The sequence below is a fragment of the Amblyomma americanum genome, chromosome 4 (genome assembly GCF_052857255.1).
Source record: "Amblyomma americanum isolate KBUSLIRL-KWMA chromosome 4, ASM5285725v1, whole genome shotgun sequence".
NCBI classification, from domain to species: Eukaryota; Metazoa; Arthropoda; class Arachnida; order Ixodida; family Ixodidae; genus Amblyomma; species Amblyomma americanum.
The window spans coordinates 37,776,517-37,848,605 of record NC_135500.1 but is presented as its reverse complement, the minus strand read 5'-3'; the positions used below and the strand labels follow the sequence as shown (position 1 = coordinate 37,848,605).

The window sequence follows — 72,089 nt, the reverse complement described above, 5'->3', positions numbered from 1 at the left end:
GACATGGCAAGGCCACAGCCAGAGTTTTAGCTTGTAAATAATACATGTTCGGCTTTACCTGCAGCTTGCGCCTATTTCCTGAAGGTCATTGATTAGATGGACTGATGCCAGCTGCCCAGTTGACAAAAATCGGGAAGTTTCCAAGAATGGTGTGCTCGCCTCGAGAGTCCCCTACTCATTCGGCGGGTATCTCAAAGTTGCACGGACAATTTTATACCTTTGCATTTGCAATTTCACCATATTTAGGTTTTGTTTTGCATTCTAAACTATGCAGCCTTTTTTATCTTTCAGTGCTGAAAGGCCTACTAATATTTTCACACATTTAAATTTTAATTCAATTTGTTTTGTATCATCTAGTGACTGAAAGTTTTGGTGACATTTAGATGTGTATATTTATTTACAATTCTGCAGTTCATAAGTCGTTTTCTATTTTGAATTTTGGAGAACTTCACCATTATCTTGTAGCCATTGAAAATTCCATGGACAATTTTACATCAGTTGTATTTATGTTTGGGCATCTTTAGTAATTTTAAGATAAATTTTTGTGCACGCTAGTCTTTGGGTGCTTTGGTGAAAGTAACATCATTCGTCTTTGTAGTTTTGATGCTATATCATATTGAAGGGATTTTTAATCTGTAAAGTTTGAACTGGTCAATTTTTTTGTATCCTGGTTATTGAAATTTCTGGCTACAAGTCTTCTAGTCATTGAAAGTTCCCGTGACAGTAACACCTGTGTTTATTTGTAATTGAGCAGTTTTTACCAAGTTCTGTATTTGTTCATTTCCAACTCTCTTTTTTTTGCATTGTTCGATGAAAGTATGCGGTCATATATTGAAACCTGCTGTATTTGTAATTTTGCAATGTCTGGGCAGTTCTATAGTTTTGAATTTAGGAGACGTTGACCATTACTTGTTGCCATTGAAAATTATGTGGACAATTCCACACCAGTTGCATGTATTTGTGTTTGGTCATCTTTAAAATTTTCAACTGGATTTTTGTACTTTCTAGTCATTGAATGTTCTGGTGGGCACCACCATTGGTCGTTGTTTATGGCTTCGATGCTATAACATATTGAAGCGTTTTTGTGTGTTAAGAGTGAACTGCTCATTTCTTTGTATCCTGGTTACTGAAATTTCTGGTGGCAAGTCTTCTTTCTAGTCACTGAAAGTTCCTGCGACAGTAAGGCCTGTTTATTTCTAATTTACCAGTTTTAACTAGTTCTGCATTTGTTCATTTTCAACTCGATGTATTGGTCACATAATGAAAACTGCTGTATTTATTTGTAATTTTGTAATGTCTGAGCAGCTCATATATAAAGCTATTTCAGCTCATAGTGAAAAATTTACACCTTTTGTATTTGTCAATTTAAATAAATATATTATTCGTTTTAACATTGCTTAACATGGTTTTAAACGTGACATTCAACATTTGCTCAAAAGATGAGACAATTCTGCAGCATGGCTGAAATCAATATATTGATTCCACCCGAAACTTAGAATTTCTAACAATTCAGTATTTCTGTGCGGATGGCCTGCAAAATAATATTCTAGTAAGCGCTACGAGTCAGGCAGGCATTGAATAAGACCATTTGAGTGCAGGTTTGAAATTTCTGCTGATGTTCTTGGCCGAAGCTTACCGAGACGTCTGCAAGACAATACTGGAGGGAGAGCCCACTAAACAGAAAACGTCTCCAAGAAATCTAGACACATGTACAAACGGCCGCAGACGTCTTGTTCCCTGTTCGAACGTTTCATAGACATCCACAGAAGAGGTTTATTAGTGAACTTCTTCTAAACGTCCCTTTTGAGAAAATACGAAGATGTGTGCCATTTGTTACGGGAGATTGAAACGGGGCACCGAGGCCGACGAATGCATGTAAATATGCAATATATATAACAGGAATCCGTATTTGTTGTCATGCGGCGCGAAAAACATACCCAATTCCGATACGATCAAACGGCATCAGTCGCACTTCGCCTGAGCTAGGCAATAAAAATTATTTTCAATGATCAACGTGTCATTTTAATCCACGGATCGTGCCACGGATGATTATGCAGGGCTGTTTGCAAGGCTGTAACGTGTATGTCATACACGCTGTCTGCCACCGCCGGCCACCGCGTTCAGTACATGACGGCTTTCCGTTGTGGCGTACATGGTACAAAAACGGGCTGGTTTACTGCAGCTTGTGCACATAATTAAAATCATACTCACGGCACAGCAAGGAACACGCAGACAAAAAATGGACCCGCATTTACAGTATAAGACCAAAGACGCAACCACGTTTCAAGAAAACACAAGACTGGCTGCGGTTAGCTTTGGCTATTGTCAGCTGTTCGCGCAGCCATAATGAAACAAGCGCATGTCATCAGCAATCACCAGAATAAAAAATAAATTTATTATTTTACATAAACATTTTTATGTTGCTTTTTTGCTGGTATTCCAAGTAATCTTTTTTTTAATGGTTTTAACTACTGATCGCCATTAGGTGGTAGGGTGCAACAGATTGGCACCAAGTGACTGCATCTTGCGCGTGCTTTTTTTCGGTTCCAGCGCTTCAGCTAAGCTCCTTTGTTTCTGCGCGGTCAATGTCATTGTGAGTGAGCAAGTGCTGCATTCTTACTGCGTTGTGTGCAACGAGTGAAGGCGAGTGGAGGCGCTATTCGTTACACCTGCAGCACCTTGTTTTCACGTATGAGTAAACGTGGTCCCATAGTTTTAGTTTGACCAATGTTCGCGGCCTCGCATATCACACGTGCAGTATGGCCTTTGAAAGTCTAATGAGGGGAACTTTGTACGCCATTCTTTTTTCTCAGCGCTGCCATTGTGTACGCGGCTGAAGGCGCAATTGATCTTGTTTGCTGTCGGCGCTAAGGCTGTACTGCCCGAGAAGTCTCTTTTTGAGTGAGTTGAGGTTACGCAGCAATCGAAAGAAAACGAAAGGCCATTGACGCGCTTTCGCGAACTCAGAGGCATCGTAGACTTGGTGCCCTCATTCAGCCATTAGTTTAAGAGATCGGCTTAGAAAGAACCATACGAGAACAGACCTTCTTGTGAAGCAGAACAACATAAGCTAGATGATCGCTCTGCTGTGGTTATTGAATTCGGCGTGAGCTCCTCAGGAGATCATTCCAGTATGGACCGCGGAATGGAATGTGTGGACACACCACTATGGCAGAGTGTGGTTGTTGCTCATGACGAATTGGAACCACAACCGGCGAGTTGAGCGCACATGAGTATGACAGCCGATATTGTGTTCACGAAGAACCGGGTAGATCAAGTGATGTAGCCCCTAGACGTACAAATCCACAAGAAAGAAATTGCAATTTTAAAAGCACAGAATGAGGTCATAATTTCATTATTTGGTCAGGGTGAGGTTGATGTTGAGGAGCATGCACGGCACAGTTGCACTTTGATGAGTGTAAATGACGTGGAGGAGATGGAGAAGAGCCTGAAAATCTGAGGCAGCTCACAAGCAACTGGTAAGCAGGGCATGGATTCTTTAATATTGCACAAGGTAATGCTTGGCTATTTTGCAACAGTGCAAAGTTTTCTCACACATCGGTGGCAGCACTGTGCGCAATATTGCAGCCAATATGCTGAAGCATCTTCTCCATGACTGAGTGGGTGTTAGCTACAGTTTGTACGGACAGAAGGGAAAGAAGGCTTTAGTGAGCATGGAGCTCTTCAAGGTTATTGTTTGTGAGTGTTCATTAAATCTGCACTTTACAGATGAGAGCAATTAGGAGCATTTGTCTTATGTGCAGCTTTAGGTAGTGGTATTGAATTTTGCTCCTTTTTGTTGTCTTTTAACTATACAATCAGCCAGTGGGAATTGTTTTAGTTGGTGCTTCAGAGCCATGCAGAGCTGCTTGTAGTCCCTAATATTGTGTCGTGTAGTTGATAACGACTGTCGAGCTGGTATAAAAATAGCACAACATTCCCTGAGAGGAGCAGGTCAAAGGTCAATAGCTGCAAGTGCACTTAATGCGAGTCAAGAACAGAAAGTCAGTCTCAGCCATGCTTAGTTTAAAGAGAGTGTCTATCTGAAACATGAGTCATTATACTAAATGTAGAAACTGTCATGCGCTACCATGATCTGTTAAGACATCCCTGGTCGCATCTCGTGTCGCCGATAGTGATAAGGCAGTATGCTGCAGGCAACAAACAGAACACAAGTGCCAGAAAAACTTTCTGGAAAGTGCACATTACACTTTAGCTTTGTGCACAAATATTTTTAAAAGGCTTCTTGTAGGATATGTTTATCTGTGCAGTTGAGTTATTTACCTCGACAGCTGCTCATAGAAATGAACATGTTATTTTATTTACCACGCTTATGGTCGGCAGGTCTCGGTGTCTGATTTGCTCAACAGATCTGGGCTTCCCACTCTTGAATCCCGTCGCAAGCAGCACCGACTAAAAATGTTGTTCAATATCATACATAATAAAACAAAACTGAATTTTCAGAGTTACATGCAATACAACACAACACGCCCCACCCGTAACAAACACGAAAGGACTATCTTGATGCCACGATGCCGAACAAAAGCATATTCTTGTTCCTTCTTTCCACGCACCATTTCCGAATGGAACCGACTGCCAAGCGATATCACCAACCTGGTATCTTCAGAATCCTTCTTGTCTGCTGTTTCGGCTCATGTATCGCAGTAGCGTGTCTAGTACACAGTGTATTTCGGTTTCCTTGTTTTTATTCTCTTCACTTAGACTGTTTGACGTCGGATGATTTGCCTGTACTTTTTTTTTTTGCTTCCCATTGGTCTTATTGAATTTTGTCCTCGTACTGTAATCGCCCTTTGTCGCTGTTATTTTGTTGTTACCACTTTGTAATTTTTTTCCTTTGTGCACTCCTGCCCTGACCGCCAAAGGGCAGTCGGCAGTATTTATAAAATAAATAAATAAATAAATAAAATTAAGCGAAGTTTTTACTGTTCACTTTCGGTGGTATAATGCATTTTTAAGGATGGAAGCCCTACTTTCTTGTAACCTGATTTAGTAAAAAAAAATATCAGCAGGGTAACTAATCTTGGCTGAAGTATGCCAATTACTTCTGCAATATCTGACTACTGCAGAGTGAAAATGAATACGTGAGGAGCACTTGTTAATCATTTCTATGGATTCTTTTCACAGACAGGTTTCATCACAACAGATGCAAGAAGATTGTAGCAGGACTAGCTAGTATTCCTTTTTTCTGTCACTTGCACAGTGAGGGTGAACAGTGGGCTTAGACACAGATATGGAAAAGCACAGCAGAGCTGAGAAAAGCAGAATGGGCAATTCATAAAAGCTGCGTGCGATCTATATTTTGCCTGGTGAAAGCTGTTTGTCAAAGGTAGAGGCCAGAGCTGACAACAGGCATTCTGCATGTTCATTCATTCTTACTGTGGGTTTAGTATGTTACGAGAGTAATCTGCCTGTATGATTGGTTTTTCATGTTTGTTTTGCCTTTCTTAAGGCAATATGAAGATATGTTACAGCTTATAATGTGGCGTACCTATTGTAGAGTCTGTCCGGAAAAATCCCAACACGCATTCAGCATCAGACATGGATGTACGTCCCGCAGTTATGGCTTGGCTAAAATACTGCCAGGAACTTTTGAACACCACAACGAAGAGGTAACTACTTCTGTGTATCATAATGTATTCCTCATCTGTACGTTTTATGGGAATTTGTCACGCTCAGCCTGCATTTACAAGTGCTCAGGGTAAACCTGTTCACAATATTACGCACTTCTCAAAGTCTGGGATATACAGATAATTTATTATTTGTAATTACTCCAATCCCACAAGAAATTTTTTTAGGGTAGGCACAGGAATACAAGGAGAAAAAAAAATAGAAGTGCAGGTGTCAGAAGTACAGGCAATAATCAGAAGTAACATTAATAAACAACCGCTCATTGCAAGTAAACAAAGAAAATAATAATATAAAGAAACATACAGCTACTACAACCAGTCAGTAACAAATGCGTTTTAAACCAATTGAAAAAATATAACGTAATACAGCAACGAAGTACTTATTAGCAAAACTTAGACTTCTAGTCAGTAACGCCTGACATTGCTGTGAACTTTTGTTGTTAGTAAGCCAATTCCACTCTTTTACTGTGCTTGGAAAAAGAAATATTTAAAGTAAATATTACATGGGTAAAAGGGGTAATGAACCAAACATGGCCCATGTGCATAATCATCGGCAAAATAGGCATTTATTTTCTTCGTGAGACTAACTTTATAAATTGAAAAAAAAATCTGAAAGTAGGGTACCACCGAGCACATAATTAAACTGCCATTCACTACTGCGTAAGAACTGGGTTTATACTGTTCTTGGCAATTTGAGCGATTTTCACAAACATTTCCAGACAATTGGTGACTTCCGATAGCTCTGCATCACTCCAGTTGTGTGCTGTACTACATTCCGATGAAGTAGAACAAAAGGCAGGTTTGTTTCTTCAAAGATGTTTTTTTTTTGTTTTGGTATAGTGAGAGTTTATTGAAGAGAATTAAAAACGTGTCCTGGCTTTGTTCATTTTAGGTATTGCTGCCTTAAAAAAATTATATCTAAAAAAATTGTTCAGAGTAAAATGAAAATCAAATAAAAAGAATATTACATCCAGTGTAGTCGTTTCAGCCATTTAAACAGAATGTTAGCAAAGCAAGATGCTTGTCTCGAGTTTCAGTTAACAGCAGAGGGCAGTTTGTGTGTTTGTGATTAGCTATAGTCAAGACCTGGCTACCTGTGATGCCTAGTGCTTTATAGCATCTGCCTGTGGGCTGTGCATACGAAACATCGCTTTGTTGAAATGCATGTAAGTTGCCTTCCTAGGAACATAAAAACAAGAAAAGTCTTTCACATTCCTAAAAAAAAATCGTGTCAATCTAGTTTAGTATTTAGTAAGTGTGGACTTCATTTGGGTTTTTCACTGTTTATTTTTATTTGCTTTAGTACTTCCAGTTTCCAAGTGGACGAGTAGGCGCCCGACAAGGATGTGCTGCAAGGCAGCAGTGTCATCGTTTGCAAAAGTAGTGCAATTGCAATTCTTCATACTTCAACATATACTCGACAATTGCAGCTGGGCTTCGCTTTTATTTACATCAGGTAAACCAATTTGCGCATTAATTATCTCTGTTATTACCTCACATTCTTTCTACATGTATGCAGGCATCTTGGTGACAGTTATGACCTGCTGAAGGCCTGAGCAGAGAACGGCAGTCATGGTCATTGTTTTTCTGGTAAGCTGGTTCAAATGCTTTTCATTTTTATTTATTAACACTCTTCCACATTTAGGCAGGCATCGAGTTATATAGTCGGCTCTGTGCCTTCATTTCCCTGTGGCTAATAGTGGCCTGCACCATCGTACTGCTGTCATGATAGCTGCCTGCTAATTCTAATGAGCATTTTATAATGATCCAGCAGTGAATGCACAAAACGATAGCCCTTTTTTGCCACTTTGATATTTGCTGCGTGTAAATATTTTTTGAGTGGCCTAGTGGCTGTTCCACAGTGATTTTATAAGCTGTTCCACAGTGATTTTTAAAGTATGCATACACTTGCTAAAACTGATTTTTCTCCTGTCTCAACAACAGATGGTTTTCCATGTGGTGTTTTAAGGACATTTAGAATAGTGCATGTCTGTTTCGTTTATTTTGTAATGGTGCTTTTTTGTTGTCATAAAAATTGGTTGCATAGTCAGCGGTCTTCATACTGAAGTCAAAATAAAAAAAACATTTCTGTAAGTAATTCATGGTGCTGTTTTACATGTTACTGAAAGGGATTGGCAGTTTGAACTTTAATGCCATCGGCTTGAAGGCCATGCCACATTACTCTCATTATTCTTAAAAGTTCTACTTGAGATTGTTTTGGAAGGAGTAGAAGAAAAACAATTCGGCCTTTTAACCGGTACAAGCCTTTGATACCATGTATTGAAAGGGGATTGTAGAAAATGGGCTGATGGTAGGGATGAAAAAGAAGCCTCATGTTCTTCAAGACAGACAAAGGCCAAGGGAGTAGGCATAGATCAACCTGCCTTTTTCACAAGAAATGGCACCCTCTGGAAATTGGCAAAAATTTGTCTGCTAGTGGTTGAGAACGCACGTGGGAGAAGAAGCCGCGATCTGGTCCCACCAGGTGCCAACTGCACCTCAGTGGCATGGGTGTGCTTGACAGCTCTGGCCATCTGTCGCATATGCCTGTCACTAACATAAACTGTGCATGCGCGATAGGAGCCAGTGGTTCATTTTCAACCAGTGGAGCTGGAAGAGGACAGGGGCGCATGTACTGATCGGCCTTGTGAAAAAGGCGGGCTTCCATCAGTGAATTCCTGCTTTAGCTTTCTGTTGCATCTGTTTGGGTTGCACCTCGTTACTGTGCGACTGTTGTCTGTGACTATCGTGCCCATTTTTTTAATGCAGGTATTCCGATTCTTCCAAGGCAGTGCCTGCTTAGGACCATGCAGTGCAAGCCTCCAGTGCAAGTCTGTTGCGTCGTGGACTGCTGGGGTGCCCAAGATACGAGCATCTCACATGAAGTGGGAGTCCGCATTTATTTCTGTTCAGGCTTGCTAATTCTACTTCAGTGCTTTCAACTAAAAGCCTAGAACTTCTCCTTCTTGCCTAATCTTTTAGGTAATAAAATCTTTGTTCACAAAAGTAAACGCGATGTGATAGTGTTCTTACGCTCAGTCACACATAGAGCAATGGCTCCACTAGTTGTACAGGTCAAGTCATCAAGTTTCCAAGTACTGGTTAAAGTTTTCATTTACTTTGCATTTCAACATTAGTTGCGACTAGAGTTCTGCTGCCTTTGCCAGGAGCTCTTGTGGCAACAGTATTTTTCAGGTTAGCATATTGAAAGGTTCTTATGCAAAATGATTTTTATTGGAATTTTTAACAAGTGCCGATATTTTACAAACACCCAAACCTTTAACTAGCGAGCGTTACGGCCACTTTTCTGCGCTCCTGCACATTACAAAACAGTTAACCTGTGAAGAGATTAAGACTAAGCAGAGGCTCACCAAGCACTTGCCTAATCTTGACCTATCCACAAGTTTGATCCATACGAAGGTGCAGCCACGGAAAGGAAAATAGCCATCATGCACGCTAGTTAGAGATTTGGGTGGCTATTCGCGTGACTAAATTTGTCATATATGCCTGAATGGCCAATATCGTCAGGATCAAACCTTGCTTGGCTGCAGGAGTGCACCAAATGGTGTATGCATAGCTTACTGCAGTGATCAGGCGTAGATTTAGCAAAAACAACGAATTCTAGGGGAGGGCTTGAAGAGGGTTTGAAATGTCTTTGCAAGATGTTTTTTAGCCAAATTTTAGCGTCACGCTAGCACAGCTACAGGAAGGCTTCATGCTTTCCACAGCTAGATAACATCTACAACTAGACGTCTACAAGACTTGGGTGCGGTCTTGCTGAGAGGTTTATTATGGTGTCTTCGGCTGATGGCACTCGCGGCGTTTTCTGCGCACTCGTGCGGTGCCGCACGTTCGGCTGGCTGCCACTCGTGCGGTGGTGTACGTTTGGCTGGGACAAGCACGACACGAGTGCGCGCCACCACGCCACCGTGGAGACTGACGGCAGAGCGCGGTGCAATCCAGTCGTGCAGCACGCGCTAGCAGGCGCCGGGAGGGCCGGCAGCAGACGACTCGGCGAACGTCTCCTGTAGCTTCACTACCGCATTCCAAATGCAGCGGATAGAGCAAATGGACAATAAATGTTGCGCTCGCTTTCTTCTAGCATTGTTGGACTCCAGTAGTTCATCGGAAAGTGAAGATGAGCTAGTCGCCGCTATTCATGAGCATGGTCGCCTGTACGAGCAGCCGAAAGTGGAGAACTTCATGACCAGCGTAGTGCCGCAATACAGCGATGAAGAGGTGCGTTTAATAACGGCAGTTCATTGCGTCTATCTGTTGTGCCCCACTGTTTGGTGTTTTTGTTCATTTTACTTTCTTTCCTGTGTCTATTTTCAGTTCCGGAGGCATTTTCACCTGACCAGAACGACTTGCAATTTGTTGACGACGCAGTTTGAAGACTCAAGCTGCTTTCCAAAAAATTACTGGCATGGCGGAACACCTCAGAAAATATCCGAAGAACACTTTCTGTCCTTTCTGTGGTTAATGACCGCGTAAAGAATTATCGTTCAAAGCGCAAAACATATATGCGTTTGCAAGATTCCTTTTCATATGTATGTTCACAGGTGTTCCCAGTCACTCGAATGCTTGATTCGTTTCGGCAGGCATGCTGGTAACAAAGCCACCTTTAGATCTGTAGCACAGCTGTTTGGAATGGCAGAGAGCACACTGCATAGCGTGGTGGACAGAGTTGCGGGCTTTTTGGAGGCCGTTGCTCCAATGTACATAAGGATGCCCGGAACACAGGCAGAGAAGCTGCAGACAAGCTCTGACTTCAAAGCGGCAAGTTTGCTTTCCTGCAGGACCTTTAGGAAATATGTGCCATGTTTTTTTTTTTCTGGTACAATTATTGTGCTAATGCAGGTGCATTTCCAATCTTTGAATGGCGTGTATATGCTAGCTGATAATTAAAAATATGATTGTTTATATCCTAACTTTCAGTTTTAATTAGATCGTGTTCGTGGTTATGCTTTAGCTGCAAATATAGGTCATGCCTTCGCACGTACGAGACCGAATGAACGGCAAATCAACTGCAAGCACGATGAAGTGGCAGGGATGGATTGTCGCATGCCTCTTTCTATAGGAAGATTGGGACCGCGCTGTATAGAATTAACCACGCGTACTTGATTAAGTACGCGTACGCGTACTTAACCATGAGATGCCTACCTATGCCCTCCAAGGAGTTTGCAACAAGGAAAGAATGTTTACAGACATGTTTTGTGGTCCCACGGGACGGCTCCACGATATGACATACTGTATACTATAATTGTATACTGTATTGCATTGTATAGCACAAAGTATGTTCATTTTAAATACTCATATGTGTTGCAACGGGTCTCACTCATTTTTTCTTTACATATAAGGTTAGTTTAATTTTTGTTTCTTTCATGTTCGCCGTGGTCATTTTCATTTCAATGACGTTTTTAACAAACTGAACCCAAAACGAGCTCTGTGTGTGTGTGTGTGTGTGTGTGTGTGTGTGTGTGTGTGTGTGTGTGTGTGTGTGTGTGTGTGTGTGTGTGTGTGTGTGTGTGTGTGTGTGTGTGTGTGTGTGTGTGTGTGTGTGTGTGTGTGTGTGTGTGTGTGTGTGTGTGTGTGTGTGTGTGTGTGTGTGTGTGTGTGTGTGTGTGTGTGTGTGTGTGTGTGCGTGTGTGCGTGTGTGTGTGTGTGCGTGCGTGCGTGCGTGCGTGCGTGTGTGCGTGTGTGCGTGTGTGCGTGTGTGTGCGTGTGTGTGTGTGTGTGTGTGTGTGTGTGTGTGTGTGTGTGTGTGTGTGTGTGTGTGTGTGTGTGTGTGTGTGTGTGTGTGTGTGTGTGTGTGTGTGTGTGTGTGTGTGTGTGTGTGTGTGTGTGTGTGTGTGTGTGTGTGTGTGTGTGTGTGTGTGTGTGTGTGTGTGTGTGTGTGTGTGCATACACGCACACGCATGCACACGCGCGTGCGTGTGTCATTTAATTGTCTACTTAAATAATACAGCACGTGAGTTCATCGCTGCCAAAACAATGAACAAAGGTGTAGCAATGAATTTACAAAACACAATTGCGAAAATTTTATTTTATGTTTAATTTAATTACTGAACCTCATTTATAATGTATGCGTCCTGCAATCCAGGGGCGGACAACGAGATGGGGATTTGCCATGCATGGGCATACCACATCCTTCACCATTTTTTTCTTTGGACCAAAAAATTTGATGACATGCAATTGAACAGATTATACTATTCCCTAACCGCTCCCTCCATGCATTGCCCCATAAGAATCCGCCCACGGCATATGCGTTAGGTGACGCCCGTTTCAGGTCATTTCAGAAAACGATGTCTTTATTGAAGATAACATATTTTAATTAACATCGATTGCATGGCTGCTAACACTGAAAGAGTACAGAAGAACATGCGTGGCACAACAATATTCGAGAATTACACCGCCTTTCCCGGCTTGTTGCTGCTACGTCGCGCTCTCCACGAATGGTTTCAGTAGCCTGCTTTACGGGCATACTGCGGACTCTGGGACAAGGCGAAATCAGGTTACGAGTCGAGTTGCCATACGTGCAAGTAAAATAATTTTTCCCTGTTCTCTGAGATTCGTTTATTGATGTCGTTGTGACTTTCAGTCAATTTTAAACACTTTCACGACTTCTGTAACTCGATGTCCCATTTTTGCACGCTCCAATTTAATGATGTAATATATGCGCCAGCTTTAAACAGACGTCTTACCTGCCAAGTCATCCCCTCTGGATGTCTCTTGGCCCTCTTGAAGTGTTGCTATAAACTCTTGCACTTTAGATGGATCTAATATTCAATGACAGAAAAACACGCGCAAATATTAGCAACCCTTGAAAAGCCAGGGTGGCTCCTTGCAGTCCAAGTTCATTTCATTCCCCATATCGTATCCTTCAAAGAAAGGAGTTTTTTTTCCTTACCTGCCTGAAGAGTTTGCAGTTCTTCGTTTGTAAGCTCACATTTAAAACATTTCCCGTCGACATATAGCTGAACTGAATCATTGTGCAGCGGCACCAGCAACACTTCTTCTCACAGGCGATAACTTTCGCTGAACTGTCATCTGCTGAACTCAAATTCCGCGTGCGCTTCGCAGAGGGCACTAGAGGTGAAAGAAACATGCTGCACGCCGCCGCACGCTCGGCTGGCACTGTGAAGGAGACCAACTCATGTAGTATTTGACGTCACTTCCTGAGCACCAGCACGGAGGCAGTGCGGCTCAGCCGAAGACACCATTAGACCTCTCCTAGTTCTTTTTGCGTTACATGGGAGCTAGAAGAAAGAAAGCTGAGCTTGGCGCCGGCTAATAGCAGCTAATGGCTTGACCAAGATTACTTGTAGCCAACCTGCTTGGCTAGTTTCCAACAACTAGATGTCTTGAAGATGACTGTGTTTCCTGGGTAGTTTACACATTTTGTTTCCTAACATCGTGTATTGTTATTGTCGAAACTCCCAAAGAGCAGCTAGTCGATGGCTGTTCACTGTGCAGTGTGGCATGCTATAGAATAGAACTAAAGTTCTTGCCAGCTAGGCAACAATTTCTATTGATCGACAATGGTGCATCAGTTTGGTTGACACCATAACACAGTAGCCACCAAACACTGCAGCACTCCCAACTAATTTTATCAGCTTTAAGGTTGTAAAGAATTCACACTTGAAAGGGCACTGTGAATATGTCAGGGTATTGCAGCTAATTGTAGGCACATCTGATAAAATCTTTTATATTTGTATGTCTGATAGTAGGGTTTAAGACATCTACAAGTAAAAAAGCATTTCAGACAATGCTGCTGAGAATAGAAGTTAACGAACAGATAATTTTAATACATGTAGGAGATTCCAGATCCCATTTTAGACATAGAATCCTTCTTTGAGATTTCTGCCAGATGTCTTGCAACTTAAAAATGTCTGTGCACCTTAAAAATGTGGTTCGGCTACTTTAACTATCTTATCCGTTAGTAATATGGATAAGATAGTTAAAGTAGCTGAAGAGTTTTATAGAAATCTATACAGTAACAAATTCAGTCAGAACGTTAATGATGGATACAGCAGCGCACAGCAATGCAGTATCCCGCCAGTAACAAAAGAGGAAATAAAGAAAGCCTTATGAGCAATGCAAAGGGGAAAAGCAGCTGGTGAGGATCAGGTAACAGCAGATCTGTTGAAAGACGGAGGGGAGATTCTGCTAGAAAAACTAGCCACCATGTATACGCAATGCCTTATGACCTCGAACGTATCAGAAGCTTGGAAGAACGCAAATATAATCTTATTTCATAAGAAAGGAGACACCAAACACTTGAAAAATTACAGTCCGATCAGCTTACTGTCCTTTGCCTACAAGGTATTCATTAAGGTAATCTCTAATAGAGTCAGGGCAACCTTAGACTTTAATCAACCAAATGATCAGGCAGGCTTTGGTAAAGGATATTCCACAATGGATCATATTCACACTATCAATCAGATGATAGAAAAATGCGCAGAATATAACCAACCGCTATATATAGCCTTCATTGATTATGAGAAAGCATTTGACTCTGTGGAAACCTCAGCAGCCATACAGGCATTGCGGAATCAGAGTGTAGATGAGCCTTATGTCAAAATCCTGGAAGATATATATAGTAACTGTACAGTTACCGTAGTCCTCCATAAAGTCAGCAATAAAATTCGAATAAGGAAAGGCGTCAGGCAAGGGGACACGATCTCGCCAATGCTATTCACCGCCTGTTTACAGGAGGTATACCGAGGCCTGAATTGGGAACAGTTGGGGATACGAGTTAACGAAGAAAACCTAAATAATCTGCAATTTGCTGATGACATTGCCTTACTGAGTCGCTTCGATGACCTGCAAACAATGATCAATGAGTTAGAGACAGAGCAGTACGGTGGGTCTAAAAGTTAACATGCAGAAAACCAATGTAATGTTTAACAGTCTAGCAAGGGAACAGCAGTTCACAATTGGCAATGAGGTTCTGGAAGTGGTAGAGGAATTCGTCTACTTCGGACAGGTAGTGACAGCCGATCCGGATCATGAGAGGGAAATAACTAGAAGGATAAGAATGGAGTAGAGCGCATATGGTAGGTTCTCTCAGATCATAAATAGCAGGTTACCAATATCCCTCAAGAGAAAAGTGTACAAGAGCTGTATCCTACCGGTACTCACCTACGGGGCAGAAATGTGGAGGCTAATGAAAAGGGTTGAGCTTATGTTAAGGACAACACAGCGAGCCATGGAAAGGAAACTGATAGCTGTAACGTTAAGAGACCGGAAGCGGGCAGAGTGGGTGAAGGAACAAACGCGTGTAAATGACATCCTAGTCGAAATCAAGAGGAAGAAATCGGCTTGGGCAGGGCATGTACTGCGAAGGCAAAATAACCGCTGGTCTTTAAAGGGGCCATGACATGGGCGTTCTTCATATTGCAGTTTTGTGCTTCAGTAACTAATATGAGAGCTTATGATTCAGTTTCAGAAATCTGGCTGCCCTGGACGCGCTGTATGTTCCAACAAATGCGATCGAAATTGAGAACGGGGAACTCCTCCCACCAGCAGCGACCACCATATTGAATACTCTCGTGACGTCACCAGGGCATACACTGATCAATGTCGTCTGCTCTCGTTGCTGCAATGTGCGCAGCGAGGTCCCATTCCCCCCTGCACTTTCGCTGGCGCTCTAAGTAGCAGTCTTCCCCAATATATGAGTGACTGGTGCCGCAAAAGCGTTAAGAACAGTAACGCAGTTATTCCACGGTATAGGTAGGGTCCGGTCACACTAGGCCGATGCGACGGCGAACGACAGTCGGCTGGCTGGTCGGTATACAAATTCCGTCGCTGATGCTCCAGTCTGTCATGCTATATCGACGACGATGCCAGCATGACCAACGATCCCGTATCGCAGTAGTGTAAAGAGTGAACTTAGTGGGAACTGGCAGTGTGTGGTGGGGGACCAGTTGGTATGACATTCTAAAACTTATTGAACCTGATGCCAGCCACGGCGACATACGCGTGCACCAGCGAAGACGTGCTTTCATTCAGTGCCTGCGCATAGAACCTATCGGCGAGACAAGCAACACGTGCAGAAAACGCGGCACGACGGTGCTGCTCATTGCTCGCCGTCGTCGTCTGGGCTTGTGCGGCCGAGTAAAAGCTTCACGCCCGGTGAATAGACGGCCCGAAAAACTGCGCTTGTGTACCTTATCCGTATCGAAAAAGCGAAACGAGCGGCTGCGTTTCATTTCTTCACATCAGCAGGGAACTCTTGTCAGATTCTTGAATTTCGGTTGACGGTGGACTGCCGGCCCCTTTCGTGACGAGGTCTAGCGAGTACGCAGGATTAGTGTGTGCGATTTCGGCCATTGCAGAGAGCGAATTCACAGGTTTTAGCTACTAAAAATAGCTGTCAAGTGCAGAGGCGTAGCCGGGGGAGAACTTATGTGGCTTCAGCCCCCCCCCCCCCCTCGAAATTTTTTCGAGATGTCACACACCGCTGACGAAAACAACCACCTGTGCCGGAAGTCAATCTGAATTTTGTCACCTACAGTGTCTTTTTCAGACTAGAAAAGATATTTTTGAACGAACATTGCTAACTCGGGTTAGATTTCGTGGCAACGCCCATGCACCTGCAGTCATGTAACGCAAGGGGCCCCATCCTAGCACAAACTTTCAAGGGCCTATCAGTGGCTCGCTGTTGCGACTAAAATTTCGGTGCAATTACTCGCAATGCATGACCGGTGACAGCTGCTGCTGCACAGTACACTGGAACGAAGGACAGCGTCATTGAGATTTTTCCCTGGCCGTTGCATATGTACAAAAATGTAAAGCTTCTTTAACGACAAACATTCATTAAAATATTTGTCCTCTACTTTATAATTTCATTGCCTTTACGTTTTTCATATCAGCGGCATGCACTGCTTTGCAGGTCAGGACCAATATAGTTCTAGACTTCGTGTGATATTTTCTTTATTTATTAAATACGCAAAAACATGGAAGGATTGGTATCAGTTATGTCTGCCACGAGTGAACGACAAGGGGATAGTTGATATGACATGATTACAAGACATAAAACTGAAGCAAACAGGACGAGCTCGTCCTGTTTCCTTCTCTCCTGTGTCGTGTCCCCTGCTCAGTTTTATGTTTTGTAATCATGTCTGCCACGATTTTTAAGACATACGGATACATTTTTTTTATTTTAAAAAATACATATTTCACTTCTCTCGACCGTGCATAGCGTCGTACACAAAGGCATTGTCAATGGCAATTTTACTTGTCTAGAAAGTGCATAGCGTTGTCTAATACACAATGGCGTTGTCAATGGCAATGGCAATGCAGTTATTATTGCTGCGTTTAATCCTTCCACAAATTTTATGTGGAGGCTGCGCTGCAACATGAGCAACCCCCCCCCCCCCCCCCCGGAAAAAATTTCTGGCTACGCAACTGGTCGAGCGTAATTTTGCCTACAGTACCCTCAAAGCGAAGACTGCTTACATTGCAGGGCGCGAGTACAAGAAGGGGGAAGTGTCGATATGTGATCCGGTTTTCACAGCATGCATGTGCTGAAGGCAGCCGGCAGCAGCCGTCGGCGTCGACTGTAGACAACAAAACTAGTTCTTCTCATTAATTCAAGTAATTTCCGAACGTATTTTAGCTAAAGCGATTCAAAATCAAATACTGATGACATAAAAGGAAGCATATACAATTAGCGGGAAGCGCCGGTCCTACGCGAAGCGTTTCCCAAGCAGGCGATATAGCATCAGCGCTTGAAGTTAAATTATTGCAGTGTTATAGTGTGTAAATAAGTAAAACTACAATTTGTGAGCAATACTACGTAATATTTAATATAAGGAGAACCCACCCTGCGTTTTATGCCACGCAAACGAGCAGTACTGTTTGCTCACAGCTACGTAAACAACCCCAGCTCGAGGCTGCAGTTTTCGTAATCGTCGCATTCCTGGGCCACAATGTGCACGAAGAGTAAAAACTAAATAATTTACTATATGGCGTTTACTGTGCGTGCGCATTCTGGCCCAGGAATGCGGTACAAGCTTTCCCCTTCCTGGTGCTCGGCTTCTTAGGGTGAAATGCTTGGGAAATAGGTCTTCGACCCCACCTTGTGAAATGAAAAACTACCCTGTGTCATGGCACTCTTTGGCCAAAGCTGCCCTTGCGCCATAAAAAATCATCTTCATCAAATAATTTACTATTCTTTTCAAGCGCTCATTTAGAAAGTGACAACTATTTATCAGTGCGGGCAGTGAAAGCATTCGAGTAGCGTAGGGTCTTGCAAGCAGCTTGGTTCCTGCAAAAGGGTTCTATGCGAGCCGAAGGGAATGTATCTTCGACTTACAAATGCACACAAGCAGCGAGGAAGTCGTCTCATTCGGCATTTTTCCTTCCTCCTTTTGTGCTTCAAGGTTACTTAGTGCCACGTTGTGATAATTTGAGTTTAATTATCGAGCCGATGAATAACAGACCAGAAATTGGCAGCCAGCTACAAAACGCCGCGGCTTTCACGGCGTACTTCGGTGAAGGCATGCAAGGCACGTGCCGCTTTTCACATACGGGAGCACTTGACTGCTCAAAAGAGACCACACTCATAACACAGAAATAACATGTTTATGAGCGTAAATAATAAAGCTGGGGTCCAGCGACTTCTATTTCCTAAACAATCACAAAACGGGCGCCACGAGCAAGTCTCCTTTCCCGAGGATCACTCAGCTCGCGTACTAAGCTGAAGGCTTCCGAAAATAAAGCAAAGAAAATGCATTTTTTTTCGATAAGCCAAAAAAACTTTTCGAGCGCCCGCCATCTTCGGTGTGCATGCAAGCACCTCAACAGCGCGCAGCAGACGACTTGGGGCGGGTATTCCCCTGTGACGTCAGCGATTAGAGGTTGCCAGACCAGCAAGCAGTTCTCAGAAGAAACTGAAAAAACTCATTTTAAAAATGTTTACCGCACAGACAGAATCAACTGAAATTTGGGGGAACATTAATTTAACATGTTGAGAATTAAATGCGATAAGCAGGGTATGTGTGAAAATGGGCTGTCATGGCCCCTTTAAGGGTAACGGAGTGGATTCCAAGAGAAGGCAAGCGTAGCAGGGGGCGGCAGAAGGTTAGGTGAGCGGGTGAGATTAGGAAGCTTGCAGGCATAGGGTGGGCGCAGCTGGCAAAGGACAGGGTTAATTGGAGACATGGGAGAGGCCTTTGCCCTGCAGTGGGTGTAGTCAAGCTGCTGCTGATGATGATGATGCATTAGCTGGGCTAGAAGACAGCTACAAGATGTATCAAGACATATAGAAATGTCTTTCATATCATGTCAAGCCATCTTGTAAACGTCTAGTGACTATCACGGGAGGGTGGGGGGGGGGGGGGGGGGGCATTTCACACGTGTATAAGACAACTTGTTTGTCTTGGGCAAAATGCCTTATAGACGTCTAGTAGGCTGGCCAATGTTCGGCAAAAAAAAAAAACTTTTGATAGTACGACATTTGTCTTTTAGACTTCTGCCAGATGTTTTGCAAGAGTGCAATGTCTTGCACTTTTTGTCAAGACATCTTGTGAACGTTTAGCAACTATCTCAAAGACCAGTTGACACGTCTATAAGACGGCTTGCTTATAGCTTTTATAGATGGGTTGGTGTTCACTGGGGCATGACGAGTAACTCTTGAAACCCAGGCGCCGCGCATGCCGGGTAGAGCACGTGATAACCAAGGTCCGTCCATCTATCCTCAGCCGGTGTTAGTCGTCCGGAGCGGGCATGCCTTCAGAACTCAAACTCGCGCTCACATCGGCAAAAGTGTGTCATGTCACTTAAGTGCGCCCTGTGCGAAACCCTCCTACTTACATCGAGACACAAAGCACAAAGCGACTGCACTAAGTTCACCATGCAGATTGATTTCTGTAGAGTTTTATAGCCATCTTTATCGCTGTTTAACTTCGTTGGCTTTCTTGGGATGTTTTCACAGAATACTTCAGTGGAAGCCCCCTTCATCACGACAGCATCATGGATGTCGTTGGGCTCTTGTGAACGAAGAAGGGCAGCGTGGTTGGGTGCGAGGAGCATTGCCCTGCACTCGCAACATGCATCGCGTGCTTTTGTATACTTTGAAGGTTTCACTTCGTGAACTCCTTGAACCAGCAACAAGCATGTATATGCAAATCGGCGCAGCATAGAAGAAAGAGAAGATGCTCATAAAGAGTAGCCTTGCTCAAAACTGGTACAAAAGCGCTGCTGTGCATTGGCCTCTTAAGAAGAGGTGACTCGGGGACCAGTGTTTTCTTGCTTGGCTGCTACCAAAAAGTGTTCTTCGGAGATCCCGGGGCCAGACGCGCTTGGCCAGATGGTTGGGAGTATCGCGTACAAGCAGATGTTAAAACACCTGCTTGTACGCTGATGCAAAAGGCTGCAGGAGGTTTGCGTTACCATCACTGCTGTGTTTGCGCATACGTAAACACACGAGTCCAACGAGGAACATGGCAACACACATGGACCTTTTTTTTGGAATGGTCTGCGTACATAAAAAGGCTTTGCTGACGTGGCTCTTGGACACAAGAGCAATGGTGTCAATCGTGGCGATCCCACTGTCACCACGATCACTTGATGACAGAACAGCATAACTGGGCCTGACAAGTTTGTAGTGTACTCCAGTCGGAGTCTCTGAGAAAACTGTTCATTGGAGCGAAAGCATACAAGTATATGGTAGACAGTACCACGATACCCAGCGCTCCTCCCCACTTGCTAGGCATAGTCACGGAGGTCAGGGGGAAATCTCTTCTCTCGGGCGGAGCGCCGAAGAACGATGCCAGCTGGCGGAGGAATGTCAATGGAGTTATCGGCGCTGTCAGAGTCGGAGCAGCTGTGCACGAGTTCTGGTGAGTCAGCAGGTGGCTCAGTCGAAGTGCGAAAAGGTCGATCGCTCTGATCTTTTGACTCTGAGTGTAGCTCAGGCATTTAAAGTTCGGGAGCTTGGCGAGGGACATCGGATAGGTTGTAGTCTCTTTCTAATGTGGTGAACGTGCCTATGCCTGATTGTACCATCGTGGAGCTGAGCTGGACCTCATGACTGGCTATATAGTGTGAAGAACATAAAAACGCAGCCAAGTGATCTGCCAATATGTGTGCCTGTTCCCCTATATTTGTTTGTGTACCAAATGTTGTCAAAAAAGAAACGGTGAAGGGTGGGTAGCTACCATTTAGTTTTCGAACTTGCTCCCAAATTTTCTTCAATGGGGTTGAGCTGTTTATAGAAGACACATAAGCCTTCCAGGATGCTTTCTCAGCGTTGCACCGAATATACCGTGCTTGTGTTCTCGTCTTTTTGAAAAGAATAAGGTTCTCGTATGTTGGATATCTGCGAAAGACTCCCCAGGCTTTATTTTGTCATTTTTTCACCTCCCTGCAGTCAAATGAGTACTTTGTGGTTCTGATAGACTTCTCCTGAGGATTTTGGGATTGATAGGTGCGCGGCATTAAGGATGCATGTTGTGAATGCTTCATTTATTTCGTCTATGCTGAGGTTTTCTAAAGCAATGTCCTGTACCGTAAAATTCCAAGCAAGCGCCCCCACCCCCGCAGTCGAAATTACTGGCAAAGTAGGAGGGGGGCGCTACCCCGGAACAGCGCCGAAATTCAAGATGGCAGCGACATTTTCCTGCCAGAAAAAAACGCGCAGTGCACATGAATTTTAAACGTCCTGCCATTCCTTCCTGCTCGAAGTACCCGAAGAATGCATCATCCACACATTCACTAAACACCGGCGCACCATTATTCAACTTTCTTCGAAGTTTTTCTTTAGCAACTTCTCGGAATTTCTGTCCCATTCCCGTATCAGTTTCCGGTCGAACTTGAAGTCTCGAGACATTTGGCGAACGTTTCCTTCCGTTTTCCCAACGCCATTGTATGACCTCAAGTTCCTTCGCCACTGCGTGCGAATGCATTGCTGACTTGACAGCACCAAAACAAGACAACAAATGGCATGTGATGAACGGGCATGCGAATAGCTTGAAAAGCAGGATTGGATTGGATTGGATTCTTGGACTGGATGGGGCAGGTCAGTGTTGCCTGGAAATATTATGAATATTCTGGTTCACTGTAGCCTGAGCGCGGTGTGCGATAATGGCGCGGGGAGGAAGGGGTGGGGGCGCTTTCCCGGAATAGCGTGGCAATGTGAAATTAATATCGAAGTTAGGGGGGGGGGGGCCCTTGCATGGGTGGGGGTGCTTGTTCAGAATTTTACAGTAAACTGGCTTTTTCTCTAAACAATTCCCAATCTGCTAAATGTAGCTTCCAATGCCGTGGATTTGTTGGCATGACTGTTTCAGAGGATGACAGGCTTAGTATGACAAGAAAATTATTGCTCCCATATGGGCTGTCAAGACATCACATTTAAAATCAGTAAAATATTTGATGAACAAAAAGCTAAATCTAGGCAGCTCATTTTCCCACTGCTTGTAGAGGAGTAAGTGTGTTTGCCTGTGTTCAGAAGGCCGACATTGTTGCAGAGAATAAAATCTAGAATCAGGCTTCTGACGTTCGTTCCTTCACTTCCCCAAAAAGAGGAGTGAGCATTAAAATCCCCAGCTAAAAGATATGGCTCTGGTGGCTGTATTAACAGCGCTTTTAAATCATGAAGTGTGACAGTTAGGTGAAGTTCAATGTAAATGGAACATATTTTTAAGGTTTTAAAATAAAGGATTGTAACAGCAACTGCCTCATATGAGTTTTAGGTCGATTTTCCGAGTTGCAACACCCCCATGGACCACAATAGCGGCGCCTCTAGAGAGCCTGCTTGAGTTCTCTCGGTCGCAGCGATAGACTTGGTACTTTTAAAGAATGTTTTTTTTAATGTGGTCCTAGGCTAGTCTCCTGGAGATATATTGCTGCTAGAGAGAATGAAGTTAAAATATCTGTTACGCCTGTTAGCTGGTCTCATTTTCATTTTGTGCATTTGTGTCTGTGACGACCAACCGTCTTTTTTTAGAAGCGAGGAGGTGGGGGTCTTTCTTTTCCCTGTGCGAGAGCCGGTCGGCGACAGCTGCGGTGAGGGGAGCCGAAGCTTGGATGCGGGACTGCTCCCATTCCCGGCATTTCTTGGAACGGAGGCTCTTGCAAGTGTTCGCTTCTTCTGTGTGTGTCTGTGTATTTCCTGAGCGTGCTTGCATTTGTTTTTAACTGCGAGTTTCAGCTCTGACACAGTCAAGAACATCCTTTGTGTGGCCACGAGCAGGCCGTCAGCTCAGGTGAAGAAAAAACGAAAAGTGATATGTTTGAATGGCAGCTGCTGTCCCACCTGCAGCACAAAATAGCAGAGCACGAGGCATTTGGCCTGTCAGTTGGTGCAGGCCAAATGCCTGCACCATCCGCAGCCAGGTGCAAAGTGCAAATAATGCAGATACTTTAAGAATATGAGTTCTGATAAATAGCAGTGCTGCTTTTTTTCCTGCTTTCGGGTAACAAAAGTTGGTACTGCTACTAGGGTGGTATAAATCTTATTTTAATAGTTTAGATAGTTTATCGGGGCTTAACGTCCCAAAGCGACATGGGCTATGAGGGATGACGTAGTCAAGGGCTCCGGAAATTTTGACCTGGGGATCTTTAACGTGCACTGACATCGCACAGTACACAGGCCTCTAAAATTTCGCCTCCATCAAAATTCGGCTGCCGTGGCTGAGATCGAAGCTGCGTCTTTCGGGTCAGCAGCCGAGCGCCATAACCACTGAGCCACTGCAGCACAAATCTTAATATAAGATACAATTCAAGAATGCTGTAGCAAAAAGCTGCCAAGGAAGACCCTCCAGGCAGATTCTCATGATATCGCAGTTAATCCCATACCATTGAGATACTTGACAGACACTGTTAAGTGGAAGACCACAGGGCCGATGGGACCCCCCCCCCCCCCCACCGAGCCGGTTACCAGGAGCGGTCATGCCCGGGGGGGGGGGGGGGAATCGAGGAATGTACGTCGAGGCGTGACGCCCGCGCTTAGGGTGAGCAGCGGCACTAATCCTTTCTGTCCCGACGCGTGGCAATCGGTGGATCGAATGCAGCATGCAGCGAGCTGCGCATTCCACTGGGCTCGGACCGGCGAGCCCTGGGCTCCGCTCACTTGCACATACGGTGCCACTGCACTGCGGTTGGTTAAAATTGGGCGAGAGCTAGATTACTCAAGCTCCGCCCAATTATCGAAGGGGTTAAAACCCGTGGGAAACAACGTCTTGGGACGAGGGCGCCGAGCCATAGGCTCGGCCGTTTTTAACAGCCTTTTTTTTAACAGCCTTTTCTTTAAACTGCTTGTCATCACTTCCTTGTATTTCGGTCCCGTCTTTAATAAATAAGTTTTGCTTTGAGAAGTTGGAATTGCTGCCCCAACCGGCAACGTGTCGCCGGACGAAGACCTGAAGTGCTATTCGTACTGCTAACCGCCGTTCCCATCAGTAGGAGGGCAGAGAAGTTTAACTGGTGCCGTGACCAGGATCGTCTGAGCGGCTTCCTGCAGAGTGGTTGGAGGCAGTATTTTCCGGAAGATTGACGGGGCAACATCTTGGTGAGAAGCCCCGGGGACCAAGGTCCAAGTGAGGCGATACCCTTGTGCGAGGCCTGGGAGTCAAGGCTCCACGTCAGCGCTGAGGGGCCAGTGAAGCGGACCGACGGAGCGAAGCGCGGCGACTTCGGCGGCATCTGTGGCTGGCGACTTCATCGGCATGGAGGACGTGACGGGCACCGCAGTGAGCACCGGTGGGACACCCACCCCTTCCGCCACCAGCTGAACGTGGACAGCGGAAAGACAGACACCGACCCAGCGCAGCACGAACAAGAAGTCTGCAGAACACAGAAACAAATCAGGGAGCCGCCTGTGCTAGGTAGATGGATCAGACACCGCGGGGAAAGGAACGTACGGGACGGTGGCCCAACCTGAGTGTGTGTGTGTGTGTGAGTGCTTGTGGACTGCCATCTCAAGTGCATTAATGATGGACTCCTTGTGTGATGAGTGCTTCGACTGTTATTTGCTCGCAAAAAGAAAAATATGTAAATCTGAGTGTAGATGCATGCAACAAGATATCCTTGTGAACATACTCTTTTCGCTATGGGCTCCGTGCGCTGCAGTTTGGCGCGCGCGAGGGGCGCCACCTGGTTAACAGCGGTGGCGAAAGGCGGACGCAGCCAACGCAGCTCTCTGGTTCAGTTTGCAGTGAGCGAGGCGAGCGGTGAGGTGTTTCGTCCGAAGGCGAAAACAAACTTGGATAATTATGGGTGCTCTACCTACTGCTGTGTTTACTCAATGTCATAACAGCTACAAAAACACTGCAATCAAGGTACCGAATATATTTAAACGCTTTTCTTGGACATCGTGCATGCTCGCTCATGCACAGAGGGTATGCTGGAAATGAGTGCACTGTGGAATTAAATTCATGAGAGTGAACTGGGAAAGGGTTTACAATGACTGGGGTGTTTCGAACGTGACATCACTGGTAGGAGCTGCTTTATGTCCTTATGTAGAGCGAATGAATGCGTTCAGTCAGTCACAGGAAATGGTCTACGGTGAAGTTCTTGGAGCTAGCATCTGAAGTTTAAGTCTTCGTTTGTTATGCTCATCTGTGGTTCAGCGTGTCAATTTTGTTTCTAGTTTTTTTTCGTGCGTGTGTGTATGCAGTGAGAGCGACGTCGTACTTCTGAGAGGGCTTATGTCGTTTTTCACACTGTTTCACCTAAGCTTTTGTGTATTTATTTGCATCATTTTATTTCCTTCAGTGGTTTAAAATTTTGCGTCTTTATTTGTTGCATTTACGAGATCTCAAATTCTGTTCTAGACGAATAAAAAGAAAAACAGAGAGTGGTTCAAATTTCTCTCTATATATATTCCTTGGATTTCACAACATCACTAAACCCTTAATTTCGGGAATTAATCTTTTGATTTTAACTAGGTTTACCGTCTCAATGCAATGAAGACTATAAGGGGCGCCATAGTGGAGGTTCTAGATAATTGCAACCACTTGGAGTTCTTTAACGTGCACTGACATCGCGCAGTACGCGGGCCTCTAGAATTTTGCCTTCACCGAAATGCGACCGCCGCAACCAGGATCGAACACGAGTCATTTGGGTCAGCAGCTGAGCACCATAACCACTGAGCCACCGCGGCGGCCTTTCTATAGTTAAGTATTTACCAAAAGAGAAATACGACCAAAATATTCATGTAATTGGTGTCTTCATGAAATTCCTGAAATGAAAGTCCTGTGGAAGATACCTATCAAGAAACCCATCGCCTTTTTGTATGCTTAGAGCTATGCTTCTCTGAGAGTTATACACAAAGTAAAGAAGTGTCGACCCTGCAGGATGTAGAGCACTATCATCTGATATATATATGTAGTACTGAGTTTGCGTTTTTCGCATTTCTAGCCGACCATTCACATAGTCGTTGCCACAGTGGATGTAAATTACATAGCTGATATCGTTATTTGGGTCAGAGCCTTTTTTCTCAAACTGTAAAGGTACTTAATTAATCTCAATAAGTTCAACTGCGCTGCCAGATATTGCAGTGCCGTCAGGACTGCAACACAATCATGGTTGCTCGGAATCGGTGATCAGCCCAACCTGAAAGCAATTGAAACGAAATGCAGCAGTGGTGGCGTCAAGGCTTTCAATGCGTTGAAATCCGCAGAGAAGAAGGCGTTGACTTAGAATGGCATCGCGGTCAGTGCGCGTCTGCTATGCGGCGCAGCGCCACCACGGCCAGTCTCGAGGGGGCGCGCGCGCTCTCCCTTCGAGAGACCGGCCGTGACTGAGCGTCCGGTTAACGCGGCGAGTGCCACGAGGCGGCGCTGACGATGTGGTCGCTGCTGGCGCCACCATACCAGCGCACGGAGCCCATAGCCATAGGTAGGATGTGAAGTGCCCCTCCTTGGTTTTTTTTTGTTTGTGCTGGTACAGCGGCCAGTGGGTGCCCGGACCCTCGTGCTTTAGCGCGTTTTGTATGTTGTTGAAGGCCGCATCCTTGGTGCTATTGTGGGCTTCGGTATGTTGTGTGTACAGCAAGTGTCCCCCCACCATTCTTGGTGGGGAGGTGTTAAGTGGAAGCCCACAGGGCCGATGGGACCGCCCCCGCGCCTGTTACCAGGAGCGGTCATGCCCGGGGGAGGGGGGGGAATCGAGGAATGTACGTCGAGGCGTGACGCCCGCGCTTAGGATGAGCTGCGGCACTAATCCTTTCTGTCCCGACGCGTGGCAATCGGTGGATCGAATGCAGCATGCAGCGAGCTGCGCATTCCACTGGGCTCGGACCGGCGAGCCCTGGGCTCCACCCACTTGCACATACGGTGCCACTGCACTGCGGTTGGTTAAAATTGGGTGAGAGCGAGATTACTCAAGCTCCGCCCAATTATCGAAGGGGTTAAAACCCGTGGGAAACAACGTCTTGGGACGAGCGCGCCGAGCCATAGGCTCGGTTGTTTTTAACAGCCTTTTTTTAACAGCCTTTTCTTTAAACTGCCTTGTCATCACTGCCTTGTATTTCGGTCCCGTCTTTAATAAATAAGTTTTGCTTTGAGAAGTTGGAATTGCTGCCCCAACCGGCAACGTGTCGCCGGACGAAGACCTGAAGTGCTATTCGTACTGCTAACCGCCGTTCCCATCAGTAGGAGGGCAGAGAAGTTTAACTGACACATGCAATCTCAAAGTAGAGGATTAACCTCCACGTCATCAAAACCAGACATGCTAGTAGCTGGAGGGATGGTCCCCTTTAAGGGGAATTCACTGCTGGGTTGTACTCAAGTATAGATTATTGCAGCTAATGGGAGTACAAGATGTTCATTGCAAACAGTGTTGTGTTAAAATTTATCCCTATTTCAATTGTTTTAACCTCTGTGCCATGCAGTAAAAATTCCCCCACTTGGTTCAAGTGAAGCCAACGGTGGACTGACGTACTATATTTATCTTTATTTATTTATTATTTAGTCATACTGTAGGCCAGTACAGGCTCATACAGGAGTGGGTTTCCGTAGATGCTTACCCAGAATGTCAACAATTCAAAATCACAGAAATTTAGAACCATTGAAAATCGGCATACAATACAAGAAAACAGGAACAAAGGCAACAGGAACGTTTCACATCTGAACTAACAGTTCAGTTTTGTCGGTGAATATATCGACGGATGTGGTATACAAAATGTCATGTGGAAGCGAATTTCATGTTTCAATGGCCAGTGGAAAGTAAGAACATTTAAATGTATTACATTTTGTCGCAATGGGCCAAATACACAATTCGTGAGTTATTAAGAAGCATATATACCTTTTCAAAACATCCCTCCTGCGTTGCTATGAGCACACCGGCGCCACCTAACGTCAGAAAGAGGAATGAGCGCCATCCTGAGATGTGACACACCGCTTGATGTGCTTTGCTACGCTTGTGTTACTGGGAGATCTTGCTATCGTTCAGCGTCCTCTGATCTTTCGCAAATTGTTTTTGCTGCCATGTGGCAAGTTGTCGTTGCACTGTGAGGTGAAGCAAATAGCAGTTGGTGTAGACCTAGTCTAGACTAGACTAGCGCGATTGCGATGGGCAACGAGAACGAAGACCGCGGTGCCTGCTCCTCGTCGACATCACCGTTGACTGCTTCGAGCTCATCGCGACGTGTTAATCACAGGTGAGTTCTTTTACTATGAGCCGATTCCTTCCTCGACAGCTATGTTAGTGTGCAATTACGCGTTGGCGAGTTGCGAAGGCGCGCATGTTCTGTACCGAGCAACGTAGTCTCCTGTCCACAATAAAAAACTGCAGGTAGTCTTAATTATTTCAAAGATGTCACCTGCATCGCAATCCAGATGTAAGTTCAGTATGTACTAATGCTAACAGTGACTGAAATGTCAACACATTGGTAATTCTTGTTGTGGAGCGTAACCACACCAGTTCGAGCTAGCAGACGTACTGGCAAATTGCTGAATTCTGAGCTGACAACTCAGCCAAATAGCGCATAGTTGTGCTTTAGGGTGATGCGCTACAAAGCGAAAATGATTTTATTGCAAACTTTCTGTTTGTCGAGAAAGGAATTTGCGAACAATCTTCTGGAGATGCCAACGGTAAAAACGAGGCCGACTCGACGGCGTGCCAAAAAGAGTACCCACTTTTGAATCACCGGTGGGCGTGACGGCGGCAGAAGTCTGAATGTAATACGTACGTCTCATATTTTGCGTGTGTTCAAGCATCGACCGTGCTTTAATAGGCGCATAATTATGGGTAAATAAAACGCAATCGTTGCTGACACGCTCGTGCATTCACCATCAGCGAGATAAGAGCTTGGTTCCACTTTCGCGCGTAATTTAGTGCCGTACGACAGAAGAAGCAAGAGCGAGTACCCAAGAAATTGCTTTGTGCGATTGTGACAAGCGTTCCTTCAACATTGGCTTTAAATAGAAGTGTCTTCGCCGAAAAAACTGTTAGTGGCTAGAATAGCTGCACTGAAAATGCTTCTGTGTACTGCTACATTGCTTCTGTTTACCGCAGTTAGAGAAAAATTATACGATGTTGCACTGGGCACTAACCATTTCACTAATGTCTGGAACATGGGTTCCCAGACTGGGTTTCGCGGGCTGCTCCTGAGAGTTCCGCGAGCACTGACACCGTCCTGTCTTCCCTTTCCGGTAAACTTCTTGCGGACGTGTGACGACCAGGCACAGCTCTTGGTTTGTTAGAACTCATTTTAGAGCGTTAATTCTTAGCTTATTACTCATTTTTTGCGTTTTCGTTGCGAGTGCCGATTGCAGCACAGACCTTGCACCCGCCGAACTTGGTAGCGTGAAAGGATGCTGCTACGCCCGGCTGCGCTAGTGGTCGTAAGTTTAGACGTCATCTCCTCTAGACGATTGATGGTTTAGAACGCCAACGAGACTGTGCGGAAGGGGCATGGTGCACAAGGCAACGCATGTTGGAATACGTGCACGTGAATATCACTCACCGCAGCTAGCTCTGAGATATTCACGTTACACACACGACTGCTTTTTTACTATTCGTCCTTCAAAACGCCGAAAATGAAAGCCAGGCGAGTCGTCAGGTGAGTTTGTGCAGCCCAGGCGGTCGAGCGAACGACTGTTGGGGAAGTTTGCCTTGTGGCTGTAAGTTTCTGCAAAATCTGAGCATGAGTAAGAGATGGGCGTTTAATTAAAAAACGGATTCCAGAAAACAAGAAAACAACGAAACTGTTACAAAAGTACAAAAAATGGAAAACCACTAACCATAAGCAACTGTGATTAATTGTAACGCTACTGACGACCGACAGGCAATGGTGGGAGGTTCCGTGGCACATATTGTAACGAATAGTACACCAAAAGCACTCGGGGACCAAGGAGCTACACAGCCGGTAGAGCGAGCACGAGCAGGAAGAAGATTTTCTTCGTCCTCTGCTTCTATCGCCTGAGTTCCCTTCGTCCTCCTCTTCTATCACCTGTGTCATTGCTCCCTCCCCTGCAGCATCGCCCCGATGCGGCCATCGTGCGCTAGAGTGACGAGCAGAAAGCGAGCGTGCTAGGGTGAGGCACGAGGATCACAACATAGAACAGGGCACAGCGGTCAGCCTCAAGTTCAATCGGGTGGTCGGTCGTGGTACGGCTTCATACGAACGACGTGCACAACGTCGGTAAGCTTGCGTCTGTGGGATGAGCTGGCTTGGGTGGCGGGTTGAACTTCGTAGGTGACGTCGCTAATGCGGCGGAGGACACGGTATGGGCCGAAGTATCGACGGAGTAATTTTTCAGACAGCCCGCGGTGACGAATGGGCGTCCAAATCCACACATAGTCGCCTGGCTCGTAGGCAACGAAGCGCCGTCCCTGGTTGTAGCGGCCAGCGTCTAGTTGCTGTTGACGGTGTATGCGCTGCCTTGCCAGTTGCCGCGCTTCTTCCGCACGCTGCACAAAAGTGGCGATGTCGAGGTCAGGGTCACTCTCGCAGTGGGGGTCAACAGGCAGCGTAGCATGCAGCGTAGTAGTAACTCGACGGCCGAAGACAAGCTGGAAGGGAGTGAGCCGCGTTGTCTCCTGCAGTGCCGTATTGTAAGCGAATGTAGCGTATGGCAGAATTTGGTCCCAGGTTTTATGCTCTATATCCACGTACATGGAAAGCATGTCGGCCAGAGTTCTGTTGAGCCGTTCCACCAAGCCATTGGTCTGCGGGTGGTACGCCGTCGCACGTCTATGGCTGGTGTGCGTCAGTTTCAGCACAGCCTGGGTTAGGCGGGCTGTGAAAGCTGCCCCACGGTCAGTAATAATGACCGCAGGGGCGCCATGACGCAGGACGATGCTGTGGACAAAAAACTCGGCTACTTCGGCAGCAGTTCCACTCGCAAGCGACGTGGTCTCAGCATAACGTGTCAAGTAGTCCGTCGCAACAGCGATCCACCGTTTTCCAGTGGATGACTTCGGGAAGGGGCCAAGGAGATCCATTCCAACTTGTTGAAAAGGGATCTTCGGTGGCGCTATTGGCTGAAGAAATCCGGCTGGTTTCATGGGTGGAGACTTCCGGCGTTGGCAGTCGCGGCAGGTTCGCACGTAGGTCTGCACTGATGGAAGTAATTTGGGCCAATAGTACTTCTCCCGAATCCGTGACAGCGTGCGACTGACTCCCAAATGGCCGGCGGACGGCTCGTCGTGACAAGCGCTCAAGATGTCAGGTCGTAACTGGGTGGGCACCACGAGTAAAAATGTTTCGGTGGACTTTCCAAAGTCGCGCTTGTAGAGAACGCCATTTCGCATGGTGAAGGATTGCAGGCCACGACGAAAAACACGCGGAACCCGACCACTGTGACCTTCCAGGTGCTCGATGAGCGGCGCTAGCTCCGGGTCCGTTCGTTGAAGGTGAGCCGCATGGGATCGGCTAAGAGCACAAATGAAAGGAAGATCTTCGGTGATTTCTTGCGGAGCGTGGTCCACGGGCGCGCGTGATAAGCAATCCGCATCTTGGTGCTGCCGGCCCGACTTGTAAACGACAGTCACGTCGTACTCTTGCAAACGGAGGCTCCACCTAGCCAACCGGCCGGACGGATCTTTAAGGCTTGCCAGCCAGCATAACGAGTGATGGTCGCTGACAACACGGAAGGGTCGTCCGTACAGGTATGGACGAAACTTGCTGATGGCCCAGATCACCGCAAGGCATTCTTTCTCTGTCGTCGAATAGTTCGCCTCCGATCGCGAAAGTGTTCGGCTCGCGTAAGCGATAACGCGTTCCACGCCGTCCTGCCACTGGATAAGTACCGCCCCAAGGCCAACATTGCTGGCATCGGTGTGTATGTCGGTGGCGGCGTCTTCATCGAAATGGGCGAGTATCGGGGGGCTGTGTAGGCGGTTGCGGAGCTCCTGAAAAGCTTCTTCTTGGTCGCTTCCCCACAGAAAGGGTATTTCGACTCTAGTCAGTGCTGTCAACGGGTCAGCTATTCTGGAGAAATCGGGCACAAAGCGTCGGTAGTAAGAACAGAGGCCCAGAAAACGTCGAAGTGCCTTCTTGTCGGTTGGGCGCGGAAAACTGGAGACGGCAGCAGTCTTGTCGGGGTCCGGGAGAACGCCTTGTGCGCTGACAACATGGCCAAGGAAGCGAAGTTCCTTGAAACCAAAATGACATTTCTCGGGCTTGATCGTTAGTTGCGCGCATTTCAGGGCTCGAAGCACGATGCGCAGCCAGTCCAAGTGTTGATCGAAGGTAGGCGAGAAAATGACGACGTCGTCCAAGTACACCAAGCAAGACTGCCACTTCAGACCGAGTTGTGTTCCTTTTACCCCTTTCTCTTCCTTGATGTCAGCCCGAAGGGGAAAGGTAGAAGTTGTTGGATGCCGACGTCTTGAGGTTCTAAACTTGCTCAGTCACATTACTCGGGGAACTTCAGGAAGTAAACTGTTTAATCACACATAAAATAGTTAAGACAGAACGGAAGGTACAACAAGGAGAACAACTATGTACATAGTGATTGATCCGCAGAGTGACCAGACGAAATCAACCCCCGGTCCCACCAAAACGTCTTCTTTTAATCCCTAAGTCCCCGCCCTCAGTGGGGACACCAACCAATTAGGTCAAAACACAAGCACGCATCCAATCAAGGACCGGGGAAAGGAAAACACATCCAATAAAACACATGGGAGAGGAAAACACATTGACAAAGAGACAGAGGAGCGTAAAACACGCCCAATCAAAGATTGGGGAGAGGGGACAGGTCACTGTCACGAATACTAACAATTCCCCTCTCGGATCACTCCATCCTCCCCCGCGGGGCGGCATGATTACTCGCTTAAAGAGCATGCGAGGGCCGCACAGATTGTCGAAAGCCGTGCCACTTAAGGCGCCGCCGCTCCCCAATTCTTCCTGATGCCTCACGTGCACAGGAAGTGCCTGGCAGTCATATGGAGCTGATAAGCGCTCACAGTGAACATGAGGAACGCGTCTTCAAAATTGCCTCCTAGCCACACACTGAACGACCGCCGCCCGGGTAATGGCCTTGGGCAGCGTCGCCGCGGTAGGGATGAAAGGCGGCGCGCCTTCGTTGCTGCTTCTCGGAGCGGGCCGCGAACAATGGGGCCCGGCCAAGCTGGGTCGTCTGCGCACCCCGAACTCCCCTCCGTCGCCGTCCGCTTGACTCGTTAGTTCCATGTGGAGTCAAAAGGAAATGGATCACAGCGTACGCACTCTTGTCCACATACAGGCGGCGTTCCGTACGTGATTACTTGAGGCTCCGGATGTGTCCAAGCCAGCCGCGCACGACACCTCCCCACCAAGTGTGCTGCATAACATCTTGGAATGAAGCACACACAGAAAACCGAAACAGACCAACGTGCCGCGGGCCCGGAGCCGAAGAAGCACCATCTGCCGCTGCCGAACCATATGCGTTGCCAAAGCCTCAGGGTACACCTCCATACATGACATACCTCCAGGCCCCGGATACCCCCACGCCTCTAGTTGGCAGCTACGAGTCGCGACATTGCATCGGCATTAGCGTTTTGCTCCCCCTTTTTGTGCTCGACCCGGATATCGAATCTCTGCAGAGCGAGTGCCCAGCGTGTCAGCTTGGCGCTGTGCGGACTACTCAGAGTCAAATATTTGAGCGGGTTATGGTCCGTTATGACTCTAATTTGTGCGCCACACAACCAGACTTCAAGTCGCCCTAATGCCCAAATGATGGCATAAGCCTCCTTCTCGATAGTCGCCCAGCGGGTCTGAGCCGGGCTTAGCTTTTTGCTCAGAAAAGCGATAGGCTGCTCGCGGCCCTCGTCATCGCACTGGGCAAGGCAGGCACCCACCGCGTAGTCCGAAGCATCGGTTGCGAGCACGAACTCCTTACTTGGGTCAGGCGCATCAAGTGAGGATGCGCTCTTCAAGCAAGCTTTCACCTCATCAAAAGCTTTCTGCGCCTCGTCATCCCATGGGAGCCGCTGCGGTGTCCGCCTGTTAGTTAAGCTCGTCAGTGGGAGCACGACGCGAGAATAGTCGGGGACATATTGTCGGTAATAGTTAGCTAAGCCCAGAAAGCTTCTGAGCTCCTTCTTTGTTTGGGGCCTCGGCATCTCGTCTATTGCCTTGACCTTTCCTGGATTAGCGCTGTGCTTCCCCGACCCAACCACATGGCCCAAAAATTCGACTTCTCGTCTCGCGAAATGACATTTGCCTGCGTTCACGGTGAACCCGGCGGCTGCGATCGAAGCGAGCACCGCCCGAACGTGCCTCAAATGCTCCTCCCAGGTGTCTGAATAAATCGCGAGGTCATCTATGTAGGCGCATGCGTACTCGCGGTGCGGTGCTAGTACCTGGTTTATGACCCTCTGAAATGTCGAACTCGCATTTCGAAGGCTGAAGGGCATGACCCTCCATGCGTACTGCCCCACCGGAGTGACGAATGCCGTGAGGGCCTGTGCCTGCTCGTCAAGGGATATTTGCCAATAGCCTCTCAGCATGTCTATTAGGCTGATGAAGTTGGCCTTCGCTACTCGGAACAGCAGCTCGGACGGTAGGCTCATCGGAAAGGCGTCCTGCTCGGTTATCGCATTCAACTTCCGATAATCGCAGCACAGGCGCAGCCCCCCATCTTTTTTAGCGACGCAAACCACTGGGTGAGCATGAGGACTCTCAACGGGATATATTAGTCCCCACTCCAAGAGCTCATCTACTTGCCTCTCCACTTCCTTCCGATACGCCATCGGGACCTTGTACGCATGGCCAGCCCGTGGCTGAGCACCCTCCTTTAGCACGATTTTGTGCGCTCCTAGCGTGCATTTGCCGGGCCTACTGCTGAAAACCTGGCCATTCTCCTCGATCAGTGCCTCTAGATCTCGGCGCTGCGCTATTTTTAACACCTCTGCGCGTCGCTCGGTTGGGAGGACAAGCTGAGTACATGGATGCCCAGCAACAGGCTCCTGGTGGAACAAAAGCTCGTCCCGGACCGCCATGCCGTGTGTTCCCTCTCTAGCCTGAGCCCACGCTTCCTGGAGTGATTCGTCTCCAATCTGCGCCTCGCGAAACCGTTGCCGCGTCGTCTGTGCCACCGCGGTTTCCCCTTCGCTGCAATCTGCTGCTACCGCGCCCGCTAGAACCTCGTCAACCCGCTTCTCCCTCTCTTCGATTTCTTCGTCAGAACTCTCGGCTTCTCCCTGTTCTTGCGCATGGACACGATCGCTCAGAAGCTGCTCATAGTCTTCGGGAGTGATTAACGCGCTTATCCCAGTTATAAGCTCGTCTGTGACTGCACACAGTATGCCTCGCTCCGACGGGTCAAATGATACTCGCGGTGCTCCCTGAGTTGTTACTAGGGGAACGTACGCCAGCTCCGCGACAACCTGCTTTCCGAAAGCCCCGGTGAGTTTTATTGCCGCCCCCGCGCATTCATATCGCGGCACGAGCGACCTGCGGATGACCGTGATGTCGGCCCCTGAGTCAATGCGCGCACTTATAGCGTTCCCGCTACTCAACAATGTCACCTCTCCGGCGCTGACTTTCTCCTCCGCGGGCTGCCTTTCCACTGAGCCGTGCACTGTCTCCCTGTCATGCAAGGGGACCGATATTCGGGCGATTACTGATTTCTGGTCTGCGCGTCCGCCCCCCATGTCTGGCTTTTCCGCGGTTTGTCTTTTCGGGCAAAATCTTGCGATGTGCCCATGCCCGTGGCAATGGAAACACTGTCCACGTCCCCGGGGCCGCGTGTTGTTTGGTCGGGACTGGGTTCCGTCGCGCTGTGTTACCTCGACTGCCTCGTTCGTCGCCACCGCCGCGCTCGCTGCTTTCCCGACCTTATATCTTCGGCTTTCGTCGTGGTTTTCTGCCAGCGTGACAATCTCACTAGGTTTTAGGAACCCTGGCTTATCATTTAGAGCAACGTGCGCTCTCGCCTCTGCACTGAGGGCTTCCTTTAGTCGGTCCGCGACGGCTAGCAGTTTGAACTCCTCTAACGAAGTTACCTGACAGCTGTTTAAATAGTATTCCAGGTAGTTCTGCAGGCGTACCGCAAACTGCTCCCACGTCTCATTTGGGTTTTTGTTCGCGGATGAGTAAAGACGCTTGTATTCGGCGGCAGTGAGCCTCAAGCCGCCTAACACTTTAGCTTTCAGGAGTGCGTACTCGCTCCTTTCCTCTGCGGACAACCGCGTGAGTAGCATGCGTGCCCTCTCGCTTAGGTGTGGCAAAACTAGACCAGCCCACCACTGGGTTGGAGCTTCGTATGACCCCAACGTGGCCTCTACGTCCTCGAACCACCCTGGTACCAGGGCTTCTTGAAGCGGCATCGGCGTGAGGACGCCTTTCATAAGGTTAGCAAATTTCAACCTTCTGTCCTCGTCTATTCTTCCGCTCGCTCCCGCGCTCTCACCAAACCCACCCGCTGTTCCGCTCTGCTTAAAATTCAGCCTTGTATTTTCCAAAGCCAACCGCTCCTTTTCCACCGCTAGTTCAGCAATTCGTAATTGCACTTGCAACTCGGTCATTTGTAGCACCGGCGCGCTAACTGTCAGAGGGTACGTCGGACTCTCATTTGCCTGACTCGCGGCTGCCAACTCTCCGTTTCCTGTCCCGTTCTCCATCTCTTTCTGTTTAACACTGTCACTTCTCAAAACCCAAGGCTTTGGCATAAGCACAAGCCCGACAGAAACAGAAAGGTACTCGCCTGGCTACCGAAGCTCCGCTTTACGAGGCTGCCGGTGCCCCAGCATGGAAGACTGGCCCGGAAGTTGGTCGCTGCGCCGCACGGTCCCGGTTGGAACTCGTCTCCTTGATCCGCGTCGTCGTCGGCTCCTCCTGATCAACAGCGCCCTCCTTGACTCTGGTCACCTGGTTCCTTCAGCTGCCCGCTGACTTGGACCTTCACCGTCACGTCGGCGTTGACCAGCTGTCACTCTTCAAATCTTCTCCTCTGGACGTGCCACGCTATAGCTCGTCCGCCGCCTTGTACTTCCGCCCTCCTTCAGTTGCCTCGAGTAGGAAGACGTCGCATTTCTGTCGACTGCGCCAGTTGTGTTCCTTTTACCCCTTTCTCTTCCTTGATGTCAGCCCGAAGGGGAAAGGTAGAAGTTGTTGGATGCCGACGTCTTGAGGTTCTAAACTTGCTCAGTCACATTACTCGGGGAACTTCAGGAAGTAAACTGTTTAATCACACATAAAATAGTTAAGACAGAACGGAAGGTACAACAAGGAGAACAACTATGTACATAGTGATTGATCCGCAGAGTGACCAGACGAAATCAACCCCCGGTCCCACCAAAACGTCTTCTTTTAATCCCTAAGTCCCCGCCCTCAGTGGGGACACCAACCAATTAGGTCAAAACACAAGCACGCATCCAATCAAGGACCGGGGAAAGGAAAACACATCCAATAAAACACATGGGAGAGGAAAACACATTGAAAAAGAGACAGAGGAGCGTAAAACACGCCCAATCAAAGATTGGGGAGAGGGGACAGGTCACTGTCACGAATACTAAAAATTCCCCTCTCGGATCACTCCATCCTCCCCCGCGGGGCGGCATGATTACTCGCTTAAAGAGCATGCGAGGGCCGCACAGATTGTCGAAAGCCGTGCCACTTAAGGCGCCGCCACTCCCCAATTCTTCCTGATGCCTCACGTGCACAGGAAGTGCCTGTAGTCATATGGAGCTGATAAGCGCTCACAGTGAACATGAGGAACGCGTCTTCAAAATTGCCTCCTAGCCACACACTGAACGACCGCCGCCCGGGTAATGGCCTTGGGCAGCGTCGCCGCGGTAGGGATGAAAGGCGGCGCGCCTTCGTTGCTGCTTCTCGGAGCGGGCCGCGAACAATGGGGCCCGGCCAAGCTGGGTTGTCTGCGCACCCCGAACTCCCCTCCGTCGCCGTCCGCTTGACTCGTTAGTTCCATGTGGAGTCAAAAGGAAATGGATCACAGCGTACGCACTCTTGTCCACATACAGGCGGCGTTCCGTACGTGATTACTTGAGGCTCCGGATGTGTCCAAGCCAGCCGCGCACGACAGACCGGATAAAACGGTGTCCATCCTACGCTGGAACGTGGCCGGCGCCGAGCAAAGACCAAACGGGAGCACCTTGAACTCGTATAAACCGTCTGGAGTCACGAAAGCCGTCTTCTCTCGGTCTCTCTGGTCCACCTCTATCTGCCAGTATCCGCTTTTGAGATCTAATGAGGAGAAGAACCTGGCGTCACGTAATCGGTCGAGGGCATCGTCAATCCTGGGAAGCGGATAAACGTCCTTTTTGGTCACGTTGTTTAGTTTCCGGTAATCAACACAGAATCTCAAGGTGCCGTCTTTCTTTTTGACGAGGACCACGGGCGACGCCCATGGGCTTGTTGACGGCTGAATAACATCGTCTGCAAGCATTTCATCGACTTGCGTTTTAATGGCTTCGCGTTCCTTAGGAGAAACACGGTATGGGCGCTGGCATACAGGCGGCGTGGCCTCGTCTGTGATGATGAGATGCTTGGCGACAGGTGTACGACCGACCCTGGAGCTGGTGGCGAAGCAATCTGAAAAATCTGCTAGAAGAGCAGACAGAAGATTCTTCTGCTCAGGTGCCAAGTCCGGGTTGATTTTCACGGTCTGCAGGGCGATCTGCACGGTAACGGGCCCCGACGGCGCATAAATCAGGCAACACAGTAACTTCGTGAAGTAAGGCAACAGCCGTGTCCCTGGCGAGGTGCTGAACCTCGTTGGCGAAGTTCGTGAGTAGGACACTATAGTACAACCGTTATGCAACTGGACGAGGCCTCGAGCGACGGCTATTCCCTTCGCGAGCAGCAGCGGGAGGTGGCTATCCGCGATACCCTCGTAATCGTGGAACAAGTCATGTCTCACGAGAACCAGGACGCTAGACCGTGGTGGCACCATCATGTCATAGTCGACTATACGCAGAGCGTTGATTCCCGGATCTCTGTCGGTATGCGCCACGGCCTGTTTCGTCGAGAACGTGATCCGGGCTTCGTTCAGATCAATGACAGCGCCGTTCGTCTGCAGAAAGTCGAGGCCCAGGATCAAGTCCCTCGAACACTCGGACAGTACCACGAATTCACAGACGTACAGAAAACCACGGATGCCGACCCTTGCAGTACACTTGCCAGCAGGGGTAATCAGGTGACCCCCAGCAGTACGAATGCTCGGCTCAGACCATCGCGTCAAAACTTTCTTTAATTCTTGGGCGAGGGCACGGCTCATTACAGAGTAATCGGCACCGGTGTCGAGTAAGGCGGAGACGTCGACTCCATCAATTGTTACGTACAAATCGGAGGTAGCGTGTCGGATGCTGTCGCTACCTGCCCCCAGCGAAATGGCGTATCGGCGTGATGGTGGCGGAGGATCTTCACATTTCCCTACAGCAGCGGCCTTGCCTCCGGAGGCCGCCGGCATTAGTTTTCCCGGCGTGGGCTGGGCGAACGGCGTCCGGAATAGCTTTGCGCTCCGCGGGGACTTGGAGAACGGTAGCGCATTGGGGACGGTGATCGAGACCCGCGGCGACCGGATGTGACGAGATTCTACCGCTCCAATATGTGAGAGGCTATCTCAAGTGGCCTTTCGCCATTGCGAGGGCAGGGGTCGTCCGGGGCGAAACCCCGCAGGCCCACGCGGCGGTACGGGCACGCCCTATAGAGGTGACCCGCCTCGCCACAATGATAACAGAGGGGCCGACGGTCTGGGGCCCACCACACTTGACTCTTACGCGTCCGCTCGTAGGCTGGCAGAGCGGGGTCACGAGGGGGACCCGGTGGCCGCACTGATGGAGCCGCGGCATTGATGGTGTAGCCCGACGTCGGAGCTTGACGGAGTACAGACGCGTATGTGAGTCTTGCGTCAAGCTGGAGGGGTACCTCAGATGCTTGTTGTTGGGCTGCGAGGCGCACCTCGTCGCGGACGACGTCAGTCAGCGACGCGAAGGATGGCATGTTAGAAGGCGTCCGAAGGGCTTAGAGTTCCTCCCGGACGACGGAACGGATGAGTTCGCGTAAGTCGTCCGGGGCGCTTCCGAGATGCATAGAACAGGTGTCTGGCCCGAAGGCGTTGACGTCACGATTGTATTGGCGGGCTTGTTGCTGTAGAGTCTTCTCCATGGTGGCCGCCTCACTGAGAAACTCGGCCACAGTGCGCGGTGGGCTGCGCACGAGTCCCGCGAATAGCTCCTGCTTGACACCACGCATTAAATGGCGAAGCTTCTTGTCTTCCGACATAGAGGGGTCCGCGCGCTTGAAAAGGCGGGTCATGTCCTCAAAGAACATGCGGACAATCTCGTTCGGGCGCTGGTTGCGCGAGTGTAGCGCAGCTTCAGCTCGCTCCCGGCGGTCGGCGTTTGGAAAAGTGGCGAGCAGGTTGCGGCAGAAGGCCTCCCAGGATGGAAACGAAGCCTCATGGTTTTCGAACCATGTCCGCGCCGACTCTTCGAGAGCGAAATACACGTTGTGGAGCTTCCGCTCATCGCTCCACCCGTTGTAACGGGCGACACGCTCGAATGTCTCGAGCCAGTCCTCGGCGTCCTCGAACACGTCGCCATGAAAAGACGGGGGTGTTCGTGGCTGCAGGCACAGGATGTGAGCTGGGAGCCTACTCTCAGTTGACATGGCAGCTGGCTCCTCCGACGTCCGAGGCTGTGTCGTCCTGGTGGCTGCCGGAAGGGGTCCGAACTCTGGGGACTCTCCTTGCAGGCGGCGGCCGCGGCGCTGGTGGACCGGGGTGAGATCCGTGATCACAGGTGGGCTGCGCGGGTCTGGAAGCGTACCCAGCACTGCCTCCACCAGATTTGTAACGAATAGTACACCAAAAGCACTCGGGGACCAAGGAGCTACACAGCCGGTAGAGCGAGCACGAGCAGGAAGAAGATTTTCTTCGTCCTCTGCTTCTATCGCCTGAGTTCCCTTCGTCCTCCTCTTCTATCACCTGTGTCAATATTGAAGAATATTTAGGTTCGTGAGGAAAAAAGTGTTGGGATCTCTGGGCTAGAGGCAATGTACACTGGCTGTATGCATTCATCAGCAGCGATTATGTACAAGCGAATGTCTGCCCACAACATCTGCGCAACTGTGTGATAATGTCCTTACCATATTTGTCACGAGGTTATGTGACATGACTACAGTACTTCGTTAAAATTGTTGCTTCTCTGACAGCTTTTATGCAGTGCTTAAGCAAAACAAGTTTTTTTTTTATTCAGCATCTGAAAATTATATTATGCTAGGGAAATGTAGCAATATTTACATGCTCATTTTGTTTGCCGAAACCATGGTGTATGCGCGTCCAGATGACATCCAAGACTGGTCAGAACATATGCGGGATTGGCCAGGCATAACTGGACCAGACATTGTGTATTACCTATTGGAGACAAAAGCATGTGACCTGCGTGAAGTTAGGTGCTAAAAATCGTTAAGAGTCGTACAAGTACTTGCAGTCGGGGTGGGTGGGGAAAGTGCTTGCGCACAAAGTGAGTGAGGAAATTGTACTTCTTAAAAGTGAAGTGATGCCCTCACAGGCTTTAAGTGGTAGGCCACATTAAGTGTGGTACGGGAGAAGTGCTGTGTGGTGGTTGCCCCTGCATGGCTGGACAGGCTAGAGTCTGCAGCCATGTGGGGGCAGTGCATTGGAAAGTGGACTGCGCTGTGTCCTGTGGCTTGACAGGAAGAACATGCACTGATGTCACTGCAAAATGGAATCGTGGAACCAAACGTAATGTAGAGCCAAGCAGGATTGACTGCATGAATTTCAGATTGAAGAGGGCAACAGTCGACCCTCAGGTCCATGCGGAAATTGGGCCCCTTCAAGTACCACTCTTGGAGGAAGAAATACAGCTAATGCACCAAGAGTCGGGATATCCAGAGCTCTTAAATTTTTTTATTATTTTTTTATTTACACAATGCTGCAGACCCTCAGTTGAGTCCAGGCAGGGAGGGCAGAAAAATACATTCACTCAACACAAAAACAGTTCCATCGTAAAACACAGAACAATAAAATTGTGCAATGTAGTACATATATTTAAAATAGCTCACAGAGTGCCTTGTCAAAATCAACAGCCGATATCACCTGTAGAGGCAGGGCGTTCCATTCGTCAATCGTTTGTGGAAAAATGAAAATTTAAAGGTGTTAGTATGCGCGAAGTATGGTGCTAAGGTGTGATCATGATGACGACGAGTTCTACGCGTTTCTGAAAACTGCACATAGGGGACTGGAGAAATGCCTAGTTTTCCATGGATTAGCTGGTGAAGGAAGGATAGGCGGGCTATCTTGCGTCTGACGTGGAGTGGTTTAATATAATTTGCTGCCATTAACGAAGATGGGGAATCAGTTCTCTTGTATCTATTAAATATGAAACGTACTGCGCGTCTCTGTATTTTTTCTAATTCTGCTATGTCTTTTTTGCATGGGGGTCCCAAACGATGGCGGCATATTCAATTTTTGGTCTTATAAGCGTATTATAGGCTAATGGTTTGCAGCTGCTAGGTGCGCCCCTAAGTTTATGGCGAAGAAAACCAAGTTTACGTAAAGCTGAGGATTTAATGTGGTCTATATGGTCATTCCATTTTAGTTGCGAGTTTATTACAATACCAAGATATTTATACCTTGGCACTTCTTTAACCGGAACGCCATTAATGCAATAGTTGAAGGAAAACAAATTTTTCTTCCTTGTTATCCACAAGAGCACAGTCTTCTGAGTATTTATTTCCATACCCCATTTTTCACTCCAGGAAACGACACTAAGCAGAGCATTATCTAAATGTTCCTGGTCAGAAACGGAAGATACCGGAGTATATATCATGCAATCATCGGCAAACAGAGCAATCTTAATAGCTGGGTTAATACCGGAAACTAGATCATTTACATAAATTAAAAAAGTAGAGGACCAAGCACACTTCCCTGAGGGACCCCCGAGGTTACAGGGAGCGGGGGAGAACAACTACCGCCAATCTCCACAAACTGCGTCCTGTGTTGTAGATAAGCTGCAATCCAAGCAATGAGCGGAGGTGGTACACCAATGAGCTTCAGTTTTAAAAAAAGTTGGTTATGTGGCACATTGTCAAAGGCTTTGGCAAAATCTAAAAATAAAACATCAATTTGGCCTGACTTGTCTAAAGCTGCACTGAAATTATGAATGGCTATTATCAGTTCCGTAGTAGTAGAGAATCCTTTCCTAAAGCCGTGCTGAGCAGGGTTTAACACACCATTACTGTTTAATATTGCAAGTATATGATTGGCAATAATATGTTCAATAAGCTTACAACAGGATGTCGTTAGAGAGATTGGGCGGTAGTTGTTTACACAGAGTCTATCATCATTTTTATAAACAGGAATAACCTTCCCTGTCAGCCAGTCAGGCGGCAAGGAGCAAGAAGATAAGGAAGCACGAAATATTTTGGACAAAAAACGAGACAATGATTCAGCATAGTGGCGCAAAAATGCATTAGGTATGCCGTCTGGGCCGGAAGAACACTTCGTATCTAATCGGAGTAGCATTTCAAAGACACCCCCATCAGATACAACGTCTAAAGGTTCAAAGGGATCACAAAGAGAACCGTCATTTCCATTTCCATCAGCTGAGAATACAGCAAAAAAGACGAACTGCGCAACAAGAACACGGACGAAAGGGAGGCAGACACACACTAACGCAGACTTACAACTTTACTAAAGGAAGGAATACAAGGCAAATATATATAGCGATCCCCAACGCACTTCAAATCTGATCAATAGGGCACGTGACAATCTGCCCAGGCGATAAACAGACCACACAAGAACCAACTGCTTACACGATAATCTTATACCGGGCCGGCCCTTTCTATGAAAACAAAAAGCAAAGGAACGCTTAGCGACAGTGCACACTTGAGAATTACGCGTTCTGCAAAGTAAGGAAATTCATAACAAAAACCACACCACTGTAGCCATCTGATACCACTGAAGCTCGAACCGCTTACAAGCGCAGGTGCTGACACCAAAACCAAGAGACGAGCACTCCCCCTTTTGAAAGCAAACAAAACGGGAAACAAAAAACAACCACATCGGTCATCGTCAAAACCAAAAAAAAACAGTGAAAAAAGGCACCAGGTCAAAAAAGGTAAAAAAACAAACAAAAATACCATGAATCAGCTCAAGAAGCTACGTCACAAAAACAGTGAAAATAGGCACCGAGTCATTTAAAAAAACAAAAAGATGAAAGACGGGACAACAGTTTAAGACAACAACGGTTTTAAAAAAGGGGGGTGAATGAAATCCAAAGCGTAGGAAAACATCTCAAACCATGACAGAACCGGAACAAAACTGAGATCGCTAATCAAATGAACAACGAAAGCATCAAACGCAATCAGGAGGCACTGCTCAATCACCAGGGCACAAACAGGCCACTAGGCAACACATGCCCCCGCAAAAACGAAAATTCTTTGGATGATAAGGAAATGGAAGCCTTGCTAACACAGTTGTCCGTAGTGCCGATGTAAAATGTTTCGACGACGAGACGCTCCCATTTGTCATTCAATCTGGCCAGAAATTCCGTCTTTTCGAACCATGGTACACAGTCCCGTTGCTTCAGTTTTGTGCAGTCCGCACAATGCTTAGCCAAAAACCCTCCATCGTTGTTTGCCACGCTCAACCGGTGCTCCCTTGCTCTTTCATTAAAGCATCTGCCGGTTTGGCCTATGTAGACTTTTCCGCAACTAAGGGGAATGCGGTAAACAACGTGTTCTTGTTGCGCAGTTCGTCTTTTTTGCATTATGATCAAACAACTAGCCCGACAAGTCCTGTTGTGAATACAGGGTGGAAATAATTATTAAAAGCTGTGGCAATGCCCATTTGGCACCTAACAACGCATCCATTCGCAACTATTTGCTCGATCGGCTTATGAGACTCTCTGATATGATTCCAAAACTTAGCAGGGTTACTTTTTATGAATTGCGGGAGACATTCTGTGAAGTACCGTTTCCTGGCAAATCTAATATTCGAAGAAAGTTCAGCTGCAAGTTCTGCTAAAAGATCTATGTTTGCCCGTTTCGAGCGCTTCAGGCGCTTTACTTTACGTTTGAGATGAATAATGTGGCGATTAATCCACGGATTCTTTTTCTTTACAGCTTTTTTTTCTCTGGAATGAAATTCAACAGACAAACTTCACAGAGCTCCTTGAAAGTATCCCACAAAACTGAAACATCTTCACCCGAAAATCTGTCAAAAGCAATGTCTAAATAATCAAGTACTGATTCATCATTTGCACGTGAAAAGTCTTTTATATCTTTAAGCAAATTTTTGCGCGGTTTATCACAAAAAGAAAATATTACAGAAACAATTACCGGTCTGTGATCTGATATTCCCTCCAATACAGAAGACATGTGCACAGAAAACAAGCGGCTGACAAATACTAAGTCTAAAACGGAATTGCACATTCCTCGCACCCTTGTTGGCTCAGTTACAACTTGTACAAGGTCATGAGCAATCATTAGGTCTGAAATTATGTCTTCATTTTCAGAAGGTTCAGAAGATCCCGTACGCTAATTCATATCTGGAAAATTAAAGTCTCCAGAAATAATAATTTTACTCTTCCTAAACGAATACATATGATCCTGCAATTTGCGCATATAGTCAGGACCAGAATCTGGAGGCCTATACAGCGCGCCCAGAATGAAAGTGTGACCAACGTAATTAACCATTAGGAATAAACTTTCATGGTTTTCTATTTGCTACAAAACCTCACTTTTAATATCACGTTTTAATAGGATAGCGACACCGCCGCCGCGGGAACCCCTATCACGCCTGAAGACATGGTAAGAGGGAGGAAAAACGCAGTCGTCACTAACGCCAGAGTGAAGCCAAGTTTCAGTTATCACAACTATGTGGGGACTATGAGTGATCAGTAAGACTTCAAGCGATTCTGCTTTATTGACTATGCTCTGAGCATTGAGGTTAATAATAGTTAGGTATCATTCATTTTATTTTTGCGCATGCCATTGCTAACCTATTTCCAGCTTCAGTCGTGGTTTTGCTGAGTGCTGACGAAACGACTGATACTAAACATTTCCATACATAGTTTTGCACTAAGATAAATTGATTACTTAATTTAAGACTCCTGTTTTTTGTTTACTTTTATTTGTAGAGCTTCCCTGTCACTTGAAAACGGTTCCAGGCTTTTGCAGGCTGCAGAGCCTAACTTGCTGTCACAAGCTCATGAGCCTCATCGCATACATAGTATGAGGTTTAACCTTTTCTTGTATGCTATCTGAATGGAGGTTTCAGAGGTGCTTTTATTTCAGTGTAATTTTCTTTCATTCCACTTCCAGGCACACTGCTGCATGCGACATTCAATGCACCACCACGGCAGCCTAGGAGGATTTCTGAAGAGGTCGCACCACATGACAGCCATGAAGTCATCAGTGACTTGCCACCCATCTGCCTGCGCTGCGTAGCCTTTTATGACAAGTTTGTAAAATTGTCACCAAATGCTGCAACAGCTATGGAGGAAAAAACAAGGGGTCAAGATTCACCGCTTTGGTTAATGGCACGGTGCTTAAGACTGACAGCATCTAGTATAGAAAGGGTGCCCAAAAAAAGCAGCACGCTATCTACTAAAGCAGTGAATGCTAATATCAGCCCAACATTTTCTGGCAATGCAGCGACAAAGTATGGACAGAAATGAGAAGGAGGGGCTCGTGCACAGTTTTCAGAAAAAACAGGGCATACTGTGACCCAGTGTGGAACAATAATATGTGCACATTTGCCCTGGCTCTCTGCCTCTCCCGATAGTCTCATTGAACCAGGTCTGGCAGTGCTAGAAATCAAGTTCCTACACGTGAGGTCCCCTCAATTTGGCTCCACTTTCTGCACTAGTTCAAGAGTGCTGCACTCTGGCGCTCGATTTGGCGAGTTCAGCGAGCGCCACCTGCACTGCCGCAATTCATTTGACATCGTGCAAGCCTTTTCGTGCACGAGTTCTCTGCACGTTTGCACTTGCTCCGCTGTCAGTTCTGCTCAGTTCACGAGATGACGAGGTGCGGCAATCCAACTGTTGCAGACGACATGAAGTTGCTTCTGAACAACGAGGAAAGGGACGTGTTCCCCGTCGTCGATGAAAACGGCGTTCATGCGGCCGGGGAGCAAGGAGGATTGCTGTACGAGACGGAAGGTGAGTGTCGCCATTTGAGCACGTGTGACGGTAATAGCAATAGCACGTGTGTGGTAGCTTTCGTGGGTACGCAGTTCGCACTTCTGTTTATACCGCGATGGCTTGCTGATCCTAGTTTTCTTTTTTTCTTTGCCGTTTATTTTTCGCAGACGGCATCCGCGTCAGCGTTGTTTTTGCCGAGGCCGGCGGAGCTGGAAGTGCCGAGCTGCACGGCAGCCAAAGAGCTACGGACCCCGCAGCCGACATACCAGAAAGTAGTGGAGATAGAGGCTCGGTCTCGGCAGCCGATGATCTGCAGCTGGCGCTGCCAGGTCATAGTATGAGCGCCGATGCCCAGCCCGTTGTTGAGAGAGAATTTTGACCGAGGCCTAAGGCGCTGTTTCTTATCGCGAAATACAAAGCGCTCACCGAGTTGGGGAGCAAGAAAGGTGGCTTCAGGTAACTCGTGCATTACCAGTGAACAAAGTTCTACTTATCTAGTAGCAGTAACATACCTTAATCTGTCTGGCTTCTTGCATGCACATGCATTACTCCAACATTATATACAGAACAAAGCTGATGTTGACGAAGCTGGCAGACATGATAAACGCACAGTTCAGCGGCAACCTGGCACCGGTTCAGGTGAAAAATAAATAAAAATCGCTAGAGCGCCGATATAAAAAAAAAGTAAAAAAACTCGTCGGGCCACTCTCGAGTGTCGTGCGATTACGAGAGGTAAGTAAAATAAGTTTGATTTTGTGTCTGTTCCCAAACTGCTATAAAAGCTGTTTAAATTTTTCAGTGAGCTAGCAGAAGTACTCGAGAAACAGCACCACATCACACCAACTGTGCTGCTGACACAGGGAAGAGACCTGTGTGAGCTCAGATGATCAGAGCCAATCGTGGCTACCTTTTTGTCTGAGCCTTGTGGTCACATGTGGAACCTGTGTTGGTCGCTTTGTAGACATCTGCATGCTCAGTACAACGCTTTCCATGTGAGCAACAAAATCTAAAGCTTTGGAAAAATGTCGAGTCAGGCTTTGCCAGGTTTTTATTATGTCAGGCTAGCGGTTTTTATTATGTAGCCGCCAGGCAGGAGCTTGTCACAGATGATCAAGTACAGTGGTAACAACAGAGTGGTTGGAGCAGCCGTAGTTGTAAACATGCCTACTGCCATGGTTTCTGCAGTAGTTGCTTGCAAAGGCCGGAAGTTACAGCTCAAAGGCAACTTCCATATCGCTGCTACACAAGCCCTCACAGATTCTCTAGGCGACTAGCCATGATGCTGAAACATGATTTTACTGTAAACCTCAGAAAGAGTTGGGACGGAGTTTGTCTGGAGCGACTATGTAATGTGATATAGTTCACTTGGTCTGGCATTTTTGGTTACGTGTGTATATGGCAGATGTGGTTGTGTATATAATGTACACTGTACTGGGAGTTTACATAACTCATTCATCTTTGTTATTGCAGTGCTTCCACTGCAGTGATGAGAATAAGTAATCCTCAGAGTATGCCTCTTGTATAGAGCACCGAATTCCATGCTTTGATGCACAATATCTCGACATTGTTGCAAGCAGTCAGGCACTGCATAATTGTATTGTGCTCACTACTATCTGTGTTCATGGCTGTTTATCGCAGACGCACCAGTTTTAAAATGGCTTCCTGTTGCGAACACTTCCCTGGTCTCTGTTCACACACACAGACACAAGATAACTTTAGCTAAAATGTGTGTGTATAGGTGGTATATGTGCTACACAGGCATAGTTAATCCATAAATTATAATTTCAGAACAGGCAGGCAGTAGCGGAGGCATTGTTTATTTTGTAGCGAACCATGACAGCGGCGCCTGATGCCGCATAGGCATATCATTGACCAAGCGCCGATGAAGACGATGCGCCGGTGACAGACGAAGAAGAAGACGAAGTTCCAATTTTTTATCTTGATTCAGTCTTCTGACGTTTCCTTCCCCGCGCAAATGCTTCATTGGCATTCTACTCTATACCTTGACCAATCCCCCCCCCCCCCCCCCACGTGGGTATGTGCCATATTACTTGAGGAGAAGAAGAAAAAGACGAAGTTTCGCCGCGCTGCACGAGATCGCTCGGTTTTTGGACTGGCCGTCGGCGCTGCCCGCTGTCCTGCTCGCCGTTTTGTGTCGCCCGCCGTGAACTCTTTCCCCTGACCTATTTGTGTACAAAACCCCTTACACATTTTCAAGATTTGGAGGATGGGTCCATGACAGACAAGGCACTAAAGGCTAATGCATCGCTGGATTGTGAAAAAAACTCCGCATCACTGAATTTCTGACTACAGATGCCAAACAGATGCCAAATCATTGAAATCTGGACAAAATTGTCCTCCTTATTGGCAGGTATGAAATACAACAGAATGCAACTTGCGCCCAAAGATAGGGTTACACTACTCTGTGTTGTCTTGAAGCAGGCAGCATCATTTTCCTGCTTTGCAGTACTTTTCCAGAGCAGGTAGTGTCTGCACACTACCTCTTCAAGCCGCAATACCTGAGTCAGCCATTGATTGACCATCGAAAGAGAAAGAACAAAACAACATAACTGTGTACATTGAAAAGTACACGAGTACGAGGCATTGCGGACTGCACAGAAATTCCACTTGAAAGGTGTCGTTGTGAGAGGTGCCAATTGCTGACATACTCGCTGTACAAGTCGACATTCATTGTTAAATTTTTGGTTTGTGTCAGCCCTGCAAGCACAATAACATTCGTCAGTGAGGTATTCAGAGGCCACGCATCTGAAAAGACCATAACAGCTCAGACTCATCTGTTAGACGAGTTTGAGCCCTTAGTTGATGAAATCATGGTTGACCGGGGCTTCTTTAGACAGTTTTAGCTATGCTTCCGCAACGGCTTAGAGTATGCAAGGAACTTGCGGGGACGGTAATGTGCATGCGCAATACGCAAGTGCAAACACTGCATCTTGTGTACGTACGTAAACCAGTGGACTTTGTGTTGCGGTGCTTGCGAGACTTGAGTGGTTAACATTGACAACATGGCAGCACCCTGCTCGCTCGCTTTGGAGCAAATACTGCATTGCCGCCGGATTTTCTGACGCGATTCCTCGCTCTAAACAGTTGTACTCGATTTTATTTTGTGCATTCTCACACCTAAACCATGGTATAGGCGCCAGCTAGTCATCAGTTTTCCGATAAAGAGACGATTTTCTTACTGTTAAGCCTATCTAAGTAAGGTGTACACTGTCATCATTGCAACGACACGGGCGAAGTAATTCTCCAATTTTGTGCGATATGTTCATTTATTTAAATTGGTTTACTTTTTAAGAAACAAAGTATTTTAATTTATTGATTTTTATTTATTTATGTACATACTGCAGACCATGGTTAGGTCCAAGCAGGAAGGGCAGGTGCACAAAAAGCAAAAGTATAGCAACAAAAATACAACAATACAGCAAAGATAATGTAGTAAAACAACAATACAGCAATGCAAGACAAAGCAGAAAAAATACATAATACGCAATATCAAAGATGGCTGAGGAACGCGTCTGTTTTTCAGAGTTGATTTGGTACGGTTAATGAGTTCCAGTCAGATATAGTGCGTGGGAAAAAGGAAAACTTGAACGAGTTAGTCCGGGCAAAATATGGTTTAAAAGAGCTTTGTGATAGCGTCGTGTATTCCGTGTTGGCATTGGGGAAAGATAAGCAGAAGGGTCAAGTCTGAGTTTATTATTAAGAAGTAAAGAAAGAAAATCTAAACGAAAATTTCGTCTTCTTACCTGTAGTTCTTCAATACCGTTAGCATGCATCAAGTCTGAGGGGGAGTCAGTGGGTAGATATTTTGAATATATGAATCTAATTGCTTTCCTTTGAACGTTCTCGAGCTTTTTTATGTTAGACTTAGTACACGGGTCCCAAATTATGCAAGCATATTCAAGCTTGGGTCTAATTAGAGTATTGTAACCTAAGAGCTTAACGTTAGCGGGGGCGTTTCGAAGTTTATGCCTTATATAACAGAGCTTACGGAATGCGAGTGAACAGATGTTATCTATGTGAGAGTTCCAGGAATGGTTATTAGTAAGTGTTACACCCAAGTACTTTACGGACGCTACTTGTTGCAATGGTGATGATTCTAATTTATATGCATATTGTAGAGCGTTTATCTTGTTAGTTATGCGAAGAGAAACTCTTTTATCTGTGTTCAGTGTCATGTCCCAGCGCTTGCACCACTGTACAATATTAGTAAGCGTATTTTTTAGGTCACTCTGATCGTTTTCATTGCTAACATCGCGAAATAAAACACAGTCATCAGCATATAATCGAATATGTACGCCAGTACAAACTTCACCGATGATGTCGTTAATGTATATTAAAAAGAGTAGTGGCCCCAGTACGCTTCCCTGTGGCACACCTGATGTGACTGGGAGACAGCCAGACTGGTGACGACCGATTGAAACATGTTGACTCCGGTTAGTTAAATAATCATTTATCCAGGAAATAAATATAGGCGGAAGTCCAATAGTTTTTAGTTTTAGAATAAGGCTGTGGTGTGGAACTTTGTCAAACGCTTTACTGAAATCTAGAAAGATCGCGTCAATCTGGCTGTTATTGTCAAATGATGCCGCAAATGAATGGATAACTGAAAGTAGTTGAGTTACTGTGGAAAACCCTTTGCGAAAACCATGCGAAAACCATGCCATTATTAATTCAGAAAAAGTTTCCTCGTCTTTGACTTGCTCTCTGAGGAAATTCAAAGGTTGCTGCGCGACGAAGAGCACCATGGCAGGCAGGAATCACGTGCATTTTGCCATTAATTTGGATCTTGAACGCCTGGCCTATGTCCGGAGCCAGAACTCGTTCCAATACCCGATGCAACGGACGAATATTGCGTCGAAAATGCACGATATTGCAGGAAGATCATTCACTGTTCGCATCTTCGTGAGAGAATGGAGCTTCTGCTGGGGCACTAGGCGGCCATCGACAGAGCAAGTCTGAACAAGTGAATTTGCTACCAAAGCATGTTGCACTGATTATGCTGAATATAGTTTACATGTCTTTGTTATCAGTGTTGGTTTTCAGGTCAGGAACAAAGGAGCAATATCAAGCGTGCGAGGATTTGCTGCAGGAGGTTCTCGATCTCAGAGGGAAGCATGGAGTGAAACTCCGGACTCGCCGTAAGGCATACCCTGCCCCTGCCGCAACATTTCGCGAGGCGAACTGCCCCCCAGCAGTGGTACAGAATTCTCCTGCTCAAGCTCGAGACACATTTACCACGGCACACTTCGGCAGAAGGGCCGGTGACTGTGGGTATACCTGACTGCATGCAGTGTCTATTGACGATGCTTTTGCCTTTTAAGCTAGTCTTCCGCTTAATTCAGCATCTGCTATGTACGCTATGCACGTACCCTATGTTCCCCTCGTCTACAACGCATCGCAAAAAATGCCCATCTAGCATACGTCAAGCCTGATGCTCAAAGAACAAGACCACGTGCAACTTCCTTTAGCCGCAAACAGAACTCAACCTTACATGACAGGAACTAATTAGTGTACATTACCGTCATAAGTAAACGCCTTAAAAATAAAGTGTCCAAGTCGCGTATGCAGCTTACCATTTTTGAAATGATAGTTTTCCGGACAGAACGGCCTCTCAGCTTCCCTCTTCATGTCCACTCACATGATCTGGAGAGGGCCAGTTTCGCTACCTAAATCGCATTCTATCTTTGTCTGCTGAGATTTTCTATGATGCAAGTATGAGAATGCTAAATTTCAAACCCAAGAGAAAGCTGAAAGTATGAATGAATGCATAAAATAGGCGTGCATAATACATTATTGGTACATCTGTTTTGTTTCTGATATGTGTTTTCTTGCTTTTCATGCATCTTTTTGTTTGGATGTTTCCAGGAAGCACTCGGAAGGTTATGATATGACCGTTCACTTGCTCAGCGACCATCACTGAACTTTCTCATTCACAATAAAAAACTAAATTTCCGACCACCTAACAGGTGGGCTGAAACTAGCAGGGATAAGTGGAAAAGATATACCAATCATTAGGCAGCGGCTACAGCTGTACCGCATCTTTCTTGTATAATATGTTTGTTGCAAGTGACGATCAAAGCGAAAGCGCGTCCCAGGCGTTTAACCAGATCCTGAATTGCGACTTGAATGTCAGTGATACCGAAGACGTTGCAATTAAGAACATGGGTGATCAGACCGGGACGGCGCAGCTGTCTGGCCTCCCTACCAGGGTGCCAGAGAGGGCAGGCTGACGCAACAGCTCCTGCACCCCGTCCAGCCGTATGGGATGAGTAGGTGATACGTTCTGTTGAGTAACAGATGACCGGCTGTGAATGCGCCTTCAGTTTTTATGGGTTCTTTTATTTAGGTCTAGCAAAATTGCATATTAAAAGTACACTACTTTCACAACATATTTGTCCCATTGCATTCTTAATAGACTGCTTTTCTCCATAGGAAAAAAAACGACAGGAGCGGTCCGGCGACTATGAATTTTTGGAAAAGCGGTCAAGACATGAACAGACCGTCAAAGAAAAGGATTTTCTTCTGGAGTCCAGAAGGTTAGCTCTTGAAGAGCAAAAATTTGCTTGGGAGGAAAAAAAAAACCTTGCTGAACTCAACCTGAAGCAGCAAGAGGTCAATGTCTTGGCTGAAGAGCGTGCCAAGGCACGGAGACTGGATTCCAGAGACAAAGAGCGCAAACTAGAGAAAAAGGCCAGAGAGCGTCGCACAGCTGCAGCTCAGCAGCAAGCAATGTTCAACATTATTGAAAAGAGCTGAGCAAAAAAACAAAATAGAATGAATGTAATTTTTAGAAGGAAAACTGACTGGCATGGAATTAAAAAGAAAATGAGCATCCTTTATGTACACAACCTCAGTTGCATGTTCTGGTTGTTAGCACAATGGCATGGAATCAGCTTTCAGTAGGTGCGATGACGATTCAGATAGTCGTGCCACAAGGGAGGCTTAGAGCAAAATAATGCGGCAGCTGGCTGCCATATAGGCATGTATGATAGATGGACAGAATAGCTCCTGCCTTGTACATGTCAGAAACTTGTTGCCGAGGAGTTTTTGACTTTTTTAAAGTCCAAAAATGCAAACTCTACAACAACTTTACCAAATCCCCACTCCACAGCTTGTCGAAAAGGTTCATACCACTGTTGAACGTTAGCTGCACAAGGGTCAGAAAGTTGCTGCCATATGGCTTCATCAGGAGTGGTTGCAGCGAATACGCTGAGTCGCCATAGATAACGTAGTTTCAGCCCCCTACCAGCCCCCTACATGTTGCTGTACAGAAGGACTCCTGCACAAACCACTGCAACAGCAAAATATGAAGAATCACAGGAGTACATAAACAAAATGCACTGAGCCAAAGAAAGGGCTACTTCCATTCAATATTTTTTCATATTCCATAAACTTCGCTTCAGGAGATCTGTCGCACGTCACCATGATAAATTACCAACTATGTGTATTTCATCACATCAGGGAAATTGCATTGGGTTTATTGCCACATGATTGGCTAAGGCTCTCATGAAAAATGCACAGGGCTAAAGGGTAGTAAAGGGCTAAAACAGGTAGTAAAGGGCTAAAAGTTTTCAAATTTATAATGTCTGCATCGAGTGCCCTAAGGAGACATGAGGGATCTCTAATTGCGTAATCTCCTAGAAGCAATCACGTGTAAAATAATGTGTGCTAATGAAAACTGCTATGCTAAACAAGTTATGGCCATGAGGTGAACCAAGAATACAAAGCTGCATATGTATTTCATCGGACAATGCATCGGACATATTTATTTCTGGATGCCTCGCTCATACAAATTCATGTGCGTTCATGAAACTAGTGATGATATAACATGTGCTGGGTACTTGGCTATTTAGCAGGTCCTATGAATATTTAGCAGATCCTATGAAGGATAGCCTGCGCCTCAAAATTCCCGTGAAATGTGGGCACAAAAACGACTCCACGTGGTTAAAATCCACAGTCCAAAACTCTCGCCTCGTGCCAGTTACAAAACTTTCAACGATCATAAAACGTTCACTGCTCTAGCCTCACGAGAGATGTGCCATAGCACTCTCCACTCACAAACCCCCGTTCGTGCAAAGCGCAGCGGTATTTGCTCGCTACCGCTGTGGCTGGCTCACACGCATCGCCAGGTGTGCATGACGGGTAAAAAAAAAAGATGGGCTTCTCCCTCACGAGGCGGATTTAGGGTTGCTTGACGGCGGAACTTATCTCTCATGACGGGTAAAAAAAAAGATGGGCTTCTCCTTCACGAGGCGGATTTAGGGTTGCTTGACGGCGGAACTTATCTCTGATCCGTCAAGGCAACGGTTTGGTCGAAGACCCTTTTCCCAAGCATCTCACCCTAGATGAGACGAGCACCATGCCGGGGGAAATCTTGTACTCATTAAAAAATCGGTGGGTACCCGTTGGCGCAGGGAATGGACCCTCCCGAATGAGAGGGGGGTGCTCTACCACATGGCCGCGCTTTGGTGCTATGATCTTCGCCAAAAGGCCGAGAAGAGAAAGGCCCAAATATTGTCGTTCGGCAGCTTACAAAGTCAAGCTGTTATGTTTTTTCCTGAACACAGTTATGGCTAAGATAAATTGTACCATTCTACATGATTTCCCCTCATTCATTGAGATGCTCAATAAGCTTTAGGATGTGATAAATGATGAGGAGGAATAAAATATTTGAGTGAAATGTTTCTTTTCATCATTTCATTTTGTGGAAACCTGTTTTTATTGTAATTTCAAATATCTGTTTTAATATTTGAACTACTCGAAAATAAAGCATATCGCAGTACTGGCCGGCATTTCGAAAGGCCCTGATATGCGCAGCATGTGTATGAGAGCAGACGATGCAGCGGTCCCTGTGTCACTACTTTTGGAGCCCACATGACCAGGGTTGCAGCTCTTCCTCGGGAGTGACGTCGTAACACATCCCGACACTCAAACCGAAATCGCTCAGTATAAATAATGCGATAATATTTAATGCGCCTATTTGAATCGGGGAGCACGTATCACGCGCCTGGTGGGAGTATGCAATGTTTGAAACTAAGAACACTCCAACCAACAATTTGGTGCCTTCGCCCCTTTAAGGTTTAGCATATGGAGCTTGTGACCTCCTGTGTGCCAGCGTCACAAGCCTGTCAGAAACCCTATCGTTGTTTGTCTTGACTATTTTCATTCATTCTTGGTCTCTGCCTTGTAAACACTTCTTTTTTGTGTGGTTTCTCCAGCACACCTTGAACAATTTCCTTTTATCGTTTTTTTAGGACCTTTCTAATGTCCACACACAAAGCCACTACAGGAGTGCATGGGCTGCTGCTACAGTCTGTTGGGAGATGTTCTTATCTTTTTTCTCATATGCATTCCATTTTTTGTGTATTTGTTTGTGGGTTTCTCTTAGTGGTTTATTGCATTTTATTGCTCTGAGCTTGCATACTTTTTTTCTCTTTTCATGGCATCCAACCCTGTGTATGACCGACACTAGTGGAGGGACCGCAGCAGCCGACCTTGCATGGCGCGGCATTCTCTACTCCAAGGCACCTATTCCCCATTCCAGGCTAATGGCTCAAGATTGTACCCACAAGTCTGTACCTTGGCCTACAAGCAGTCGTATTAGACCCACGTCGGCCAGGACTTCCGCGCCAAATAAAGTATTCCTACCTACTTGCCTTGTCAGTAATTAATGAAACGTATGTATAAATGCATAACTTCGTTGGCCGTATAGAAAAACCATGTTACAAAGCAGCTTTTTTTTTTCAGACCATACCCAGCCACCACATTGTTTCCTCTGAGTAACCTACTCATCTTTGAGGTAATTGCTTGCCGTGTGTTGCATCACATTCTGAAGTGTTGCTGCAGAACTGCATATTGCCTTCCTGTTTATACCATAGCAGCAAAAAGTGCTCCACAAAGCTAATGAGGAAAGGAAATTTCACCATCATACTGCTTTGAGCCAACTGCTAAAAGGGTGCTGAACCCCACGGATAATGTAAATCAGGTAATTAACAGGATGGTTGTGGGCACTGCACGTGTCTACTTTTAATGCATAGGAGGGGCCAGTTTCAACTTTTTTACAGGTAGGTAGTGCCTTTACTAATTGCATCATCACTGAGTGGGATGCTTGTACCCATACCACCACCTCATTCAGCACTTGAGCATTGACAGCGCTAGGGAAGCTCTTGCTGAACATTGTAATCGAGGCCTTTTGAATTGAATGCTCTTTTTAAGTATTTTACAAAGGCAAGGTAACTCTCCTAGCAGTGCTACTGAGACTGCAACTCGCTGCAAACGAGGCGAATTCTGTAGCACTGGGCTCTTGCTGGCAGTTTGTGAAATTGGTATTAGCCGCAACTGCGCTGTAAAAGAGAATAAAGAAAACGATGTCTTCCACAGTAATTCATGCCATGCACCATGACATGGAAACCATCACATGGCCAGTTTATCCATTACCTCCAGGTGCAAGACATCTGCCAGTCTCTATACGGTACCTTCAGCCTGTTGCACTGGAATACTACATTTCTCTTGAAGGCACTTTTTGAGCAGGAATTGGGTTTAACCTGGTTTTCATGATTTATGCTTCGGGTGCACAAACTGGGTAATATCAGGCTTTAACTGCTAAGAAAAGGCCCTAAATATTTTCTAAATTTGATTTATAGTCTTCTCTTACTGGTGCGACCTATCTTTTCTCAAGCAGTACAGTGGCCTAGCTGAGCTAGGTGGCTGAGTGAATTTGCATCACCTGTTGTCAGATTAATTTTTTTCATGTTCTAGCTTTTCTCAGCTGCTGAGGCCCATTATTGCCAGAGAGGTATGTAAGGTACGTGTGTACTGTACACAGAAAGAGAAATCGCTTATTTCAAACCTGTGGTACTTACAAGCTGGCACTTCGCTCCCGTCAAAATCGCGTATTTCAGTGCGACAAAGCTGCCGGTAATATAAGCGTACGCAATGGCCGTAGAGCTTGCCTGTCCTGACCAATGAAGCATGGCAATGCAGCATGCTGCATGCAGCCATATTGGAGAACCACTCGCCTACTGCCCATGTCCCACGGTGCTTTCGAAGTGCAGTTTCTCTCCCCAGCTGCGCTCCTGTTCCTGCCACTCCGTGGGACCAGTTTATTTTAGCGTATGTGAGGCCGATCGAGTGGAATCTATAAGGCGCCGCTATTAATGCTGTTAGCGCTCATGAGCGGTCGCAAAAGAATGAAAAGACCCGTACCAACCCCTCTGGTCGGGCTCTCTTTATTCCGAACTCTGTGTAAAGGACTCTTTTTCGGTACATTTACCCTTCGTTTCAAATCGGCATAATTTGAACAAATTTTCGGTCGCGTAATAGTTGAAGTATCGAGACATCAAATGCCGGGCCATTGGCACGTGGCCATATAAATATTTCCCATCCATGGCACGCGCGAAGTTTGTCCCTAAGCGTAATGGCCCTTGTATATATTGTCTTCATCTCCAAAAGACTTGTCGCAAATCTCAAAAGTTTATTATAGCGAGAAATTTATATATAAGACTGCTCAAAGGAAGCACGGCTACAAAACCACCGCCACACACACACGTCTAATCTTGGCGCTCTTAATTCAGTTCCAATAAATTGACCGAAAGTCTGAGCTATAAAAGCGAGCACGAAACAACGACAGTTCATTGTGTGAGCGTGTGTTTGAGGAAGGATCACGCATAAAAGGTGTTACTACTAAATTCACTGATCATGGTGCTTGCATGCGGCACAGTAAAACGGTGATATTGATACGAGATGGAATTCCGCAGCTGGCGCTTCAAGCCTTCGCAATGAAAAGAGGCAGGATTGATTTTTCCCTTTGCAAAACAAGCATCTAGTAGAACACCGCTGTTACGTTCGCGGTTGCTGCGTTTTACACGGTGCTACGTTCCTTTTTTTTCATATCAGGCCAGATAAACTCGATCGCCTATGTCTGTTACATAATGCAATTGTTGCATAATTCCCTTGTCGTACGTCGAGAAAGTCATATCACGATGATGGTACTTTACGCCGTCCCGGTATTCGTTCAATGCGCGCGTAACGGCGACGCCGGCCAGAAAAAGCGAGATGATACACTCTATACATCGACACTTGTTCGCCGCTGCGTTCAAGGAAGCGCTCAGGCCAACGCCAACACACCTACAAACCATGTGATCTTTTGTGCGTCTGTTGGCACAGTTACATCACCGCTGCGACGCTAGCGCAAACGACCCAAAGCACAGAAACGAAACTATGCCGTGGCTGGCGGCACAAACAGCGCTGTACGAAATGCGGTTGCGTGGGTTGGTTCCAACGATTTTGTTTCTGCCATCCGCTTTATTCTTGTCACCTACACTTTAAAATACGCAGTTTATAGATTACAATAGACTATGATTCAAACGGATTATTGGGGCCACCGCGATAACAGCTAAGAAGCTCGCGCGTACCGCATCTTCGCACGCTCTAGGTATGCTCCCTCCTCACTGCCAAGTCCCTTCCACAGACAGCTGCTCAGGCTAACCGAGACTCATCACAGTGCGTTTCTGATGTTCTGCTCATGCAGAACGATCGTGAGAACCACACAGCCTTGCTAATTCCACAGAAGCATATGGTGCACATGTCGCAATAATAAAAAGAACTGCAGGCAACGCTGCACCATTTTTTTATGCTAAACATTCGGCTACGTTTCCTCGCTGTTCTGTTTTTTTTCTTTTTGCGGTCCCATGAAAATTGCGACGGCAATGTTCTGTTGCATTCAACGCTTAGGTGCATCTAACAATTATATATGAACACGAATGCACACTCAACTCTCACCTTAGGTTGCACATGCAGCCCAAAAATTGAACTTCATATTGTCTCTGGAAATTTAAATAAAATAAGTAATGTTAAGCTGTATATCTAATGAAATCAAATCATCTTTGGAATACTAAATTTCATCTATATGATTCAGCACATTAGCATACAAAAATCTTATATTTAGATATCAAGTGTACATGGCCCATAAGGCCATCCTCCCCCAGATGCACACAAATCACTTACATCACCACCTGGACAACATTACCACAGATGTCACGCATGCCCAAGAATGCTGATTCTATGGCTGCACCTAACGTAAGAATGGGTAAAAGGGCGAGCTGATGCAGTTTGATCGCTTGCAACCGAGAAATAATAATCACTAGAGAAATGCATCCCAGTATGTTCACTCACAATAACAGTTGAACTAGTTTTTATTGCAATGTGAAATATGTAGTAGTTACAGAAGAAGAAAATAAGTAAGGCATGTATTGCACAAAACAAAAAATAAACGCCATTCAGCAGGTGCATGTGAGAGTTTTCAGTTGGAAGATATATCTATGCCGAGCCTAATTTATCTTCTTGATGTACTCTACATGCTATAATCGCTCCAAAATTGATGGTCTATGGCATGTTTCTTCGAAGACATGATAATTTTTAAATAATTTTTTGTTAAAAGAGTGCGTCAGAATAAAGCTAACGTGTTATTTAAACAGCAGGCTGGTAATTTAATATATAATATTTAATTTTTACCAATTACAGTAACGCGCTCATTTATTGAAAGGTTATTTATAGCTGGCCGTAATATCAGCATCAGTTTTTAGATTTTTCAAAATATGATTCTCGTCGTGGCTGCCGCACAACGAGTTTACGGTGCCCAAATGGGCGAAACCACATGGGGCAGAAGTGCGCGCCCAACTATCTCCTCTAGCAGTTCCCGCCGCAGGCACTAAAGTATATACACATTATTCCTTGTTGCTGTTTTTCCAAGTTTAGCCGGTGTGAAAGGAGACCCTCTTTAAGAGCTATTCCTTATAAAAGAAGAACTAATCCAAACTAGGACACATCTCGCACAGAAAGATTACAGCAGAAGCCATAACACTGCTGCAATGCATGCCTGCAGGCTTTCGACTGGTGCCAATTGAAAATGTAGACAGTTTAATCTGGCATGTCTGAGCTGAGACCACATAGAACCCTGTGGTTTCCATCGCTGGTGACCATTGGAAATCTGCCATGCTTATGAAGTTGACCTAATGTTTCAAGACAGAAGCATTTAGCTTCTATTAGGTCGCTAACTGGAACTATTTGCCGTTATGTTTCAGGTGCACCTCAGTTTTGATTAGTTTGACTTAGTTCCAGCTGGAACAATGCTTTGGAAGAGGTGTGCCATCACATATTAGCAAACAACTATGATTCTTTGTATAAAACTGCAGCCAACAGGTTCCTGGTTGAGACTGGGTGATCTTGGTTCATAGAAGCTGCAATTATGTCAAATTCTCAATTTAAGATGTTTTCGTTGCTTGTATGTAAATCCAGATGGCAATTGCCCAGTGAAGACAAATTATATTTCACCTCAACTAGCTGATATCATATATTCTCGACCGCAGAAAAAAATAGGTTAAAAGCTCCTTGAGGTAAGTGCTGTAGCAATACAAGACCCAATTCATTTTCAGTGAAAGGTATGGAATTTTAACAAGTAGAAAGATACAGTCGTGATTAAACTGTAATGCGGGACATATGACTACTTGGTCATCCGAAAGCTGAATTTTTCTCATTTAATAGAAGTAGAAATAATTTGATTATTATTAAGATGTCAGGTTGAAAGCTCTTGATATTTGTTGTTATCAAAGCTGCTGAGGCAAGAAAACTAGGTAAAGCATACATTGTACCCCGTTAAAGGTGAAGCATGGAAGAATATACATCACATGAGCCTGTCCTCAGTGCAAAAATGATGCAGACAGCACAAAAAGTGCCAGTAGCACCCTGTAGAAGAATTTAAATGCCCAGATTGCAGCATAAATCAGTCATAAATCAGTATGTTTCGAACAATGCTTGCATACAAAGTTTCAAATCAGGTCATTTATTGAGCAGAACAAAATAAAATGTACTTCACTCGTCCTGTCTATACATTGATCAAAAGGCATGAATGCCCGACAATGTACCAGACCTCTTTCCTATTCGTCTCCAAGTTTGACAATTGTAGATACGTCAGATAAGGCAGACTATATAATTACTGCAACAGGAAGCAAAAGAAGACTCAAAAGAAGCAAAAGCTACCAGAAACAATTATCCCAGGCGCAACATATACATAGTTTTTTTTAACGGTGCAGTCAAACTGATCATAGTGCACTCGCAGAGAGAATGTGATTTCGCAAGAAGTGTGCTATCAAGTAGACCTGCTTTTACATGACATGAATTGTATTGTGCCGTGGTTAAACATTTACAGTCACACCTTATCTATGCTCTTTCCGAAGATGCCGTCTGGGAAAGGCACTTTCATTTACCTTCCACACTGTGACATTCCGTGTGTGATACGAGGATCCACGTTCGACGGCGCGGCGTAGACGGGGAACCGTGACAGCGGCATCATCAATTGCCCAGCCATGCTCTTTGAGTGACGACCGGAAAAACCGGTCCCGCCGCCGCCCCGGGGAAACAGGCTTTGTCCTCCCCAATTTCCGGTTGCATTCCAGGACAGGGGAGCTGTCAGCGGGCCAGAGCGCGCCGTACCACAGCCGACGCTATGCGAAACCGCGAAGACGACATTCTTTCCCTCCCCCCCTTTGTCGTGGGCTATCGCCGGGAAGGCACCCACAGCTTCCCAGAAGGGCCGCGACGGACACCTGTCATGGCGGACAGGCAGTACTCGCCAAGAATGTGGAAAGACAGGCGCTAGTGAATTAGCTCCGAAGAGAGAGCCTGTGTATACTCTCACTTGAGAGAGAGTGGTGGCGTTTTTGTTGTTTATTTATACTTCGTCTCACAAGATGTTTGCAGCACTACGGAAGGTAGAGCTCTCTCGTCCAATCAGGGCTGCAGAAACGCAGAAAATAGTCCCTCGAATATTTGAGGAGTGTATGACTATTAATCAAAACAATAAGCATTGCAACTAAAAACATGATTTGGACAGGTATATTTAAATGGTAGGGAGTGTTTCAATCACTGGTGAAATTACCAGACAAAGCCCGTACGGACACAGCTCTGCGGAGGCCTGCTGCGAAGTAGTGATGCGTCGCCACTTTCCAACATGGCGTCGGTTGAGTCTGTTGTGTCTCCTGTGTGCTCTACACCGACAGTGCGCTGTTTCCCCAAGCAGGCGAAGCAGGTGGCTTTAAATGTTCTTGAAGCGCTTCGCGTCGAGTGCGGGGGCAGTTGGAGTACAAATGCGCTCATCAAGAGGACGGCAAAACTATGGCCTCCGAAATCACCCGATGAAGAGCGAGCGCGCGCTTATAATCTCGGAGGCTTTAAGTGTGGAGGCGCAGGTCGCTCTGAGGGCGCCAGATGGCGCCAGGTGCCCAGCAGCAAAGCGCAAGCCTGCCGTATCGGGACCAATCAGCGCGTGCCACAGGCGCGTAGGAACACACTAATGTAGTGCGCGCCATCCTGATTGGACGAGAGAGCTGTACCTTTCGTAGTGCTGCAAACATCTTGTGAGACGGAGTATAGTTTGTATTGTTAACAGACTCTGGGGTCGAGGCTAAGCCCAGCCCAAGGGGTGGTCCCCATCTCGCATGTTATTTTGGATTGGAGAATTGATGCTTTGGGCGGGCCACTGGAAATGACCGCCCTTAGTCCTTTGTTAATCAAGTGCTTAAAAGCGCATGTAAACGGATGCAGTTGAGTCTGAGCTGGGGCTCCATGCTTAGCATGTAATGTGATGCTACTTAGGCACTAACCTGCCCGGTCGATGAGTAAAGTAGTGCAAAGTTTGTTCTGTTGTAAAATTATGCTCTGCTGTCATCATCTACAAGCTCGCCTCCTGTTCATCTTCCAAGCCGAACGACACTAGAGGAAGGGTTTGTGAACCATCCTCGAAGAAACGGACGACTATTGAAATTCTACTGCATACACGCTGAGGACGACATCGTTCGCCAAGAGAGCCTTCAGTGACGAAGCCCGACGGCGTGCAGCTTCTGCCAGCAACCGCTCGAGCCCAACTCCGGAGCCACTCCATCGCCCCCATGAAGTCGTCGGCACGTAAGCTCGGACGCCCCAGCCTCTGATGTATAACCTTAACCATGTGTAATTATTGAATATACCTGTTTGTTTAAACTGAGCCATACGGTGTCTCTTTGCCTCTCCGTCCCGTGTGGACCTGCGCATTATGGGGGTCATCACACTGGTGTCAGAAGTGGGGTCTCAAAAGCAAATGTCCTCTGAATGCTGCGACATTCATGACTTCAAAATTGTAATCAAAAGGGAATCACGGGACTGATTGTGGGACTTTTACCCCCATTTGAGAGGCTTGAGGCACTGGAGGGCTTGAAAAAAAAAATGACTGTATCTGAGGGAGCTCCCACTCCACAGCCGTCGCTCGGAGCAAGCATGCTGGCATTAGGAAGCGTCATTCCGACGTTTACGGGAGATAAGACAGGGGTTCCAATCTGCGATTTCTTTTCCATGCTAGAAGAGATTGGGAAAATGGGGGGATGGTCCGATGCTCAAATGCTGGGAATGGCGAGGTGTAAGATGGCAGGAGCTGCTCATGATTTTGCATGGCGAGACGAAAAAGTAAAATCCACAAAATCATTTGCGGAATTTAAGAAGCTCGCGTTTGAGCATTTTGACACTGAACCACGTCACGTGCGAGTACAGAGGTTCCGTGACGCCGGACAGATGGTAGGGGAGGACGTGCGAACGTTTGCGTCGCGGCTTCAGCGCTTAGCGCGCGATACGTTAAGCAGGGAGGAGGAAGGAGACCAGCTTAAGAAGAAATACGCGGAGGATATACTTAAAGAGGAAATGACCGCTTTGTTCGTGGCTGGTCTGCAAGACCCCGTGCGCCGGTTCGTGCTCTCGCGCAAGCCGAGCAATTTCGACCAAGCCGTGGAGGCCACATTGGATGAGGAACAAAATGAGGCGTTAACGACAGCCGCAGCGAGAGTACGCGTCATAGAGAGAGCGGTGCTCAAGCCTGAGGTTGCTCTCTTGACAGAGCGGTTAGATCGCTTGGAACAGCTGCTAACTCAGCAGGTAGAACGCCAGGTTGAAGCGCGCGCTCAACAGCGCCCATTCGCTGGAAACCGGAGACCGCCACAAAGCTACAGGCGCGGTATGCGAGATTTTGAAGAAATCGTATGCTTCGCTTGCCAGGGTCGCGGACACATCGCCAGGTTCTGCCAAAACATGCGCCGTGGGGAGCCACAAAGAGAAGCAGGCGAGACACGCCCTAAGCAAGCCTACAGCGGGGCTCCAGATACCGAGTCAAAAAACTAGTTAGTCCTCCCCAGCCTGAGGAGCGTGGGGAGGAAGCAGTAGATGATGAGGTGGTGGTAGTTTGTGTGGCCGACGAGGCATGCCCTGTTGTGCGTTGCAAGTTAAATGGTTGTTGCATGGAATTGTTGATAGATACGGGGTCAAAGGTGACATTGCTTAAGGAGAGCAGTTTTAACACGCTTCGAAGGAAGGGGGACCGCGAGGTGTTGGAAGCGTCTGGTGGTATGGCAACCAAATTTGTAGGCATAACGGGGGATCCTCTTGGCATAAGTGGACTCTACCGGTTACACTTCTCTCTCGGCGGAATTGCATTGGAGCACCCCTGCTACGTATGCCCGGACACGGTGTCTCTGCCAAACGGAGTGTCAGGTATATTAGGGCAGGATTTTTTGAGAAAAGGGAAGGTAGTAGTCTCATTCTCTGAGGAAGAGGTTAATGCGGGCGGCTCAAAAGTTCCGTTTTTGAACAGGAGAGGGGCTGAGATTCGCATTACCGATATTGACACCCGTCAAACAGTGGGATCATTGGAGAAGGTATATTCGCGGGTTGCCGTCCGGCTGGTCGAGGAGGCGGTCGTCCTTCCTTGGTCGGAGCACATTTTGTACGCGTTTGTGCCTTCAGATGTAGAGAGCGGCGCCGTGGGAGTGCTTGAGCCGGTCGACTCTCTCAGCAATGGCCTGAAGGCAGCCGCGTGCCTCGTGACAGTTAATGACGCCCACAGAGTGCCCCTACGGGTGGTTAACTGTAGCCAGCAGCCACTGAGCCTTCCCAAGAACAAAACATTGGCTTTCTTCACCTCTGCGATAGAGCAACGTGAGCCCACCGATACGGTACTCGCAACTGTAGAGCATGCTAGTCCTTCGGCTGCTCCAAAGGTGTCGTTCGATCTTTCTCACGTAAAATCCAGGGAGAGGGAGGCTCTGGCTGGTTTGCTGAACGACTACTCGGAGGTATTCGCCGCGTCCAACCTGGATTTGGGCTGCTGTGGCGTTATAAAGCACAGGATAGAAACCGGCACTTCATCGCCCGTTTACCAGCGTGCGTACAGGATTCCTTACTCCCAACGTGAGGAGATGGAGCGGCAGGTGCAGGACCTGATTGATCGCGGCATTGTCGAACACTCAAAGTCACCCTGGGGAGCACCAGCACTATTGGTGGAAAAGCCAGATGGCTCGTATCGATTGGTAGTGGACTACCGCAAACTAAATGCCGTAACTCGCATCGATCCATACCCCATCCCCAATATACAGGAGACGCTTTCTCAGCTGGGCTCTGCCAGGTACTTCACGGTAGTGGACATGGCGGCGGGATTCTGGCAGATAGCAATGGATCCGGCAGATGCCGAGAAAACGGCATTCAACACGCCCTCAGGGCACTATGAATGGAAAAGAATGCCGATGGGTCTGGCCAACAGCCCTGCTGTCTGGCAGAGAACCGCTGATGTTATCCTGGCAGGTCTTCTGGGGAGGCTGTGCTTCGTGTATATGGATGACATTATCATATACAGTGGCAGTTTTGATAACCATTTGCGCGATATTGAGCAGGTTTTGGTGCGACTAAGAGCAGCGGGTCTCAAACTGAAGCCCTCTAAGTGCCAATTCCTCAAAAACGAGGTGAAATACCTCGGGCACGTTGTTTCAGCTGACGGCGTGCGACCGGACCCTGAGAAACTAAGGTGTGTCTCGGATTTTCCATCCCCGACTAGCGTCCGCCAGGTCCGGCAGTTTCTCGGCCTGATCGGTTACTACCGAAGGCACATAGAGGAGTTCGCCAAGCTCGCTAAGCCGCTCACCGCCTTAACAGCCAAAAATGTCGCCTTTCGTTGGGACGAAAACGCGGAGAATGCTTTTGGGGCCCTGAAAAGGAAGCTAATGAGTGCACCGCTGTTACGCCACCCGGATTTTAGTTTGCCCTTCGTTATGGCCACAGATGCGTCAAAGTTCGCAGTTGGTGCCGTGCTATCTCAGGTTATCGAGGGCAAAGAACATCCCGTTGCTTTTGCTAGCCGACAGTTGAGCCCCACAGAGCAAAAGTACGGAGCTACGGAAAGGGAGTGCCTCGCCGTTGTCTGGGCAGTAAAGCACTTCAGATGCTACCTTTACGGCCGCAAATTCAAGCTAGTCACAGACTGCCATCCTCTGAAATGGGTGATGAGTGTCAGGGACCCTAGCTCGCGACTCGCTAGATGGAATCTACACCTGCAGGAATACTGCTTTGAAGTTGAGCACAAGTCAGGAAAGACACATCTGAACGCTGATGCACTCAGCCGCACAGCTGCCGTGGCAGCTATAGAAGAGTTTGTCCCCGTAGTCGACCCCGCCGAATTACGCACAGAGCAGTGCAAAGATCCTGACCTGAAGCGAATAATCGAAAGCTTAGAGGGCGCACCGTCTCATCCCGAACAGCTAGGTTATTTCATTGACAAAGACGGCACCCTGTGTCGGCGCACGAGGCCAACCAGGAAAGGGAGACCAGAGAAAACCGCTTGGGAGAGAGTCGTCATACCTCGGTCGTGGACAGAAAGGGTTCTTCGCGCGTTTCACGATGCGCCATGCGCCGGTCATTTTGGCGTAGCGAAGACACGCAGGCGTGTGGAGCGTTTGTACTTTTGGAGTGGCATGCGACAGGATGTTAGAGACTACTGTGCGAAGTGTCATTCCTGTCTCGAAAGAAAAACACCCAAGGGACGAAGACCAGCTCCAATTCAGCCGTTCCCTGAGGTTTCGGCACCCTTCGAGCGGACAGGTATGGACATAATGGGCCCATTGCCCACGACCACTTCCGGAAACAAGTACATTTTAGTATTTGTCGACCACCTTTCAAAATACGCGGAAGCGGTAGCACTCCCAGATCAGAAGGCAGACACGGTTGCAAGAGCATTTGTCGAACAGATCGTGCTCCGACATGGACCCCCGAGGCAACTCTTGACAGATCGGGGAACGAACTTCGTGTCGCAGCTAATGAGGAGAGTTTGCGAGCTGCTTAAGATCGCTAAGAAGCAGACAACACCGTACCATCCGGCTTGCAACGGCGCGGTGGAGCGACTGAACCAAACCGTGGCCGGGTTCCTGTCGCATTTTGTTTCGCGCGACCAGCGGGACTGGGACTTGTGGCTCCCGTATGCAATGTTTGCCTACAATTCCGCAGCACACGAGAGCACGGGCGAATCGCCATTCTTTCTTCTCTACGGCCGAGACCCGGACCAGCCTAGTGAAGTGCCAGAGGGCCCCCGTCGTGTCCCATACGCTTCACTGGACGACTATAAGGTTGAGCTAGAATCGCGCTTGCAAGTGGCGAGGGACATCGCATAGGAGTCCTTAAAGAAAGCGGCGAAGCGCAGGAAGGAGGTGCACGATCGCAGTGCTAGAGACGCGCCGTTTGATGTGGGGGACAGCGTGTACATTGAAAACTGCCAAAGGCAGATTGGGCTAGCTCGTAAGTTCGAGACGAAGTGGAGAGGACCGTGCGAGGTTGTCGAGAAGCTTTCTCCGGTAAACTTCAGAGTCCGAGACGTGAACCGGCGTTTGATAAGGATACACGCAAATCGCCTCAAGTCGGCACCGGTTCTGTATTCACGAAATGAGGAAAGGGAAAGCGCGGATTTTGATGGGGACAGAAGTGAAGCGGAGCGCGCAGATAGTTCGCAAGAAACGCCCTCTCCTGCATTTGTTCGGCAGGCGCCCGAGGTGACGGCCGGAATGCCACCGGATTTACTTCATGCATTGCTAGAAGAAGAAGCGCGCGAGGTTGCCGCGCAGATAACGCCAGGAGAGGCTCCTGCCACGAGCCCTCGCGAGTCCCAAAGCAGACAAAGGGGCACAGACTTACTTAGTATGACTCATGAAGGCGGATATCCGCTGCGAAATCGGAAAGCTAAGTCGGACTAATGGCGTAAACAGAGCGGAGTTTTGAACTGGTTAGAATTGTGTAATGCCACAGCTCATAACATTGCTATGTGCTTATGTGTTAAGTTATCGGAGTTGGTAGTTAAACCTTTCTGTCATTAAGTAACACCTTCACAGGAGAGCATGCGGAGCGCATGCAGAACCTGCCCTACTTCCTTTCGTTATCTATATTTTGTCTGTGCCGTGATCGTGCTAGAAGTGGGAGCTCCTTTAACTGTGGTAAATTTATTACGTCCAGTTTGGACTAGAAAAGAGAGGCTTGGGTGCTGAGTTTCATGTTTATCTGTAAAAGAAGATCAGTGCTGCCCCTGGAGACGCCAGTATTGACAGCGGAGGCATATGGTGTTGTGCAGTGGTGTTGAGTGCAGCGAAAAGTGTTTTGTCGGACGCACTGTGCGAGGCGATTCAGAAAGACAAGGGGAGCTGCGTGGACTCAAATGTTCGGAGAACATTCTTCTGGAGGGTGAGCGAGTGTGACATTCCGTGTGTGATACGAGGATCCACGTTCGACGGCGCGGCGTAGACGGGGAACCGTGACAGCGGCATCATCAATTGCCCAGCCATGCTCTTTGAGTGACGACCGGAAAAACCGGTCCCGCCGCCGCCCCGGGGAAACAGGCTTTGTCCTCCCCAATTTCCGGTTGCATTCCAGGACAGGGGAGCTGTCAGCGGGCCAGAGCGCGCCGTACCACAGCCGACGCTATGCGAAACCGCGAAGACGACATTCTTTCCCTCCCCCCCTTTGTCGTGGGCTATCGCCGGGAAGGCACCCACAGCTTCCCAGAAGGGCCGCGACGGACACCTGTCATGGCGGACAGGCAGTACTCGCCAAGAATGTGGAAAGACAGGCGCTAGTGAATTAGCTCCGAAGAGACAGCCTGTGTATACTCTCACTTGAGAGAGAGTGGTGGCGTTTTTGTTGTTTATTTAGTTTGTATTGTTAACAGACTCTGGGGTCGAGGCTAAGCCCAGCCCAAGGGGTGGTCCCCATCTCGCATGTTATTTTGGATTGGAGAATTGATGCTTTGGGCGGGCCACTGGAAATGACCGCCCTTAGTCCTTTGTTAATCAAGTGCTTAAAAGCGCATGTAAACGGATGCAGTTGAGTCTGAGCTGGGGCTCCATGCTTAGCATGTAATGTGATGCTACTTAGGCACTAACCTGCCCGGTCGATGAGTAAAGTAGTGCAAAGTTTGTTCTGTTGTAAAATTATGCTCTGCTGTCATCATCTACAAGCTCGCCTCCTGTTCATCTTCCAAGCCGAACGACACTAGAGGAAGGGTTTGTGAACCATCCTCGAAGAAACGGACGACTATTGAAATTCTACTGCGTACACGCTGAGGACGACATCGTTCGCCAAGAGAGCCTTCAGTGACGAAGCCCGACGGCGTGCAGCTTCTGCCAGCAACCGCTCGAGCCCAACTCCGGAGCCACTCCATCGCCCCCATGAAGTCGTCGGCACGTAAGCTCGGACGCCCCAGCCTCTGATGTATAACCTTAACCATGTGTAATTATTGAATATACCTGTTTGTTTAAACTGAGCCATACGGTGTCTCTTTGCCTCTCCGTCCCGTGTGGACCTGCGCATTATGGGGGTCATCACAACACAAACATGCACACAGACAACAGCGGCATTTTCACTGCCAGAAGACTGGATGAGGAACGAAATGAGGCGTTAACGACAGCCGCAGCGAGAGTACGCGTCATAGAGAGAGCGGTGCTCAACCCTGAGGTTGCTCTCTTGACAGAGCGGTTAGATCGCTTAGAACAGCTGTTATCTCAGCAGGTGGAACGCCAGGTTGAAGCGCGCGCTCAACAGCGCCCATTCGCTGGAAACCGGAGACCGCCACAAAGCTACAGGCGCGGTATGCGAGATTTTGAAGAAATCGTATGCTTCGCTTGCCAGGGTCGCGGACACATCGCCAGGTTTTGCCAAAACGTGCGCCGTGGGGAGCCACAAAGAGAAGCAGGCGAGACACGCCCTAAGCAAGCCTACAGCGGGGCTCCAGATACCGAGACAAAAAACTAGATAGTCCTCCCCAGCCTGAGGAGCGTGGGGAGGCAGCAGTGGATGATGAGGTGGTGGTAGTTTGTGTGGCCGACGAGGCATGCCCTGTTGTGCGTTGCAAGTTAAATGGTTGTTGCATGGAATTGTTGATAGATACGGGGTCAAAGGTGACATTGCTTAAGGAGAGCAGTTTTAACACGCTTCGAAGGAAGGGGGACCGCGAGGTGTTGGAAGCGTCTGGTGGTATGGCAACCAAATTTGTAGGCATAACGGGGGATCCTCTTGGCATAAGTGGACTCTACCGGTTACAATTCTCTCTCGGCGGAATTGCATTGGAGCACCCCTGCTACGAATGCCCGGACACGGTGTCTCTGCCAAACGGAGTGTCAGGTATATTAGGGCAGGATTTTTTGAGAAAAGGGAAGGTAGTAGTCTCATTCTCTGAGGAAGAGGTTAATGCGGGCGGCTCAAAAGTTTCGTTTTTGAACAGGAGAGGGGCTGAGATTCGCATTACCGATATTGACACCCGTCAAAGAGTGGGATCATTGGAGAAGGTATATTCGCGAGTTGCCGTCAGGCTGGCCGAGGAGGCGGTCGTCCTTCCTTGGTCGGAGCACATTTTGTACGCGTTTGTGCCTTCAGATGTAGAGAGCGGCGCCGTGGGAGTGCTTGAGCCGGTCGACTCTCTCAGCAATGGCCTGAAGGCAGCCGCGTGCCTCGTGACAGTTAATGACACCCACAGAGTGCCCCTACGGGTGGTTAACTGTAGCCAGCAGCCACTGAGCCTTCCCA

The 72,089-nt window shown here is 47.3% G+C and overlaps 1 protein-coding gene across 2 annotated transcripts; it reads left to right on the top strand.

The window, feature by feature from the left end:
- Positions 1–28,178: 28,178 nt before the first annotated feature.
- Positions 28,179–47,598, top strand: LOC144130072 (uncharacterized). Of its 2 annotated transcripts, XM_077664096.1 has the most exons (4): positions 28,179–28,260; positions 46,342–46,480; positions 47,073–47,183; positions 47,333–47,598. In XM_077664096.1, the coding sequence occupies exons 2-4, from the start codon at positions 46,474–46,476 to the stop codon at positions 47,542–47,544; spliced, it is 330 nt and encodes a 109-aa protein (XP_077520222.1). In that variant the 5' UTR covers positions 28,179–28,260; positions 46,342–46,473; the 3' UTR covers positions 47,545–47,598. The 2 variants fall into 2 exon arrangements, with proteins under 2 accessions (XP_077520222.1, XP_077520221.1); XM_077664095.1 differs by lacking the exons at positions 28,179–28,260; positions 46,342–46,480 and having other exon boundaries at positions 46,993–47,183.
- Positions 47,599–72,089: the final 24,491 nt, after the last annotated feature.

Coding starts and splice junctions, on each gene's coding strand:
- LOC144130072 (XM_077664095.1), top strand. CDS start 47,042: ATGACGAGGTGCGGCAATCCAACTGTTGCAGACGACATGAAGTTGCTT. Junction 47,184..47,332: donor ATTGCTGTACGAGACGGAAG/GTGAGTGTCGCC, acceptor TATTTTTCGCAG/ACGGCATCCGCGTCAGCGTT.